The sequence below is a fragment of the Trichosurus vulpecula genome, chromosome 7, assembly GCF_011100635.1.
Source record: "Trichosurus vulpecula isolate mTriVul1 chromosome 7, mTriVul1.pri, whole genome shotgun sequence".
NCBI classification, from domain to species: Eukaryota; Metazoa; Chordata; class Mammalia; order Diprotodontia; family Phalangeridae; genus Trichosurus; species Trichosurus vulpecula.
This window is the reverse complement of record NC_050579.1, coordinates 242,847,776-242,919,864: the sequence shown is the minus strand read 5'-3', so window position 1 is coordinate 242,919,864 and position 72,089 is coordinate 242,847,776. Positions and strand designations below refer to the sequence as shown.

The window sequence follows — 72,089 nt, the reverse complement described above, 5'->3', positions numbered from 1 at the left end:
TAGGTGTTTTCTTTTTGGGATCTATTTGAGGAGGCAATCTGTGGATTCTTTCAATTTCTATTTTGCCCTGTGGCTCTAGAATATCAAGGCAGTTCTCCTTGATAATTTCTTGAAAGATGATATCTAGGCTCTTTTTTTGATCATGGCTTTCAGGTAGTCCAACAATTTTTAAATTATCTCTCTTGGATCTATTTTCCAGGTCAGTGGTTTTTCTAATGAGATATTTGACGTTGTCTTCCACTTTTTCATTCCTTTGGTTCTGTTTTATAATATCTTGATTTCTCATAAAGTCACTAGCTTCCACTTGCTCCAATCTAATTTTTAAGGTAGTATTTTCTTCAGTGATCTTTTGGACCTCCTTTTCCATTTGCCTAATTCTGCCTTTCAAGGCATTCTTCTCCTCATTGGCTTTTTGGAGCTCTTTTGCCATTTGAGTTAGTCTGTTTTTTAAGGTGTTGTTTTCTTCAGTGTATTTTTCAGTATTTTTTTGGGTCTCCTTTAGCAAGTCATTGACTTGTTTTTCATGGTTTTCTTGCATCCTTCTCATTTCTCTTCCCAATTTTTCCTCTACTTCTCTAACTTGCTTTTCCAAAGCCTTTTTGAGCTCTTCCATGGCCTGAGACCAGTTCATGTTTTTCTTGGAGGCTTTTGGTGTAGGCTCTTTGACTTTGATGACTTCTTCTGGCTGTATGTTTTGGTCTTCTTTGTCACCAAAGAAAGATTCCAAAGTCCAAGACTGAATCTGGGTGTGTTTTTGCTGCCTTGCCATGTTCCCAGCCATCTTACTTGACCCTTGAGTTTTTCGTAGGGGTATGACTGCTTGTAGAGTAAAGAGTACTATGTTCCAAGCTTGAGGGGATGTGCTGTTGTTTTCAGAGCTATTACAGCCAGCTCTGCCACACCAGAACTCCTCCTTCCCCAAGAACCCCCAACCCACACTGGACTCAGATCTTCAGCAGGCTCTGCATTCCTGCTCTGATCCACCACTTAATTCCTCCCACCAGGTGGGCCTGGGGCCGGAAGCAACTGCAGCTGTAGTTCTGTAGCTGCCCCCGGGGTGGTGGCCAAACCGGGAACTCCTTCTTTCACTCTGTCCCCAGCAGCTTTTCCCACTAACCTTCTCTGTTGTCCTTGGTGTTTGTGGGTTGAGAAGTCTGGTAACTGCTGCAGCTCACTGATTCAGGGCACTAGGGCCTGCTCCAACTGGCTCCTGGTCTGGTTGGTCTGTGCCCGAGGGCTTCACACCTCTAGTGACCTAATTAGCAAAAGAGTATGGGCCTTCCTACAAACAAAGGCAAGACTCGCTTAAAAGCACTTGCTTGCCTTAATGCTGAGAAGCACTCCAAAGGAAAAAATAGTAGAAAGTCCCTCTTTGCTTGCCCTTACAGCTACAGGGTGCCTTGGGGCCAGGAATGTTGCCAGTGGGGCCCTGCTGCAGCTGCCACCCCTCCCCTTAAAAGGTGAGGGAGGGTAACTCAAATTCCGTACCATTCTCCAGCCCTCTTCTTCTCTTAGTTTGATCTGGAATGAGAAGGGTTAATAGGAAAACTCAGGACTGTTTGTAATCCCTGCCCTGATACTCAAGGGAAGAGAGTAGGGGAAAGGGAGTGACCAAGACTGTAAGGAGGTGTTTCAAAACTCCATTAAAGATCAATCTCAAAACCTCAAGAATCTGCTAGGATATTTTTAGCTGTTATAATTTTTCACTGTAGCCTTTGCCTGGTCAGAGCCAGAACTACAGGAAGAAGAATCTTGAGGATTTTTTTTTGAACTTTTGTTTGAACTTCCTTTGCCTCTGCATTCAAAGTGGTGCATTGAACTTTCCAGGCATGTGAGTCGGGACTTGGCACCTTTTCCCTTCTCCCCAGTACTGGAGAGCTTCAAGGCTTCACTTTTAAGGAGTCTCTTTTGAGATCTTGTAAGCTGAATTTCTTCCCATCTTGCAGAAGACTGCCTACTGGAAGTCACATTACACAGAAGCTTTTCTCCTTATGTGAGACAGGAAATGGTTAAATACTAGTCAACTCGCCTCTTTTTGATCTGGGAGGAAAAGGTCCTCCTTTTTTTTTCTTTGTTTCTCCACATTAAGAACTTGGTCAGAGTTCCAATGTAAATAGAGAAAGTTTTTAATCAACAACTTTTCTTTCCAAAAGTTACCAAACCATTTACTCTCAGACCCTCTGTTCACGTTGTCCATACAAATAGATTATGCCTTTCTTTCTATCCATGCTCCTCTTGTTCCTACATGCCAAAACTTTTTTGCCTTTCCTTCTATCTACTTATCCCTTTAGTGGACTTTGATTAAAGCTCCTTTAAAACTTCACATATCTTATTTCTTTCTAATTCTGATCCAACACTTCTCTTAGCTTCCTCTATTTGCCTTCATCAATCATGTAACCTAAATAATAAAGTCTTTTTCCTTTTCTTTCTTTCTCATCCCCCACTCCTCTGAGGCTGCTGCAATCAGGGAGGGAGGGAGATGGGGAGAAAAAGAGGCATTCCAAGAAAAGTCGGCTACAGCCCTTAGAAGCTTCTCTTGCAGCTGGCTGCATTTTAAACCTTACAGGATGTCAGATTACACACAGACACTCACACTACACAGAGACAAACAGAACAGATCAAAGTGATGAACAGATAGGGTGATACAGATAATTATGGGGAAAATCCAAAAGCTCAGAGAAGCTTCTCAGAAATTCCCTGCACAAATGAGACAATTTTTCTTGGTCCTCTAGATCATACTGAGGCCATGCTGTTCTTGCTATTGTTGTTGTTGTTTGTCCTTTGTTCTCAAAAAGGACCATGACATCAGGGAAATGATGACATGACTTGCGATTGACTTTGATTTGAGTGAGGGAGGGAAAGCCTCACTTTCTCCTCCAGAGCCATCTGGGTCCAGTGGCCAGATAGTCATCAGAACAACCAGAGATGGCCAGGAGAATGGAGATGGCCAGGTACAATTTTCTTAGTCCCCTAGATTTTATTGAGGTCAGGCACAAAGCTTTCCTTTCCAAAGTCTTGGAGGCCAAGCTTTATCCAGTTCTAACCTAGGGGCAAATCTTGAGGATGTCCCGCTGAGTCTGGCTGCAAGGATCTGGTGGCCATAAGGCTGGAAGAGAAGGGGGATCTTGCAGGCACAGGCATGGGGACTGGGAGTCCCTCCATGAAGGAGGGCCCCAGGGTAGAGAGGTAAGTAAGCCTCGGGAAACCAAGAAGTACCTGTAGTTTTCCCAATGCCCTAGCATCCTAGAGAATTGAGAGAATTGGGCATATGCTTCCAGATGGGGCATCCCCCATCAAGACCTACACTTTAGGAAGGCCAATTTGACAATTGAGTAGAGGATGACCCAGAGTGGGGAGAGACTTTGAGGCAGGGAGATCCCTCAGCAGGTTATTGCAATAGTTCTGGTGCAAGGTAATGAAGGCCTGGGCCAGGGTGATTGCAGTATTAGAGGAGAGAAGAGGGCATGCATGAGAGATGTAACCGAAGTAGAAACGACCAGACTTAACAACTGGTGGATATGGAAGATGAGAGAGAGAGAGTATAGAGTTGAGGATGACAAGGATGTAAATTTTTGTGACTGACAGGATGGTGGTACCTCCACTGCCATAGGTAAGTGAAGGGGAGGGGAGGTTGTAGGTGGGGAGAAAATATTAAGATCAGTTTTTGACATGTCGAGTTTAAGTTACCTAGAGTACATCCAATTTGAGAGTGTCCAATAAGCAGTTAGAGATGTGTGAAAGGAGGTTGGGAAAGAGATATAAAAGTCATGTGTTAAGAGTTCATAGTTTAATCTGTGGGAGCTGACAAGATCACCAAGCTAAATAATATAGAGGAAAAAGAGAAGAGGCCCCAGGACAGAACCCAAGGTCCCAGAGGTAGTAAGTATCAGAAGCTAGATTTGAACTAATGCTCTCTGATTCCAGAGCCAGTGATCTTTCCAGTATAATGCTACTTCACACTGGTTAGCATGATGCCCAAAACAGTCAGGAAAGGAAACCTCCTGGCTTTACTCCATTATTCATTGGGAAATACCTTGTATTACCACTTTGCAAATAATGCTTTCAATCTTAGATATACATTTTTTCATATTTAAAATGACAAAGATATTGTACATACATTTGGTCAAAATATTTACAGCAGCATTTTTTGTGGCACCAAAGAAGCAGAAACAAGATAAGTGCTCATTGATTCCTTAATGCCTAACAAATTGTCTTACATAAACATAATAAAGAGGAAGAATTCAAAGAAGATTTGTAAGATGTTAACTACTATACAGTGAAGGAAAAGCAAGGAAACATTACATATAGTCATTGTAACAATATAAATGGAAAGAATAAATCACCAAAACTAAATGCTAAATCTTCATGATCAAATTTGGGCCTTTGAGAAGAAATGAGGAAAGGAACATCTCTCCATTGCAGAAGCAGGGGATTATGGATGTGAAATGATACATATAGCATCAGTCAGTTGCTGTACCAGCTGTTTTCAGAGTTTTTTTCTATTTCAAATAATTGTTTCAAAGGTTAGGAGAGGGGAGGGATGTATTCATAAGTAAAAGTCATGTAAAAACAAACAATCAAAAAAATTTTTAAAGCAAAGGAAAAGACATTCAGATAGGAAAATTCTAAATAATAAACATCATTTTTATGTTTTGAAAAAGGAGGTAATAATATTAGAAACATTAGCTATAGCAATGAAAGAAAAAAAGAAATTGAAGGAATCAGAATAGACTATGAGTTAATAAACCTATCCCGTTTGCATACGATATAATGATCTACTTTAGAAAATCCTAGAGATTCAACTAAAAGTTAGTTTAAACAATTAATAATTTTAGCAAAGTAACAGGATATAAAATAAACCCACAGATTACTATATATCACCAACAAAATCTGCAAGAAGAGATAAGGGGTACCCCATTTAAAATAACTGTAGACAGTTACCTGGGAGGATACCTGCCAAGACAAACCCAGGAACTACATGGATATAATTATAAAACAATTTTATACAAATAAAGTAAGATTTATATAACTGTAGAAATATTCATTGCTCATGGGTGGGCAGAGCCAATATAATAAAAATGATAATTCTACCTAATCTATTTGTTCATTGCCATCCCAATTAAGTTACCAAAAAAATACTTTTATTGAGTTAGAAAAGATAATAACAAAATTCATTTGGAAGAATATTTGGAAAAGTTCAAGAATATCAAAGAAAATAATTACCAAAAAAATGTAAAGAAAGAAGTTTTAGCAGTACCAGTACACTATATTATAAGGCAATAATTATTAAAACTACCTGGTACTGGCTAAGAAATAGAAAGCTAGATCAGTGGAACAGACTAGACATACAATACACAGTAGTAAATGATTATAGTAAACTTGTGTTTGACAAATTTAAAGACTTAAGCTTTTGGGATAGGAATTCATTATTTGGTTTAAAAAAATGGTTGGGAAAACTGGAAAGCAGTCTGGCAGAAATTGGGCATAGAACAATATCTTACACTATTTATCAAGATAAGGTCAAAATGAATATATGACCTAAATATAAAGGGATATAACATAAGAAAAGTAGAAGAATATGGAACGTTTTACTTCTCAGACTTAAAAATAGGAGAACAATTTATTAATAAACAAGTGATATAAAGCATTGTGAGGTATAAAATGGATAATTTTGATTACATTGAGTTCAAAGGCTTTGTACAAATAAAATCAATGGAGCCAAGATTAGAAGGAAAGCAGAAAACTGGGATGGAGGGTGGATTTATAAACAGTTTCTCAGATAAGTCTCATATCTCAAATATATAGAAAACTTTGTCAAATTTACAAGAATATGAGTCATTCCCCAATTGATAAATGGTCAAAGGATATGAACAGGCAGTTTTTCTATGAAGAAATCAAAACTATATATAATCATATTAAAATGCTCTAAATCACTATGGATTAGAGAAATGCTCATTTAAACAACTTTGAGATATCATCTTACAGCTATTAAATTGGTTAAAATGGTACAGGAGGAAAGTGACAAATGTTGGAAGGGATGTAGAAAAAAATGGGACACTAATTCACTCTTGGTGGAACTGTGAACTTATCTAATTATTTTAGAGAGAAATCTGGAAATATGCCCAAAGAGTTATAAAACTGTGTATATCCTTTGACATAGCAATACCCCTATTAGATCTGTTTCCCAAGATAATTAGGGAAAAAAAGAAAAGAACTTATATCTTTTAAAATATTTATGACAGCTGTCTTTGTAGTGACAAAGAACTAGAAATTGAAAGGATACTCATCAATTAAGGAAGGCCTAAACAAGTTGTGGTATATGATTGTGATAGAATACTACTGTGCCATAAGAAATGATGAGCTGCTTAATTTTAGAAAAACATGGAAAGACTTGCCTGAAATAATGAAGAGTGAAATGAAGTGTGAAGATGCAGAAAAACATTGTACAGAGTAATAAAAATATTGTTCTAAGACCAACTGTGAACAACTAAGTCACTCTGAGTATTTGAAATACTCAGATCAACTGCATAGGACCTATGAAGGAAGATGCTATCCCCCTCCAGAGAAAGAACTTATAAATAGAAGTATGTATAGTATGGTTTTACATACATACATACACACACACACACACACACACACACACACACACACACACACACCTCTGTCTAATGATGGCCTTTTCTAGTGCAGGGTGGGGAGGGAGGGAGAAAAAAAAGGGTGTGCAGCAGAGAATAAAAGAAAACTCAGAAGGAAGCACTGAAAAACAGGGTAGCTTTGGAAATGATGTGTAGTATTTATTACATAGTTTATTTTTTAAAAAAAAGCAAATAGTGTGAAAGAGACATTCATGTTTTTATAGTAAATCCTCTTTTTGTGTTGTGCCTTGTACATGGAAATGTGGGGAGGGGGTCTTTTGTATTTGAATTCAAAATGAATTTTTTTTAAAAAAAATTTAATGTTTAAAGTAGTTAAAAGAAAAGCACTGGAGTTTATTGAGTGTGAGTACTACACCTTAGGGAAATTGCCTTGGCAAATCTGTGAAGGATGGATTGGTGTGGGAAGAAATGAAGTAGGGAAAAAATCGGGAAGTTGGTGCCATAATCATGAGGTGACAAAGGCCTGAATTAGAAAGGACATAAACAAGAGATGTTACACAGACACACACACACACACACACACACACACACACACACACATGCCCTTAGGATGTGAGGGGATATGTAGAGATAGTGAGGGTGACATCAAAGTTTCAGACGTGGATGATTGGAAGGACATTGGTGCCTTCATTGAGAATAATGGGTTTGGACAAAATGGTAATGAGATATGAGAAATGGGATGTCAATAACAAGTCAGGAGCACATTGAATCATGATGGGGAAAAGAGCAAACAATAAAAAAAAGAACTTGACCATAAAAAGCTACTCTGGTGGCAGGGAAGAACAAGACAAAAATTTAGAAGATAACAATGTGAAAATATCTACAAGCAAATGTTCAAAGAAAAAATGCTGATTAAACACAAGGCTAACAAGAATTCCAAGAAGAGTTAAAGAAAGAGATAAGAATGGAAGAGGAAATATTAGGAAAAGAAATGAGAGTGAGAAAAGAAAATTATGGGGAAAAATAGTCATCAGCTTGGTAAAAGTTCTGAAGGAAATAACACCCTAAACAGAATTGGCCTAATGGGGGAAAAGGCACAAAAATTCACTGAATAAAAGAACTCCTTTAAAAGCAGGATAGGTCAAATGGGAAAGGAGGTTCAAAGGTTCACTGAAGAAAGCAATTCCTTAAAAAGTAGAATTGACCAAGTGGAAAAGAGCTACAAAATCTCACTGAAGAAAATAAATCCTTAAAAATTAAAATTGATCAACTGGAAGTTGATTCCATGAGATATTAAGAAACAATAAAATAAAGCCAAGAGAATGAAAAATAGAAGAAAATGTAAAATACCTCATTAAAAAAAACTGATCTGGAAAAATAGATCAAGGAAAGATAATTGAAGATTTACTGGACTACCTGAAAGCCATGATCAAAAATGAGAGCCTAGACATCATATTTCAAGAAATTACCAAGGAAAACCTGCCCTGATATCTTAGATCTTGATGGCAAAATAGAAATTGAAAGAATTTACCCATCACCTCCTGAAGGAGATCCCAAAATGAAAACTCCCAGGAATATTATAGCCAAATTCCAGAGCTCCCAGGTTAAAGAGAAAATACTGCAAGCAGTCAGAAAAAAATGCAAATGCTGTGGAGCCATAATTAGGATCACACAAGATTTGGCAGCTTCCACATTAAAGGAGCATAGGGCTTGTAATATGATATTCCAGAAGGCAAAGGTGCTAGGATTACAACCAAGAATAACCTACGCAGTGAAACAAAATATAATGGGAAGTAATTGAAATTTAATGAAATAGAGGACTGTCAAATGTAAGACTCAAGAGAAATATAAAAATGTAAACATGGAAGAGAAATCAAAATGGATTTAATAAGGTTAAACTGTTTACATTCCTATATGGGAAGATGATACATATAAGTCCTAAGATGCACTCTTTTGGGACCTAAGAACCTTAACATTATTAGGCCAATTAGAAGGAGTCTATGTAGACAGAAGGCACAAGTATGAGTCAATTATGTTATCACACACACACAAAAATGAAGGGGTGGGAAAGAGGGATGCACTAGGAGAAAGGAGATGGTAGAGAAAAAACAGGTAACATTATCTGACATAAAAGAGATACTCACAGAAAAGCTTTTACAGTGGAGGGGAAAATGGAGAGTGGGGTGGCAGGCAATGCTTGAACTTTACTCTTATAATTGGTTTAAAGAGGGAAAGATATATAGATAAATGGATATATGTGTGTATATACACAGTTGGGTATAGAAATCCATCTTATCCAAAAAGAAAGTAGGAGGTGAAGGCAATAAGAGAAAAGGATGGTGATAAAAGGGAGGGAGGATTAAGGGAAGCAATGGTCAGATGTAAAACAGACTTTAAAGAAGGGATTGGGGAGAAAGAGAAACAGAAGAAAATAGGATAGTGGGAAATACATAGTAATCATAACTCTAAATGTGAATGGAATAAACTCACCCATAAAACAGAAATAGATAGCAGAATGGATTAGAAACCAGTATCCAATAATATGCTGTTTACAAGAAACACAGTCAAAACAGAAAGACAGAGTTAGAATAAGTGGCTGGAACAGAATCTATTATGCTTCAACTGAGGTTAAAAAAAATGCAGGGGTAGCAATCATGATCTTGAACAGAACAAAAGCAAGACTAGCTCTAATTAAAATAGATAATCAGGAAAACTAAATTTTGCTAAAAGATATCATAAACAATTAAGTACTGTCAATATTAAACATATATGTGCTAAACAGCAGAGCATCTGAATTCTTAAAAGTTTAAATTATTTACAGGAGGAAATAGACAGTAAAACTATACTAGTGGGAGATCTCAACTTTTTGCTCTCAGAATTGGGTAAATCTAACTATAAATTAAATAAGAAAGGAGTTAAGGAGAAGAATAGAATTTTAGAAGAGTTGGATATTATAGGCTACTGGAAAAAATTGAATGTGAATATAGAGTATACCTTTTTCTCAACTATACATGTCACCTTCACAAAAATTGATCATATTTTAGAGCATTAAAACATCACACACAAATGCAGAAAAACAGAAATATTAAATTCACCCTTTTTGGACCATAATTCAATAAAAATTACGTTCAATAAAGGGCTGTAGAAGAATAGATTAAAAAATTAATTGGAAACTAAATAACGTAATCCTAAAGAATGAGTGGGTGAAAGAACAAATCATAGGAACAATCAATAATTCCATCAAAGATAATGACAACAGTGAGACACCATACAAAAATTTGTGGGATGCCACCAAAGCAGTTCTTAGAGAAAATTTATATCTCCAGGTTGTTGTTGTTGTTGCTGTTATTGTTGTTGTGTTTGTCCTTCATTCTTGAAGAGGGCCATGACATCGGGGAGATGATGAACATGACTTGCATTTGACTTTGACTTGAGTGAGGGAGGGCTGTGCAAGGTCACCAGCCTCACTTTCTCCTCCAGAGCCATCAGGGTCCAGTGGCCAGATATTCATCAAAATGACTAGAGATGGCCCACAATGCAAAGTGGGCTCTTTTATGCTAAGGTCTTTTCAGGTCCTCACTTTGAGTGAGCTAATGCCCACTCTATCTTCCTCAGGGGTGAAGTTCTAAAATCCCTATCTAGGTGGAGTCAGGTTTTCCCTTTTCTGTGTTTGGACGTCCCCGGGGATGGGCAGAAATTGTAAAGTAATTGTAAACAAGCAGAGGGAACATAATATTAAAATTCAGGGAAACAGTCTTGGGAACACAAGGACTCAGAAAGGGAAAAAACAGGTCTTGCTCAGGTTCTGGTTCTGGATCCTGTGAGAAAGCCATCTGCGTCTGATGCTGTCCCTCTCGGGCTCTTTGGAACCGCAGAGCAAGGTCTCCTATAGGCTCAGATGTCCACTCCTCACACGGGGCTCCAAGAACACATGTGATTTGATGATTGAGAGAAAGAAACACAACATAGGTCCCAGCCACGCAGGGCTAAGTTCAAACAAATACAATAAGTAGTTCAGTATCCCAGCCACACAGGGCTGAGTTCAAACAATTACAGTAAAGCTTTTCTCATAATTCACAAAACTGCACAATTACATTGAGTCAGGTACAGACCAAATTACTTAGATGATTCACAATAGAGGGGGAGATTTGCATGTCACATGTTTTACATTTACACATTAGATAACCAAGAAAACTTAAACATGAACCATACAAAGTAATGCAATCATTATTAACAATCATATATAACATCAGAAACTTTCAGCCATGCCATGTCTTTTTGATAGCATTTACAAATAGTCCATAAAGCATTCTTAACAAATCTAAAAATGTTTCTGATTTAATTCCAGCACTTAATTGCACATATTTGTATACAAAGTAACTTTAAATTACAGTCACAATGTCCATTCAAAGCAGTACTTTAAATCCCAGATGCCTGATTGTAGTTATCTGGTCCCTTGATAGTAAAAGAGAGTTCTGCTTCTCTGGTTCAGATCTAGAAAATCTCAGACAATTATAACTTAATATAACTTACAGATACTTTACAAAGGAGATATATTTTCACTTGTACCGCTATCTTACACAATTTTCTTGTGCTAGCATCCAAATTTAAGATCTTATTACCAAAACATACTTAGCAGCCTGAATTTCCAGAATTGATAAATTTTGGAGCCAATCATACACATCTGTATATAATTCTTAGGGGAATCAATCTGATCCTATTGCCTTTTTTCAAAATTCTCTATCCCTTCCTTTCATTAGACATTGATCACATTATATCTTTGCCTTATTTGCTTTGTCTAATCATTTTCCCCTTTTGGAGGATGTTATCCCTATGTTATTCCAATGTTTTATTTGGCCATGAACATAGGTTAAAATTGTAAGCTATTCATACCTGTATCCTATTATAATAACTCAGAGATATTTCAATATCCATCTATTACCTAACAGATTTAGCATAGTGCTTACAAAACTTCTTGGTAATATAAATTTGCTATGAAAGAAAAAAGGGACAATGTCATATATCTTAACAGAAGGAAAGAACTTCCTTAGCTCTGTTCGATTCCAGGCATGAGTCATATCTGATAGCCAATCATATAGTCACCAGGTGCTGAAAACAGGGCTTAGGAGTAACCAGGTGGGGATTTTCCTTTTCAGAAAGAAAATAGCAGAATTGGGAAATAGAGTCAGGAAGATCCTACCTCGGCCGTGTCCAAGGTCATCTTCAAAACTGTTTCCCAGGCACAGATATTCACCTTTAAAGTTCTCAGTTTGAAATGCCTGCCGTACTACTACTGGCTTCACGTGATTTATTCCTGTAATCAGAGCTTAAAAAATATTAAATTGTAGTCCCATAAAATCTTAAATAGCAAATAAATGTCCTTCAGATAAGACTGTCCAAATGTCATTGAGCTAATAATTATCAAATCAAGCTACATAACATTTCCATCTTCTAAATACTTCCTCACACTCTTTCCCAACTTGTTTAAACCATCTGAAACTATCATTCTCAGGACAGGGGAGGCATAGCTAACTCCCATTTGTCCCCAAACTTTCTTATCTGCCTTTCGTATTCCCTCAAGCTTTTATTTACCTTTCCAAATCTTTCAAACCTATTACTCAGTCTCCCTTTACATTTCAACCATAAGACAAAACAACTCATAAGTTAATACTTTGACATAACTGTGTATACTAGAATCCCATTCCAGCTTCTTAAATAAACAAAAGAAGTTAATGACTGACCTCACAAGTTGGTGGATTTGTCCCTGTTAACTCCAGAATGAGGAAAGGGACACTTCAGGAATTAAGTCTTATACACATTTATAAGCTCTAACTCTCGCTTAAAATCACAAAAACATTTTTCAAAACACTTCTAGAATTGTTTCCTTAAACTGAAGATGTCTCTGATTTAGTCACAGTAATTAATTACACTATTTGCTCTTATATCACTTTAAAACATCTAAGGACCCTATCCCACATAGATACAATATAACTTTAAAATCCCAGCCTTAGTCTATGGGATAATGATTCAACCTTACATTTGTAAACAATATTATCTCATAAAACTTCTTTTCCCTTTTCCCAAATTATTCTCATTAACACTTTAGAAACCATATTATTTTTCATTTGGCTATACAAGAGTACCAGTCATTTGATTTAAACAACAAGATTTCACATATTTGCATTTATCCAATTTTTCCAATTTTTTAAAAAAAAAAACCAACTTCTTTCACAATGGTAACAGATTCTGGCAGATAGCTTTCCTTTTGTCACTACCTGCTTATTTCTGATTAAAGAGATCTGCCATCCCACCTCCCCCTTAGGGTGGGTTCTTCTCCACCAGATGGCAGACTTCACTAATAAAACTACCAGATCAAACCCATCTCAAGTCTTAGTCTAATCTTATCAGTTCTGTTGACTTTAAGAAGCCAGGTTGGAGGCTTCTGGCTCCTACCATCTTCTTATTTTCAGTAAAACTCAAATCCCAGTAATTGCTGCCCCTCCCCCTTTCTTCCCTTCTGACAGGTGGGCCAAGGTGAAATTCTTTCTTCTTATCTAAACTAAGGGCAGGGAGGAGTAAAGAATGTAGACCTCCTTACAGAACATTTTTTCAAAAGTATTTTCCCTTCTTTAAAACAGTTTAAAATTTATCCTGATATAAACAGGGATTGTCACTAAACTTTCATAAAGAAAATTATTTGGACAGCTCTAAAATGAGATGAGTCTCCTTCTTAAAGCAAAATAACCTTTAAACATTGGGATTCATTCATATTCCCAAAGTGTCATCACCAATTAGTCCATAAACCTCCAGATTAACATACATAAATAGTATCTTTAGATGATACAGGCTTGAAAATCACACTCCTATATTTTCAAAGTATTATAACAACTCAATTCTTTGTTATTACAGAATTTCTAGATATCACAAAATTCTTTAGTCAAAAAGATGTTGTAATGGGGATAACACTTAGTTTCTATAATTACATACCCAATTAAATTAGCTTTATCACAATAATAAAGTCTACCAGGACTTTAAAAGCTTTGTCCATGGGAATCCCTCTACTCTGAAAACTTTTACACAAGATTGAATATCCAAATGTCCTTGGTTCAGTTAACAACCTCAATTTCTTAATTAAGTACAATTCTTAATCTAACAACATCCAGATTATAAGAGAAATTATTTTTCTAGCAGCATAGGTAATGAGATGTTAACCAATTTGTATAATATAACAAATTTAGAAATAAGTACACCACAAGCAATTATCATGTATTTAAAACTTGAATCAGATTCTAGTTAATTACCAATCTAGTGATCATAACTGAGTTGGATAAGTAAACCAAATCTGGTTCGTAACCACTAGTGGTAACATTTAATTTCTAAGGCCCAATACTCTCAGCATTGAAAAAGAAAAGATTACTGTTTATAAAACCACATTTTAACAGTTCGCAATGTATCCTGAATTGACAGAGATTACAAGAGGACCTAACAAGGCCTTTCCATAAATAGTTGATTTATAACAAGAACAATTTCAACTGAACTTCCAGACAAAACTTGGAAGTTATAATTTCTTAGGTTACAGCAATTGTCCAACTTCTTAACCTAATGCAATTCTAACAAAATATTTTTATATTATAGAAATGTAATGATGCCCTAAACATCTGAAGGATCAATCTCCTTTGAACCCTGGCGATTCACAGCTGTGCTCAGTCATTCCAGGGGCTCACTCTTGCTGAAACACCCTCTCCCAGATCAGATTAGAAGAGAATGCAGGAGAACTGTAGGGAAAACTTAAATCACCCTCCCCACCGGGCAAAAGGAGGAGAAGGACAGAAATTCACAGGCTGACAGTCAGTCCTGTGCCCGTGGGTACCTTGGTAGCCCATCCTTGTGGCAAATTTTTAAAAGTAAATTTGTGAAAGAGAGAGATAGAAACTTGTATAAAGGAATTTAGGGGTTGTAGAATAGCAGCTTGAGGCTACCCAACTACCCAGGAACCCATGCGCTGCTCTTAGCTGCCATGTGCTCCTGGCCTCACACTTCCCCCACCCTCCACATTGAAAGATTATGGGAGCTGAAGCTAAAAGAAGCTTGTAAAGAAATAGGGCTGGTTAGTTAGTGCTTGGAAGGATAGGCTCCTTTGCCCTCAAGGGCCTGCCAGGCCCCACCTAGGGAGGAGCCCTTAGAAAACTGAAAGGGATTTTTCCCTTAATCTGAGACAGCAGGCTGAAGGGGAAACTGAGAAATATTTTAGCTTGGTAGAAAGAATGAGTGGGGGAGTCACAAGCCCATGTGCTCTTAAGGACCACTCCCTCTTATCTTCCTTAGGAGTCAAAAAAAAATCCTTTTAGGTATTTTTGTATAAGATGAAGCTTGGAAAAGTGGGTGCAAATTAAGTTCCTCTTTCTTTCATAATTTCATTCATGATCAGGCGAAAGTTCCTAATACCTGGGCCAGAGGTAGTGGGTGCTGAAGAATATACAGCTAAATAAAGTGTATTTATTGCTGATGCCTACAGGAATCCATTTGTAATTGGAAAACTTGCCTGCTAATTCCCTTCAGTATCATTGAATCCTAATGAGCCAGAACTGTGCACATAGTATTAGGAGCCCCATTTCCCACCAGCCTCAGAAGCTTGGTTCCCTTTGCTTCTATGACTCTTGGATTTATCAAGTATTTATGTTTCTGTCTCTCTCCCTTCCTTTCCCTAGGAAACCATGGTCCAAAATCCACAGTTCCTTCTACCCAGGTGAGAGCATGGTTCTCATAGCTACAGCTTTTGCCCACTGGGGCCTGAAGTTAATGAGAGATCCTGCAGCCCTTATCAACATGATATTATTCTATCTGTGGGTTGAAAACACTGTGTGTGACTCTTTTCTATCCTCTGCAGGGCTCTTGAGCTGACCCCTGAGCCTGTATCTCCTGGAGCTTCTTGTCTCCTTCACACCCAAAGAGACCTTCTGCTTATTACCCACATATGCAGGAGTCAGCACTACTGAACCCTTTCCAGTAGCAGCTCCTTCCCTGTACTTGTAACTCTGGATGCCTTTTGCACTTCCCCACTAGGCCTTGGGGCATCTTCTTCGTCTTCTGCTCCAGAAGCCATTTCTTCTTGCTGTTTTTGTCCTTTGAGGCTCCACTTAAATAAACTAGAAGGGTAAGAATCAACTGGTGTATGGAAAGATGGGGATTAAGTAGAATGGGGAGAAAGAAGAAAATTCAGAAATTTGACTTTGTATAATCTATCGATGTTTGAAACACTTACAAAGTTGCAGATCAAAATCGATTCACACCTTTTCACCCCCTCGTCTATGTCCTTCCCTAAGTCCTGCAGAGTAGGATAGCCCAGTATGTGAGTGGCCTTTCTTTATATTCCTTGATGTTATGTGGATACCAGTGGACCCACATACAGGGGAGGAGAACCTTCAGACTTGAAGCCACATGTGGCCTTCTAGATCCTTAAGTGCAGCCTTTTGACTGAATTCAAATTTTACACAACAAATCCTTTTAATAAAAGGTTCACCACCCCTGACATAGACTCACTCCCACTATGTAATGAACCTTTCTTCTTTTCAGTGATACCAATTAAGAGGCTATTTTGGCAGTCTAAGTAAGAGATGAACTCTGAGGCCTCTTTAAATACTGAGATTTTATGATTTTTTTTCACCAGAATAAAAAAGGAAATATCAGAATAGAACATTCAAAAGGAATACCTGTCTATGAACCAATAATACAATTTAATCCTAATGCTAATTGATTCTCCTAACCTTGATATTGCCCAATACTGGTTCATACAAGAGAGTCCTTAATCTCCTATTCTGTGAGGTATTGGGGGAAGGGGGTAGTTCCAATGAGTGGGGGCTATCACGACTATCATATCTCTCTGTGTCTCTTATCTTCTCCCTGTTTCCAGAATGATGTGAGTGCTATTTCTCAGGGGCATCTGGAGAGAGATTCTGATTATGACCATGCTGAATCCTCAGGTGGGGATTCAGCAAACAGACACACCCTAAGTAAGCGGAAAGTACCAACTCCCCAGAGAACCCAAGTAGGAGAACAGAGAGTAACACTTCTATGTAAGCCCAAATAAAAGAATGCCTGAGACAAGCGCCAGCCCTCTGCAAGATGGGAAGTAGATAAAGCTGATTTTCAAGACCTTTTCATCCTCTTCCTTCCTTCTTTTCTTCCATCCTACTCTTCAGAATCCTGTGCTCCCATGTAGTCCTCCTCCAAGAGCCCATCAGTCCCCAAAAGGGTCACTGAGGGCCTCAGAGTCCAGGCTGTTCCCACCAAACCCCCATCTGACTTTTTCTGTCCTCCAAAAAACATTCACAGAGGCTGCCTAATCTGCTAAACTGATTTCAATTTTGGTGTTATTTCAAGATAAGCTTTCCTGGATTTTCCCTTCTGGGAAGTATTTTGAGTCCTTAAAATGAAGCTAGAGTATTTGGGCCCATTCCCAGGCTTCATGATAACATCATGATGGGATAGGAGAAGGTCCCCCCATCTAAATTTTGTAGGCAATTCAGGGACAGCTAATGGCCCAGAGAGAAGAAAGGGATTGACCCAGCACAGTGTTTCTTATGCCTTCATGTTCCCATTTTAATGGAATGAAAAAAGAGGCCTTGGCCCAATGTTTTCCAAACCCCCACTTCCCTGATCCAGTCAGGATCCCAAGTCAGCCCATCATATCCTAGCTCTTCCCTACTACTACCTGAATCCAGGGTCTGGAAATGAGGGGTTCTCCCATGACATAGCAGAAGGTGGAAAATCCTCTCTCCTGGAGAGGGAGCTCGGTTCTGGCAAAACTCTTCTCAGCCAGGGCAGGTACCATAAGTAAATAGATATAAGCCCTTCTGACAGAGTCCATTCATCACCTGCTGCAACCTGGCCTGTCACCTGACATGGCCAATCACAGCCTCTTTAGTCAAATAACCTGGTTTGGATCCATCCTCCAGGAATCTGTCAAACCCTTGAGCTTCTTGTAGCTTGAACAACCTCTGTGAGTAGAGAGGTCTGTGGGTAACTCCCATCCTTTGGGGCTGAGCAAGGGACAAGAGTCCTAGAAACAGTCTGTCTGGGCCTAAGTAAGGGAAAAAGGAGAGAGGCATCTCTCTAATCTTAGCCGATGCTGAAAATTCCAGGGATTCAATCCACTCTGGTGTCAGCCATGGATGTTTGGAGCAGGTGATGCCCCCATGTGGCTAGTCATCCAAACTACAGATATTTATTTAGTAACAATTGGCTGCCTTGCACGGAGTGTGTGGGGCTGTGGGGAATACAAAGTATCGCAGATGTTCCCTGTCTTTGTGAAAAGATAAATAATAAAATAATATGTAACCATCTGTGAATTGTATACACAGAGAGTGCTACAGGATTTCCATGAAGGGTGACTTGGGGTGATCAGGTAAGGTTAGAGCTGAGTTGGTCCATGATGGCCACAGAAAATTCAGATTAACTGTAAGGGAGAGTATTGCCAGTTAACAACAGATAGTAATTCATTCAATTAATGAACAATCGTTGAGCCCCTACTGTTTCTGAATCACGGTGACAAGCACTATAGGGAAGGACAATGCCCTCCATGAGCTTATAAATCTAATCAGGGAGATAAGGTACATGCATAAATAGCCCCAACAGGAGAGAAAATGTAGCACACTCCATGTAAGTGACTTACATAGGTAGTAAGTGTTATAGGGATGCAAATGAAGAAGAGATCACTAACTTGTTGTGTGATCTTGGGCAAGGCAGTCAATCTTTCTGGGCCTCAGTTTCCTAAATTTTAAAATGGTGTGTGTCAGGAAAGGCTGGATCACAATTTGCTAAGTTCTTTTCAGGCATAAATTTCTATACCTCTTTGATTCTCCTGGTTGGGATGATCATGGAAGGTTACATGGAAGGGATGACATTTGAGTTAAGCTAAGAAGGTTGGGGAAGATTGGAATGGGTAGTACTGGCAGGGAGAGAATCCAAGTCTAGGAGGAGAGTGACCACAAAACGGGCTAGTTGTGCACAACTGCACACAAGAGGTAGTTGAGGGATTGTCAGTAGGTCACTTTGGCTTGAGCTGAGACTTCATGTGGACAAAAGTGAAAAAGAAGCCTGGAAAGAGAAATTAAGAGCAGAAATGGAGAAGGGCTTGATTTCTAGGACAAGGGAATTGGATTTTATCCTAATGGCAATATAGAGTCATTGAAATATAGAGTCATTGGAAAAAATTAGTATTTTGAAGAAGGGAGAATTTTAAAACAGAAAAATGGCTATTGCAAATTTTGAAGCCTAGACAATTTCTCCTGGTCTCTAAAACTTGGGAAAGAGCCTTCCATTTTACGGGTAGTGATCTTGGTAGGAAGGATTGGGCTGGGTGGTGGAACTGAAGGTATAGAGATGGACTCGGGAGTTACCAGCATAGTTAGCTCAAGGTATCAGGGAAGCAGGGATGGGCCAGAGGCAGCAGATATGTCCGAGATTCTGAAATACAAGTTCAGCAATTTGGTGACATCAGGATCTAAAGGGCAAAGCAGGAAAGTGCACTCTAGATACAGACATGAGCCTAAGAACCCAGACAGCTAATATTTGAGGTCATTTCAAGGGGGCCAGGTTTAGTTTGACTCCCTCAACTAGATGACCATGTCATTCTGAGCCCTGTTATCCAATGCCAAACTAACCCTTCCCCCATACCCCCATCCTTCTGAAAGGTCTTTAGCTGTGATTCCTCCAATTTGTTTACTTATCTATACAGGATCCCAGGATTTATGCCATAATGTCCTCATGGTCCAATGTCCTGAGTTTATAGATGGGGAAATTGAAGACTACATAAAAGAAAGTGGTTTGATCAAGGTGACACAGGTAATGCCTGAACAGGGTCATGTAGGTAGTATGGGAAATTTTGGTGTTATTGAAATTAGTTGTTCTTTAAATATTTGGCAGAATTCTCTTGTTTGGTTTTTCTTTATAAATTTTTTATCTATTTGTTTTTCACATTTTCTTCTGTTTACCCTTCTTTCTCTGTTTTTTCACCCTGTCCCTTCTCAAAAGTCTGTTTTATTTTTGACCACTACCTCCCTCAATCTTCCCTCCCTCTTATCACCACCTGCCCATCATCTATCCCCCTCCACTCCTATTTCTCTGTTGGGTAAAATAGATTTCTATACCTAACTCTTCCCTTTTTGAACCAATTCAGATGGGAGTCAGGTTCAAGCATTATGTCTCCCCACACATTTTCCCCTCTACTGTAAATACTCTTCCTTCTGTGCCTCTCTTATGTGAGATAATTTTCCTTATTCTTCCTCTCCCTAACCCCTTGTCCCAGTGCTTCCCTCCTTCTCATCTCTCCTTTCTTTTTTTTTTGGAGATCATTCCAACATCATCAACTCACACCCCTACTCTCTATCTATGTAGACTCCTTCTAACTGCCCTAATAATAAAATATTTAGGAGTTTTATGCCCTATATAAAAGTTCTATGTAGGAATGTAAACAGTTTAATCTTATTAAGTTCCTTAAGATTTCTCTTTTGTATTTATTTTTTATGCTTCTCGAGTCCATTCACAAACTTTCTATTCAGCTCTAATCTTTTCATCAGGAATACAGGAAAGTCCTTTATTTCATTAAATGCCCATTTTCCCCTGTAGGATTATACTAAGTTTTGCTGGACAGGTTCTTCTTGTTTTTAATCCTAGCTCTTTTGCCCTCCAGAATGTCACATTTCAAGCCTTTTACCTCTTTTATGGTGGTAGATGCTGTATCTTGTGTGATACTAACTGTGACTCTACAGCTTTTGAATTATTTCTTTCTGGCTGCTTTCAACATTTTCTCCTTGATTGGGTGCTCTGGAATTCAGATATAACATTTCCAGAAGTTTTCATGTTGGGATCTTTTTCAGGATATGAACAGTGGATTCTTCCAATTTCTATTTTGCCCTCTGATTCTTAAATATCTTTTAAATGTATCTAAAATAAAGTTTTCCTTTATAACTTCTTGAAATATGAAGTCTATGGTCTCTTTTTTACTAATGGCTTTCAAGTAATCTAATAATTCTTAAATTAATTTCTCCTTAATCTGTTTTCCAGGTCAGTTGTTTTTCTGATGAGATTTCACATTTTCTTCTCTTTTTTGCACTCTTTTGACATTGCTTTATTGTTTCTTGATTTCTTGTGGAGTCATTAGCTTCTACTTCACCAATTCTAATTTCTAGGAATTATTTCTTCAGTGAGGTTTTGTACGTCTTTTACCATTTGACCAATTCCATTTTAAGGTGTTATTTTCTTTTCAGTATTTTGTGTATATCTTTTACCAAGCTGTTAAATTCTCTTTTTGTAATTTTCTTGCATTGCCATCATTGCTTTTCCCAATTTTTCCTCTATCATTCTCATTTTACTTTTTAAAAAATCTTATTTAATATTTTATTTTTACCTATTACATGTAAAAACAATTTTAACATTATTTTTTTTCAAATTTTGAGTTCCAAATTCTCCCCCTCCTTCCTCTACCCTCCTCATTGAGAAGGCAAGCAATTTGACATAGGTTATACATGTGTAGTCATGCAAAACACATTTCCATGTAAGTCATTCTGTGAAAAAAAGACACAGCAAAAAAAGAAGAATAAAGAAGGTAAAGAAAAAGTATCTTTTATCTGCTTTCAGGCTCTACCAGTACTTTCTCTGGAGATGGACAGCACCTTGCATCATAAGTCCTACAGAATTGTCTTGGATCACTGTATTGCTGAGAATAGCAAAGTTATTCATAGTAGATCATCATATAATATTGCTGTTACCATGTACAATCTTGTCCTGGTTCTGCTCATTTCATTTTGCATCATGTAAGTCTTTCCACGTTTTTCTGAGAGCATGCTACTCATAATTTCTTTTTTTTTCGGGGGGAAGGATGGGCAATTGGGGTTAAGTGACTTGCCCAAGGTCACACAGCTAGTAAGTGTGTCAAGTATCTGAAGCCACATTTGAACGCAGGTCCTCCTGACTCCATGGCCAGTGGTCTACTCACTGCGCCTCCTAGCTGCCCCTACTCATAATTTCTTAAAGCACAATAGTGTTCCATCACAATCACATACAACAATTTCTTCAGGCATTCCCAAATTGTTGGACATCCCCTCATTTTCCAATTCTTTGCCACCACTAAAAGAGCTGCTATAAATATTTTTGTACTCATAGGTCCTTTTCCATTTTGTTTTTTATCTCCTTGGAATACAGACCTAGTAGTGGTATTGCTTGGTCAAAGGGTATGCATGGTTTTATAGCCCTTTGGGTATAGTTCCAATTGCTATCATGAATGGTTATATAATGGTATATAATTTCACCAATAGCACATTAGTATTTTAATTTTCCCACATCCCCTCCAACATTTGTCATTTTCCTTTTTGGTCATATTAGCCAATCTGACAGGTGTGAAGTAGTAGCTCAGGGTTGTTCTAATTTGCATTTCTCCAATCAATAGTGATTTACAGCATTTTTTTTGTATCACTATAGATAGCTTTCATTACTTTGTCTGAAAATGGCCTGTTCATATCCTTTGACCATTTATCAATTGAGGAATGGCTCTTATTTCTATAAATTTGACACATGTTTGAGAAATGAAGTCTTTATCAGAGAAACTCACTATAAAATATTTTTCACAGTAATGATTACCAACTATGTATTTCCCTCCATCCCATTTTCCTCCTGTTCATCCTACTCTCTCTCTTTCCTTCTACCCTGTCTATTCTTAAAAGCATTTTGCTGTAAGGTAGAGCCAAGATGGTGGAGTAAAGGCAAGACCCACCTAAGCCCTCCCTCAGACTCCTCCAAATATCTTTAAATAATGACTCTAAACAAATTCTAGAGAAGCAGAACCCACAAAAACATGGGGTGAAACAATTTTCCAGCCCAAAATAACTTAGAAGGTCAAAAGGAAAGGTCTGTTACACCAGGGTGAGAGAGGAGCACAGTCCAGCACAAGCCACACCAGCGCAGACCAGGTCCCAGGAAACCAGAAGCAGGCCTTGGGGTGACCAAATCAGTGGCAGCAGTGGCAGTTTCCAGACCTCTCAGCCCACAGACAATAAGGGGATCAGACAACAGATCAGAAGGAGATTTACAGGGGTCCTTTGCTGGCACCAGGGCAAGACTTTGTTACATTGCCTATACTTGGATCTGGGGTGCTGTCCTGGATCTTAGTCCCAGTGCAAGGAGGAACATTAGCACAGCAGAGCTTGAAGCCACAGGGGAGCAAGGACCCTGGTCACAGTTCCAGGGTTGAAGAAAGTGTTTGTGGTTGCTCACAAACCACTGCATACTATAAGAGAGTAACTCTCCCTAGATCATACCTCCTTGGAAGAGTCAAAAACTTACAAGTCCCCAGAATTACCTCTGAAAAGAGCTGCACAAAAAAATGAAGATTGAGACAGTGCCTCCTCCATTTGGGAAGCAGAACTCCACTCTAGCACAGAGTTAAAAGTCAAAGGATAAGCTGAAACATGAGCAAACAACAGGAAAAAAAAGTTCTGACCATAGGAAGTTACTATCGTGACAAGGAAGATCAAAACACACACTCAGAAGAAGACAACAAAGTCAAAATTCGTCCATCCAAAGCCTCAAGTTAAAATATGAATTGGTCTCAGGCCATGGAAGAGCTCAAAAAGGATTTTAAAAATCAAGTAAGAGAGGTAGAGGGAAAAAATAGGAATAGAAATGAGAGTGATGCAAGAAAATCAAGAAAAAAGAGTCAACAACTTGGAAAGGAGGCACAAAAATAAATACTGAAGAAAATAACACCTTAAAAAAACAGAAAAGGCCTAATGGTAAAAGAGGCACAAAAGTCCAATGAAGAGAAGAATGCCTTGAAAAGCAGAATTGACTGAATGGAAAAAATATACAAAAATTCAGTGAAGAAAAGAACTCCTTCATAAGTAGAATTGGCCAAATGGAAAAGGAGGTATAAAAGCTTGCTGAAGAAAACAATTCCTTAAAAGTTAAAATTGGAAAAGTGGAAGCTAATGACTTTATGAGACATCAAGAAACAATTTAACAAAATTAAAAGAATGAAAAATAGAAGACAATGTGACATATCTCACTGGGAAAAAAAAAAACTGACCCAGAAAATAAGAGAAATAATTTAAGAATTATTGGACTACCTGAAAGTACTCTCTTTTTGGTTACTCTCTCTTCAGTGGGTTTTTTTTTACATTCCTACTTCTCTACTTATCTATCTGACTACTCTTTCTCAGTATTCTTTGTGGGCTTATCATCCATGTATCTCCTAAGTGTAGATGTTCCTCCAAAGCTCTACCCTCCTCTTCTCTATCCTTTCTACTCTCTATGACCTCATCAACTTCCCTAGACTTAATTATCCTTTCTGTTCAGATGATTTCCAGACTCATTACCCAGCCCTAGTCTCTTGCCAGTGCTTCCAACCTAACTCACCAACTGTATACTAAATATTTCCAAACGGATGGCTCTAAGCCTTCTCAAACTCAGCATGTCCCAAATTGAACTCATTACCTTTCTTCCAAAAGATGGCCTCTTTCAGACTTCCCTACTGCTAATGAAGGCCCCACCCTTCTTCTAATCTCCCATGTTGATAACCTTGGCATTGTCCTCAACTCCTCACTTTCATTCACCCCACACATCTAATCAGTTGTTGCTTCTAGCTACATAATATGCCTCTCATCCAACCCCTTTTCTCCGCTCATATGGTCACCACCTTAGTTCAGGCCCTTATCACCTCTCGCCTAGATTATTGTAATGGCCTCTTAATGGTTTTCCTGCCTCACGCCTCTGTTGACTCCAGATCAACTTCCACACACCTAAAAAAAAATATCTTCCATGTGAGGCAATCAAACTAAATCACTACCATTCTTAATCAACTGCAGTGGCTCTCTGTGGTTTCTCTGATTGTAGTAGCAATTTAGATTTGAGGATCTTTCCCATCCATTAATAGGCCATGTGACCTTTACGTCACAGGAAGCCTAGGTCACATGTGGTGGGAGGAGCTTCCTGACAGGAAAAGGAAGTTATGTCACAGGAAATGCTGAGAGAGAGAGAACAGTTATGGCTGCTAATGGCTACTAAGGGCTATCCAATAGTTAGAGCTGAACAGACTGACTTAGCTGTACTGTGAGTTTGTTTTGGGAAAGACCCTAGCAGGGGGTCAGAGAGGTCTTGGGATGGTGAGGCTCCATGTTGTGATATTATGTATTGAATGTTTTTCTTCTCTAATAGATTGGGTAAATGGCTTGTGGAATGTGGTTCTCCGATGTCTAAATAAATGGTTTACTTCTTCTACCTTCTATGTGGAGAGTCTCATATACTTTGCAATACAGAACCACATAGGCATTTTGACAGTTATCTTCTACAGTGTTATTATTGCCTTACTGATACGATGACAAAGCCTAAACTCCTTTGTTTACTGTTTAAAGTCCTTTAAGATGTGTCTCCATCCTGTCTTACAGCTTCATTATACAATATTCTTCCTACATTCCTCATTCTGGCCAAACTGATCTTTTCCTCATATGCTGCGCTCCACCTCCCATCTTTGCATTAACCATCCTCCATTTATGAAACGCACTTCATGCTTATCTCTTTCTCAAGGAATACCTCTCTTCCTTGAAGAAACAACTCAAACACCACTTTCTAGGTGAAGCCTTTCCTGATTCCCACCCCCAACTGGCAGTGCCCTCCCTCCCTCACTACCTTATAACTGTTGTATTTGTTACGTATTTACTTTTATATGTATTTGTCACCCCCATTTGAATGCAAAGTCCTTAAGAGTTCAGATGGTTTCATTCTTTACATCAGCACCTAGTAAAGTTTCTGACATATACTAATTTCTTTTGACGGATTAGTTCTCTTTGGGGGTGGGGATGGGGGGAATGGGATGGAGCATATACACAGAGAAGTAAAGGCAGTAAGTATAAAGAAAGCTAAGACTCCAGGAGTTGGAGGTGGGGGAGAGGGTGAGTGGACTGAAAAGTAAATTGTATATGAGAGAGTATAAAAGGAGATGTCTGGAAAAGTAAATTGGAGTCAGAATACGAAGGGCTTTAAATTCCAACCTTAGGACTTTGAAATTTCTCCTAGAGGTAATAGCAAACCACTTCTAGAGGAGATGAGTAAAATGTTTAAATGTGTTTTATGAAAATTATTTTATCAACTGAATGGCAAATAGATCAATGGATCCAAATATCAATCAATAAACGAGCATTTATTATGTAGCTCCTATGTGCCAGACACTGTGCTGAGTGTTAGCTATACAAATTAAAAAGTCGGTTCCTAAGTCCAACCAGTGTCCCCTAGCCCCACCTCAACCATCTTCTCCCTTTCAGCCCCCACCTCCCCAATCACAAAGGGACTTGGAGTTGGTAGGAGCCTATAAAAGCCCAGCACAGAAAGAGCCAGGGACAGACTTGCTGTAACCAGTATAACCAGAGGTGCAACCTAAGAGCTAGTTTCTAAACCCTTAACAGCTTGCAAGACCATGTCCCAATATCACCAGGGATATGAGCCAGGCTTGAACTAGCCAGAATGCTGGCATAAGTTAGCTTTTCCTATTTCCCATGGAAAACGACGGTCTCCTGTGGAAATTGAGTACTTTAAAGTGCAGTATGATGGTGCTCTGAAGCCTGTGAAGTTCTCCTATGACCTTTTTACTGCTAAGAGGATCATCAACAATGGTCACTCTTTCTAATGAAGGCACCACCCTTCTTCTGGTCTCCCATGTTGATAACCTTGGCATTGTCCTCAACTCAACCTTGAGTTTGATGATTCCACTGATAGATCAGTGCTAAGTGGAAGACCCCTGATTGGGAACTACAGGTTGACCCAATTTCATTTTCGCTGGGACTCCACTGGGAGGCAGGGCTCTGAGCACATTTTGGATGGAAAGTAATATTCAGTTGAGCTTCACTTGGTTCATTGGAATACAAAGTATGAGAGTTTCAAAGTTGCTATGATAAAGGAACAAGGAACATGAAAACGATGACTGATTGGTCCAGTTTTCAGATAAAACCTATGGGTTGCTTCAGATGTACAATTTTGAGAAAACTCCTTGCCTCAATCTCTGGGTTTCTGATCTGTATAACCCAGGTCCTTAATTACGAGTCTCTAAGCAGCAGGGTGGTCCAGCTTCCCAGCCACACAGGGCCAGATTCAAAAAATACAATAAGGTTTTCTCCCAATTCCCACCACTGAATAAAGTTTTCTCACAGGAATAGACCCATAGTTCCAGCTAGCTCCAGAACTGAGCCACAAGATGGAGTCGGGGTGGTTCACTCAATTCCCATAATTCAACTGAACTAATTCTCAGTTGCTGAACTAATCTCCTCAGTTCCCTCAGAGATCTGGAAGGGACAAACCTCTTGATTTTTCAGATGAGGAAATTGAGACCCAAAGGGATTAAGTGACATAGATTAGGTCATACAGCTAGTAAGTGTCAGAAGTGAGATTTGAACCTATGTCTTCTAATCCCAAAGCCAGTGTTCTTTCCACTATAATACACTACCTAACAAAACAGGAATTGTCAGGTCAGACCACAAACAGAAAGCTCCCCAAGGATTCTCTTTTTCTCAGAGACTTGTCACTCTCCAAGGGTGTTTCTTCTCTTCTGCTCCTGGAAGTACTGGCCTAAGAGAAAGAAGTCTACTGCTTGCTCCTCACTTCTTCTACACTGTCCCTTCAGCACCATCACTCAGCACCTTCCCCCATCCATCTTTAGCACCCAGGCTAAATCCTCATTGTAGCCATCCACTGGTTAGTCTCTTTTATAAGTTTTTCTCTTTCCTCTCTTAAGAAGTTCAATATCTGGTTCAGAGTTTTTCTTTCCACACCAACCCCTGATCTCATATTTATGGATTTACATAAATACATCTATATCCTTTTGAGTACTCTGGTGACCCAGTTTACCAACCTCTCAAGCTCCCATGATCTCTGTCATCATTCTACTTCATTGCAGTGGAAATAATGCATAGCTGTATGATACTTTGATGTTTCTTAAACTTCATTTTGTAACTTGGTTCCATCTTATAACTTTGACTTATGAAGAAGTTTTAATTTGCTATAGAAATTTACTAGCTGGCCCCCTGCTGCCACTCCCACCCCCACCACCCTGGTCCCTACACATAACTTGACTTTCCTTGCCTGTGTATCTGATAAGAGACTATCCCCTACCCTATTTCTTGGTGTAAGGTCATCACAGCCCAAGATGGCCTAGGTCATAATATTGGAGAGATTTCCACTTATCCTGCACTGACAGACAGACCCCTACCATTGTGAAGATTGGCAGGAGAATGTCCTTGAAAATCCCTATAAAAACCTCACTCAATAAGGGGAGCAGAACCAGGAGAATATTGTACACAGTTACAGTCACATTGTGCAATAACTAACTTTGATAGACTTGGCTCTTTTCAGCAATACAAGGTGCTAAGACAACTCCAAAAGGCTCATGATGGAAAATGCTATCCACATCCAGGGAAAGAATCACAGTCTGAATGCAGATTGAAGCAGACTATTTGTTCTCTGTCGCTTTTTTGTTTTGTTTTTTTTTTCTTATTTCTTATGGTTCATTCTACTGGTTATAATTCTTCTTTACAACATGACTAATGTGAAAATATGTTTAATATGAATATATATGTAGAGCCTATATCAGATTGCACATGGTCTTGGGAATGGGGGAGGGGAGGGAGGGGAAGAAAATTTAACACTCAAAAGCTTGTGCAACTGAATGTTGTAAACTAAAAATAAATAAATAAATTTAAATTTAAAAAAAAAACCAGTCAGCAGGGCAATCATTGTCAGTCCTTTGACTGCAGGATTACCTCCCACTCTCAACTGATGTCTAGAGATCAGTTCTTCTACCCCACAAATACTACCTAACACCTCATAATCACCCCTCCATATTGTTTCCCCTCTCCAGCCTTCCCTATTTCTTCCTGTAGGTTTTGCTGATTTCACCACAGGCCTCTAACAGTGATAAGTGTCAATGTGCCTCCAGTAAGGATTCTTGGGGTTTTCTTTTCCTGTCAGAATCCGGCCACTTAGATGGGTAATAGGCCAAACCTGAAATACCAGTACTTTACTTTAGTTCATAAGTCACTGACCAAAACTGAGATCATATATATCCTGGCAACCACACTTCTGCAGACAAGGTGGAACTGGCAGCCTCACTGCCATCCTCAGTCTTCTGTGAAGAAAGCAAGAGCTGATTCACTGAACCCTGTCCTTCAGTGATAGGGAAAAATTTTTTCCCCTGGGTCCATAATTTGTTGACCAGAGCTGGGACAAGGACACCCCACCCCCTGCCCCAGCAGCCACACCTTTGTGTGAAGAACCTCTTGTCTTCACTTAGGAGAGCAAAGGCTGATAGTGTGAACTCATGCTCCAGTGATAGGGAACTCCTCTCTTCCCCCTCAGTCCACGAGTTGTTGACCAAGGCTGGGACTAGAATCCTTGGCAGCTACATCTTCATGGTCAGCACTTCCTGCCTTAACCAAAAAGAACAAGGACTGAGAGTTCAAACTATGTGCATGAACAACAGGGAATTCCTCTTCTATAGTGTCATTTAGATTCATAAGCCACTGACCAGGTCTAGGACCAAGATTCTTAGGTCTGATTTCTATGTCCCAATTGAAAGGAATTCCTCCCCCGTCATGGTCAAGGCAAGGCTTGTCCTCCTTATCATACATTCATCCACATCCAGAGGTGATCATGTCTTTAGTCAGACCATCCTCAATAACTTTCCCACTTCTGTGATGCAGAACTCTTCAAATTATCTATCAATTTTTTTTCCTCTGCTTCATCTTCTTAAAGTTATTCTTCATCCCCCCACTGGTCTTCACTCCCTTTGACTCCTCCCTGTTATCCCACTTCCCTTTTCCCATGCCCAACACTCTAGGCTCACACAGATTATGCTCAATCCAAGGTTATTTTCCACAAGGGGGAAGCTGATAACACAAAAGTTGTTTTCTCTCTTTGGCCAATTGTCCCTTCCTAGAATTGCTCAAGGTAAATTCCTATTATACACATGAAGTATTGTTCATGTCTAGGTTTATGCAAAAGAGAGCACAAAACACCAAGTCTTCATACAAGCATTCAAGGTACAATATGGATGTGTAACAACTTTCATTTCTCCTTGCAGAAAATACAAGAGGGGGCGGAGCCAAGATGGCGGCTGGTAAGCACGGACTAGAGTGAGCTCCGTACCCGAGTCCCTCCAAAAACCTATAAAAAATGGCTCTGAACCAATTCTAGAATGGCAGAACCCACAGAGCGGCGGAGGGAGGCGGGGCTCCAGCCCGGGGCGGCCTGGATGGTCTCTGGGTGGGGTCTGTTCCGCGCGGAGCTGGGAGCTGGGAGCGGAGTGGGGCGGGGCCCAGCCTGGGCGGCGTGGACGATCCAGACCAGAAGCCGGGCGGAGGGGGCCCTAGCGCCCTGAATATGTGAGCTGCGGCAGTTACCAGTCCCCCCTCGACCCACAAACACCAAAGACTGCGGAGAAGGTTAGTGGGAAAAGCTGCGGGAGTGGAAGGAGTTCGAGGTTCGGCTTCCAGCCCCGGGGGCAGCGGAGGTGGGGCAGCTACAGCTGTTGTTACTTCCAGCTCCAGGCCCACCTGGTGGGAGGAATTAAGTGGCGGATCAGAGCAGGAGTGCAACAGCCTGCTGAAGATCTAAGCCCATTCTGGACTGGGGGTCCTTGGGGAAGGAGGAGTGCGGCTCTGACAGAGCTGGCACCTCCCCCCCAAACGTAGAACATAGAACTCGTAAGTCTACAAGCAGTCATACCCCACTGAAAAACTCAAGGGTCAAGTTAGGGGGTTGGGAATATGGCCAGGCAGCGAAAACGCGCCCAGACTCAGTCTCAGACTTTGGATTCTTTCTTTGGTGACAAAGAAGACCAAAACATACAGCCTAAAGAAGACAACAAAGTCATAGAGCCTACAACCAAAGCCTCCAAGAAAAACATGAACTGGCCCCAGGCCATAGAAGAACTCAAAAAGGATTTGGAAAAGCAAGTTAGAGAAGTAGAGGAAAAATTGGGAAGAGAAATGAGAAGAATGCGAGAAAACCATGAAAAACAAGTAAATGACTTGCTAAAGGAGACCCAAAAAAATACTGAAAAATACACTGAAGAAAACAACACCTTAAAAAACAGACTAACTCAAATGGCAAAAGAGCTCCAAAAAGCCAATGAGGAGAAGAATGCCTTGAAAGGCAGAATTAGCCAAATGGAAAAGGAGGTCCAAAAGACCACTGAAGAAAATACTACTTTAAAAATTAGATTGGAGCAAGTGGAAGCTAGTGACTTTATGAGAAATTAGGATATTATAAAACAGAACAAGAGGAATGAAAAAATGGAAGACAATGTGAAATATCTCCTTGGAAAAACCACTGACCTGGAAAATAGATCCAGGAGAGAGAATTTAAAAATTATTGGACTACCTGAAAGCCATGATCAAAAAAAGAGCCTAGATACCATCTTTCAGGAAATTATCAAGGAGAACTGCCCTGATATTCTAGAGCCACAGGGCAAAATAGAAATTGAAAGAATCCATCGATCGCCTCCTCAGATAGATCCCAAAAAGAAATCTCCTAGGAATATTGTTGCCAAATTCCAGAGCTCCCAGATCAAGGAGAAAATACTGCAAGCAGCCAGAAAGAAACAATTTGAGTATTGTGGAAACCCAATCAGAATAACCCAAGATCTGGCAGCTTCTACATTAAGAGATCGAAGGGCTTGGAATGCGATATTCCGGAGGTCAACGGAGCTAGGATTAAAACCTAGAATCACCTACCCAGCAAAACTGAGTATCATGTTCCAAGGCAAAATATGGAGTTTCAATAAAATAGAGGACTTTCAAGCTTTCTCAGTGAAAAGACCAGAACTGAATAGAAAATTTGACTTTCAAACACAAGAATCAAGAGAAGCATGAAAAGGTAATCAAGAAACAGAAATTGCAAGGGACTTACTAAAATTGAACTGTTTTGTTTACATTCCTACATGGAAAGATGATGAGTATGATTCATGAGACCTCAGTATTAGGGTAGTTGAAGGGAATATCCATATATGTATATATATGTTAATGTATATATATAAGTGAATGTGTATGTATGTATATATCTATGTGTATATGTAGGTATGTGTATATATATATATATGTGTTTATATATGTGTATATATATATATATGTAAAAGAGAGAGAGCAGACACAGGGTGAGTTGAAGATGAAGGGAAGATATCTAAAAGAAATAAAATGAAATTAAGGGATGAGAGAGCAACATACTGAGAGAGGGAGATAGGGAGAGATAGAATGGGGTGGATTATCTCGCATAAAGGTGGCAAGAGGAAGCAGTTCTATGGGAGGAGGGGAGAGGGCAGGTGAGGGGGGAATGAGTGAACCTTGCTCTCATCAGATTTGGCCTGAGGGGGAATACCATACATACTCAGTTGGGTATCTTACCCCACAGGAAAGAAGAGGGAGGAAGATTAAAAAAAAAATAAAAGGTGGGGGGATGATGGAGGGGAGGGCAGATGGGGGTGGAGGTAATCAAAACAAACACTTTGGAAAGGGGACAGGGTCAAGGGAGAAAATTCAATAAAGCGGGATGGGTTGGGAAGGAGCAAAATGTAATTAGCCTTTCACAACATGAGTATTGTGGAAGGGTTATACATAATAATACATGTGTGGCCTAGGTTGAATTGCTCAACTTCTTAGAGAGTGTGGGTGGGAAGGGAAGAGGGAAGAGAATTTGGAACTCAAAGTTTTAAAATCAGATGTTCAAAAACAAAAAAAGTTTTTGTATGCCACTAAAAAATAAGATACACAGGCAATGGGGCGTAGAAATTTATCTTGCCCTACAAGAAAAGAAGGGAAAAGGGGATGAGAGGGGAGGGTGGGTGATAGAGGGGAGGGCTGACTGGGGAACAGGGCAACCAGAATATAAGCCATCTTGGAGTGGGGGGGAGGGTAGAAATGGGGAGAAAATTTGTAATTCAAAATGTTGTGAAAATCAATGCTGAAAACCAAATAAGTTAAATAAATAAATTGCATTTAAAAAAAAAAAAAAGAAAATACAAGAGAATTAAAGGGCCAACAGAAGCCAATAAACAGATATAGAAATATATAATGCACTCAAATAGCCTGTCAGCTCCCTTGGAAGGGAAATGAAATTGTGGTTGTCATTGAAAGAACAACCTGACATTCTGATGAAACCCCTTTCTCCCACAAGGTCCTTTCCATACTTACAGTGCCATCCTATGCCTATCCTTAGACAATGTCCACCTCCCCAGAATGTAAATGCACTTTGGGAATTGCTTAACAAATCCATTTCCTACTGCACTATCTGAGGAACAGCTTCTACCTGCCTATCCAACAAGGCCCAGAAAATGTTTATTATTCTGACTAGAAGGCTAGGTTCTGGGACCACAATGCCATTGGGAGAAGAGAAATCATCCCTTCTCTTTATAGGAGGTTGAGGTTCAGGAATATTATCCATGAACTATTCTCTTGGGCTTCTATACAAGGATATGTATCCTTGCCATGTGCTTCTACAGTATACCACCATAAGCCGCTCCATAGGGAAGGAAATTACATTTAAAGGAAGTACAAAGAAATGTTTATACCTCTTACTCCTTTAGGAGTATAGAAAAAGTTCCTTAATTAACATAAGAGGATTATTGGGCTCTGAATATTTAATGATGGCAACTAATGGAACACAAGAGACTTCAAGCAATTGGCCATATCGCTTTGTGGCTGATGTAAAAGGCATAAACTAACCAACTCTGTAATCTCTGAGGATTCAGTTCAGATAATTAGTCAAAAAGAAGGCCAGCTACAGAGGCAGGACTTAGCTGTTAGAGAGTTCATTCTTTACCTTTTATTATTAACTCCTTGGACTTAAGCAAGGGGATGAGGGTTTTCTCTCTCCTACCCATCCCATAAGCAAAGACACCATACAAAAGAAGCCAGTGTCAGCATCCATTGTAGGGAGACTCCAACTGAAGAGTCAATCATGATTGAGTTGGTGATGCTGCAGTTTCATGATGTGTTGTGGTGCAACCATCTCAAAGAACGTAAAGTCAGACCACCTCTAATCCAGGATAGGCATTTATTGAGATTGACCCCTCTCATGGAGCAGGCTAAGTTCCAAGAGGAACCAGCAACTTCAAAGAAAGCAAGATGGATTTTTATAGGGTAAAGATGTAATTACATAAAAGAAATTATAAATATGAAAAAGGCAGGAGGGGTTTGTTAAAGGATTAGGTAATAGGGGAAGGGTCCCAGCCACAGTAGACTGCACATGTGATTACCCACAATGCATACAAAAAACCCATGGGGGTGTATATGCATGTATGATAATGATATTATAATAAGTCTATGTCATAAGTTCACCTAAAGGACAGCTTTTGTTATTACTGCCCAGGTGCCTACTCAGGGAAAGTCCCTTCTATTGTTTTGGGGTCCACATCCTGCTTGGGCATCCTTGGTGGTGTTGCTTTCTGATTGGCTGAGTATTGTGGTCCTGTCTGAGACTAGATGGATGTGGTTGTGCTTAAGTGCATAGACACACCTGCTGTCTCTGCTGGAAATATGAGGAATGGTTCTGGGGGCAGTGGCTAGCTGGATATGCCAGCTGTTTCTGTTAGAAATATGAGTTCATGGACACACCTGTTGTTCTAGTGAGCAGTGAGGCATATATGAACAAGTTAGGATATTGAGTTGGGGACAGGGGCAGTGGCTAGGTAGGGGCAGTGGGCCTGCTGTTCAGTGGGGCCTATAAGGACATTAGAATATTGGGGTTCAGGGCATCTTTATTAGGATTCCATCAGTGAGAGGAGTAAAGAGTCCATTCACTCAATCTAGGATCCTGCTCAGAGATGACAAGCCCTAGGGCTGAGACTACTACTCTTCCTAGAGTATGGGTTCCATTTATTTTCAAAGGTTCATAGCATTACTACAATCCAAGATTTTAGCTGAGCCCTAAGCTCTAAATAACAGAGAACACAACCAATCATTGGAAACAGGTGCCCTACCCAAAAGCCTCAGCAGAGTGACTTCCTAACCCTACCGCTAAATGCCACACTCCTTGAGAAGAAGATAGTGGTGGGAGGAAAGGGGGAGTGAACCTGAAGCATCAGAGGCAAATAGCCCCTACTTGCCTACATGCACCACATTTGTTCATTCTCTATGAACCTTGCCAATTATGGATTTTATGCATGTCTGCTCTTCACATTGATAATATGTATATGTGTATATGGAAGAATGTGCCCCAGAATTATGAGGAAGTTGCTCCTGTTCTTACTGCATGCTAGTGAAAGTCTTTGCTTTGAGTTAATTATATCCTCTGGTTCCGTAGAGAAAAAGTAAATACATTGATAGGGGCTTGTGAAACTCACAGAGTACTCATTCCTCAAGGGACCCAATTTGCAAATATAAGTTGGTGAAGTAGCCTAAAAGTGTACCATATGTGCATGGACACAAGCTCTACCCGCTTCCAACACAGAAAGCAAGTCCACTGTACTTACGCTCCAGTTTATTTTTTCCCCCAAAGGTGGAAAAGAAACCTGAGAAAGAAAAAGAAGCAACACAACATCTTGAGAAATAGTAGCTGATTCTCAGTCTGTGAGTCATTAGGAGTTTTCTGTTTCCTATCAACAAATTACAGTATTCCATATTCCATGGAAATGCCTTCATACAAAGATTCATATACCATAATCGTATTGCATTCATTGAGGGTACTAATCACATTAATCTTGAATTCCCTGATCAACCCTCTTTATATTTTTTCTCCAGTTAAATATTTATTGCCCCAATAAATTAAAGTAGGGTACTTTGGAGTACATTGGTCTTTTTCCCAATTTCTGAGTACCTTTCTGGCAACTCAGGGTGGCTCCAGAAGCTGTCCATTAGTCATAGTTCTTGATTGCCTCCACCATTGCTTTGACATCCAAATCAACAATCTTTTGTGAGGATCAAGACCTGTCATAGCTTGTGGACCCAGAAACTCTGCTCACTCTTTAGTATATAGTTCTACACATTCATGCAAAGTTTCACAAAGCTCTCTTCCAATCAGGAGGTTCCTAGACTTTGCTTCAGTCAATCAATATAGAAATATCTCTTTTCCAAACAACAGGAAATGATGGAGGACTTCCAGGAGCCAAGATGATAGAGTAAGCAGTAAATCACTGTAACTCTCCCATATTCACCTCCAAACAACCATAAAATAGAACCCCAAAACAAATCCTGGAACAGCAGAACCAACAAAAAGATGGGGTGAAACAATCTTTTTGCCCAAGAAATTTGGAGGATCAGCAAAAAAAGGTCCGTCTCACTTGGGTGAAAGAGGAGCACAGTCCAGAACAGGAAGTGTCCCAGCAAGCCAGCACCAAGCCTCTCCTCAGCAAATCAGCAGGAGATCCTGAGCCCCAATGTGGTGAGGCAGGCAAATGCCAAATAGGAAACAGTTTCATCAGTTGAAACCTTCCTATGAACATGCATCTCTTTCTACAATTCTCAAACCCAGTTCAGGCTGCTTCTGTTTTCTTCTTAACTCCTTTTCTGGATACTTCACTGCTCTTCTCTTACAGCTTGGGTCCTTACTATTCTAATAGCTCAAATCCAAGCCTTCTACTGGTAGGTGACTCATCTTTTTCTCATGAGATAACACTTATGAAATTCAACTTTCTATCACTATGAAACTATGAGTCCTTATTTAATCTTCCCATAGCTTCCAAACAGCTAATTGATTTACTATTTTGTAAGTTTTAATATTTTCAATTATTAAAACAATTACAGGCAAATGAGCTGAGGGACCACAAGTCATTTTTCTGCCCTCAAAAAAATCTTCTTAGTCCATTCATTTAAGGATCAGTTCTCCATCCATTCCTCCTAAATGCATCTCTAGAGCTGAAGAGATACATAATACATACATATGTATTTATATATAGGCACAACTATGATATAATTATTTCTGAGACTATTGTGCACAGAAATGACATTTAGAACCATGGAGACTAAGGAGGTCTCCAGGAGAAATGGTCTGTAAAGGTAAGAGGACTGTGACAGAGTTTTTAGTTCTGACAAAGTTACGGGGTAAAATATAGATACTGATATAGCAAAGACTGAGAAGAAGTGATCAGAAAGGTCAGTCAATCAATAAGTATTTATTAAATGTTTATTCTGCATCAGGCATTATGCCAAGAGTTAGGGATACAAAGAAAAGGCAGAAAATAGATATGAAGGCATAACTAAGGATAGAGAAGCACTAAAGGAGAGCAGCATTACCATGCCACAAAGAAGCCTGAGAATTCAGGAGGGTGACCAAAAGAGTCAGAAGCTGCAGAGCAGTCAAGAATGATGTGGACCGGGGCAGCTAGGTGGCACAGTGAGTAGAGCACTGGCCCTGGAGTCAGGAGGAACTGAGTTCAAATCTGGCCTCAGACTTGACACACTTTCTAGCTGTGTGACCTTGGGCAAGTCACTTAACCCCAATTGTCTTGTCTTACCCCCCTCCAAAAAAAAAAGAGGAAGAAGAAAAGAATGATGTAGACTAATAGCACTGCATCAGATTTGGCAATTCAAAGGAATCCAAATATCTCTAAATAACTGTTACAAGATGAGGGAAATTGAACCAACACCTAACAGGACCTTGTGTATTCCCAGGAGAGCATGGAACCACAGCTGGATGTTTCTGACTAGTCCAAGAGAGACATTAGAATTATGATCTTATGGCCTCTATTGTAGAAATAGCTGGAAAAATGGAAAAACATGAACACAGAGTGGCAAATCTCTACAAAGATATGAAAGAGAGAATGACTAATTGGGAATACAAAAATACAGAAATGGACAATCTGGAAGAAGAGAAACAAAAAACAATAACATTAAAAGAATATGAGCAAAACATTCATCTGAAAGACAAGATGCTTAAAGACAACTTAAGGAGCATAGATGTACCCAAAAAAACATAAAAAGTCATAAAATCTGAACCCCATAATGCAAGAAATAACACAAGAAAACTGAGTAGAATTTCTGCATACTAAAAACAAGATACTAATCAAAACAATCAACAGATTGCTGCCAGAAAAAGAAAAAAAATAACTATGCTACAAACTCTAAGATACATAGTGGTTAAATTTAGTAATTCCCATGACAAACAACAAATTCTGCAAGTGACCAGGAGAAATACTTTAAAATGGAAAATATGAATAATATAAGACAATTCTGTACACACCATAAACCACAGAAGATAATGAAAAATATATTCCAAAAACCAAGAGCTTAAGATGAAACCAAAAGTGACATATTTTATAAATCTGAGCCTAATCATAAAGGAAAAAAGCAGAAATTCAATAAAAGAGATATATCTGAAGCATTCCTAAAAGATAACAAAAACAGAACAATTATTCAATTTGCAAATACCCCAAACAACATGAGAAAGATAAATAAATATAGCTACTAGAGAAAGTACAAGTAACAAAATAAATTATCCCATCCCTAGAGACAAAAGAAGAAAATAAACAGAAAGAAAAATGTAAAGAGTTAAACAATAGCATTAACAATAAAATCATCTTCCCACTGGTGAGTACCATCCAGAACCTCCATTTTTAAGCAAGCCAGTCTTTACTCCTCTCCAAGTCCACTTCTATTGAGTCTTGAATGTGTTCCTTCTGTCATTGGTTTTCCATGCAGATACTGCCATTAGTTGTAGATGGTATTACAGTATCTTGTGAAGGAACAACTTGGATCCGAGTTGGGCCACATTATGTAAAAAGAATTCAGATTAAGCTTGGGTGGGGGAGGGGAAGGCAGGAGGATTGGAGGGTGGATATTTATACTCAATGGACAAATATCCATTCATTTTACCAATAATCACTGAATTTTCTGCATGAGGGTCACTGTAATAGGTTCTGCAAGTAATACTAAGAAGTACAAGACATAGTTCTCACTCTCCATGAATGTATTAGCTAGTTGAGGACATAGGGCGCATACAAAGGTAGCTACAACACATGGTTAAGATGTGACGCGTCATATAAATTGGATAGTAGAAACTACACAGCTACAAATGAAGTCAAGATCACTTTCTGTGAATGTCTTGTTGTGCAACCTTGGGCAAGGCACTCAAATTCTCTGGGACTAAGTTTCCTAAATACCAAATTGGTGATGATGGGTAGAGGCAAGGATTGGACCAAATCACTGCTGAGGTCCTTTCCAGCTCCAACGTACTATAACACTAATTCTGGTTGAGGTGATCACGTAAGGCTTCATCAAGTTGATGACATTGAAGCTCAACCTAGAAGGATATTAGGGAGAGAAGCCAATTTGATGAGGAAATTGAATGTAGGGACAAGCACAAGATGTGATTGGGCAGTTGGCAATACATGAGTTTGGCCTGAGCAGAGACTTCACAATAAGCAACAGGGGAAAATAAATAGGGAAGGTAGGTTGGGAGTAGAAGTGAAGGCCTGGATAGTACAGTGTTACAGAAACCAAAAGAAGAAGGGATTTTAATAAGTTTATCAGTATCAAAAGCTATAGTGAGATCAAGAGAGGACAGAGCCAAGATGGTGGGGTAGCAAGAAGTACAGTTGAGCTCCTCCCAATACAATTTCTCCCCAAAGATTTAGAAAGCCTACCAGACCAAGTCTTGATTGGGAAATCCAAGAATAAAAATCATAGTGAATCATGTTTCTAGCCCAGGAGACCATAGGGAAACACAAAGAAGTCTGGGGATGCTGGGGACATGATCTGGCCAGGGAGGTGCTGAATGGAACACTGAGCACTCAGGAGTGCTGAGCCATGCACCAGGACAAGAAGGAGGTCCCAGATCTAGGGTTAGCAAACCACCCTTGTGCAGGATTTGGTTATAGATGTCAACTGGCAGCTGTGATGTTCACTACCCAGGTCCAGATCACAGATCTAGGATTGAGAGTAGACTGAGAAATAGACCTGTGCTTTAAGAATGCCTTCCATGGTGAGGAGGAGTCACAAGCCCTAGTGAGAATAAATTCATGAGTAAGCAATACTTGTGTGGCTCTAACCCCAGGGGCAGATCAGTGTCCCAGATCCAGCTTCCAGCCCAGTCTGATGCCTTCAGTGGAATAACCTGGACAAGAATACCAGATCAAAGAGGAGTCTGTAGTTCTGTCACTCTGAGATTACAGAAATTTCCAGCTGGCTTACAGTGACTGAGTCTAGTAGCAGTCTACTGGAACTTCCAAAGAGAGGTAAGCCAACAGGAGTGTTGCACAGATCCAAAGCCAGTTCAGGAACTTGCTGAGTTCAGAGCAGGAGGGCAGTGATCATGTTTTACTCTAGATCAGACTACTTTGTGAACACTGAAAGTTTGCAGCTTGAGCTATACCTAAGATCCTAGAATAAAACAACACTCAATACCCCCAGGAAAGCAGCTTACAGACCCAACAAGACAAAAGCTCAGTTCAGATGCTCTCTCCAAAAGTGTGTAGAACCCAGCTCTAACATAAAGTCCAAAGTCAAAAAGTAAACTGGAAGTATAAGAAAAAAAAGAATCCCACCAAAAAGAGCTATTATGATGACTGGGATTCCCAAGACAAACACAGAAGAGAATGACTCAAAAAAAAAAGGGTAAAGCCTCAAAGAAAAACACAGCTTGGGCACAAGTCCAACCAGATGCCTGGAAGAAATGAAGCAAGTTTTAAATGAAGCAAGGCTTAAAAATTGTCTTGAAAACAAAAGGAGAGCACTGGAGAAAAAAAAAGGAGAAGCAAGTGAAAACTATGGGGGAAGGATTTGGAAAGATAATTAACAGATTGGCACAAGTAGTACAAAAACTTGGCCAAGAAAAAAAACTCCCTGGAAATTTGAATGGATCACAAGGATACTAATGATTCCATGAGAAAATAAGAAACATTAAAATAAAACCAGAAGACTGAAAAAAATAGAAGAAAATATGAGGTATCTCAGAGCCAAAACAACTGACCTGGAAAACAAATTAAGGAAAAATAATTTAAGAAATTACTGGACTACCTGAAAGCCATGACATCATATTTTAAGAATCAAAACTGCCCAGGTCTCTTAGAAACAGGAGGCAAAGTTGGTTTTGTTTGTCCTTCACGCTCAAAGAGGACCAAAATGACATCACAATGTCAGGGTCAACGTACAGTATGTCAGGCTGTGGCTGATCATACCAATACAAGTTTGGAAGGCTCTACCACAGGCTGGGCATAAACAGTCCACATTACGATTCAGGAGGAAGATGTCACTAAATTTGTACGTCTCACAGTTCTCTTGAGCTACTGCAATTCTGCTTTGCTCATAGACCACAGCACCTTCTTTGATGTGGGCACACCATGATGGACAATTCTGTGCCAATGTCTCCCATGTCTCACAATCAATACCAAAGTTCTTCAGAGAGACCTTGAGAATATCCTCGCATTGCTTCTTCTGACTACCATGTGAGCACCTGCCTTGTGTGAGTCCTTCATAAAATAGTCTTTTAGGCAAATATACATTTGACATGCAAACAATGTGGCCAGTCCATTGGAGTTATGCTCTCTGCAGCAGAGGTTGAATGCTTGGCAGTTCAGCTAAAGAAAGGACCTCAATGTCCAGTACCATATCTTGCCAGGTGATCTTCAGAATCTTCCTAAGACAATTCAGACAGAAGCAGTTCAGTTTCCTGGCATGGAAACTTTCCTGGCATAGACTGTCCAAGGCTGTTCACAGGCACATAGCAATGAGGTTAAAACAATGGCTCCACAGACCTTCATTTTGGTAGGCAGTCTAATACTTCTCTCCCACATATTTTTTCAGAGCCTCCCAAATGCTGAGCTAGCTCTAGCAGCACATGCATCAACCTCATCATCTATGTGTACATCCCTGGAAAGTATACTGCCAAAGCAAGTGAACTTATTCATAGCATTTGAAATTTCTCCATTTGCTATATGGATGCTTCTACTGCAAGTGTTGTTACTTATGTTCGTGGGGTTGGATCCTCAATAACATCTGACCCACCTAAAGGAATTGGAATCAGAGTGGAAAGTAAAAAAAAAAAAAAAAAAAAAAGGAACAAAATCAGATAATCCTGGATGTTAACTGTAAATGATCCTAATTGGGCTCTTGGTTTCTTTCTTTGTTTTCCCCCACTCAGTTATCATTTTTAATTATTTTGTTGCTCCTTTTTCGGGGGGGGGGGTGCCTGCATATTGAATTTGCTTGTCAGATTTGTGTCTTCCAAACCACAGCCCACTCACCTATAGATGATCTCAAAAAAAGCAACAAAAAATAGATTTGAGATAAAGAAAAGAACTACATTTTATTCAAAGGTACCACAGAGAAAAAATTTATATTAATACTAAACATTTATGCACTAAATAGCATAGAATCTAAATATTTAAAGGAAAAGTAAACTGAGCTACAGGGAGAAATAGATAGTAAAATAGGATAGTAGGGGGACAATTTACTCCTCTCAGTCCTGGACAAATCTAACCCAAAAATTTGCAAAAAGTGAAGGACCTCAACAGAATTTTTTAAAGATCAATGGCAGACCTCTAAAAATAACAGAATAGGGGCAGAGCCAAGATGGCAGCTGGAAAGCAGGGACTTGCATGAGCTCCCCCCCAGGTACCTTCAAAAACCTATAAAAAATGGCTCAGGAACAAATTCTAGAGCTGCAGAACTCACAAAATACCAGAGGGAAGCAGGGCTCCAGCCCAGGACAGTCTGGATGGTCGCTGGGTAAGGTCTATCCCATGGACCTGGGAGCAGAGCGGAGCAGAGCCCAGCATGGGCAGCGCCCAGACCAACCAGACCCGGAGCTGGGCAGAATAGGCCCTAGCACCCTGAATCAGAGAGCTGTAGCAGTTACCAGACTTCTCAACCCACAAACACCAAAGAAAACAGAGAAGGTTAGTTGGAAAAGCTGTGGAGGACAGAGTGAAAGGAGTTTGCAGTTTGGCCACCACCCTGGGGGCAGCAGAGGAGGTGCAGCTACAGAAATACAGCTGCAGTTGCTTCCGGCCGTAGGCCCACCTGGTGGGAGGAATTAAGTGGTGGATCAGAGTGGGAGTGCACAGCCTGCTTAAGATCTGAGTAGCTGTTGGCCGTTCTTGGGGGAGGACGAGTGCTGGCTGGGAACATGGCCAGGCAGCAAAAATGGACTCAGATTCAGACTCTGGAATCTTTCTTTGGTGACAAAGAAGACCAAAACATACAGCCAGAAGAAGTCAACAAAGTCAAAGAGCCTACATCAAAAGCCTCCAAGAAAAACATGAACTGGTCTCAGGCCATGGAAGAGCTCAAAAAGGATTTGGAAAAGCAAGTTAGAGAAGTAGAGGAAAAATTGGGAAGAGAAATGAGAGTGATGCAAGAAAACCATGAAAAACAAGTAAATGACTTGCTAAAGGAGACCCAAAAAAATACTAAAGAAAACAACACCTTAAAAAATAGACTAACTCAAATGGCAAAAGAACTCCAAAAAGTCAGTGAGGAGAATGCCTTGAAAGGCAGAATTAGCCAAATGGAAAAGGAGGCCCAAAAGGCCACTGAAGAAAATACTACCTTAAAAATTAGACTGGAGCAAGTGGAAGCTAGTGACTTTATGAGAAATCCAGATGTTATAAAACAGAACCAAAGGAATGAAAAAATGGAAGACAATGTGAAATATTTCACTGGAAAAACCACTGACCTGGAAAATAGATCCAGGAGAGATAATTTAAAAATTGTTGGACTACCTGAAAGCCATGATCAAAAAAAGAACCTAGATATCATCTTTCAAGATATTATCAAGGAGAACTGCCCTGATATTCTAGAGCCACAGGGTAAACTAGAAATTAAAAGACTCCACCTATCGCCTCCTGAAAAAGATCCCAAATAGAAAACTCCTAAGAATATTGTCGCCAAATTCCAGAGCTCCCAGATCAAGGAGAAAATACTGCAAGCAGCCAGAAAGAAACAATTTGTGTATTGTGGAAACACAATCAGAATAACACAAGATCTAGCAGCTTCTACATTAAGGGATCAAAGGGCTTGGAATATGATATTCTGGAAGTCAATGGAGCTAGGATTAAAACGAAGAATCACCTACCCAGCAAAACTGAGTATCATGCTCCAAGGCAAAATGTGGACTTTCAATAAAATAGAGGACTTTCAAGCTTTCTCAACGAAAAGACCAGAGCTGAATAGAAAATTTGACTTTCAAACACAAGAATCAAGAGAAGCATGAAAAGGTAATCAAGTCATTGACTTGTTTTTCATGGTTTTCTCGCATCCTTCTCATTTCTCTTCCCAATTTTTCCTCTACTTCTCTAACTTGCTTTTCCAAATCCTTTTTGAGTTCTTCTATGGCCTGGGGCCAATTCACGTTTTTCTTGGAGGCTTTGGTTGTAGGCTCTATGACTTTGTTGTCTTCTTTAGGCTGTATGTTTTGGTCTTCTTTGTCACCAAAGAAAGAATCCAAAGTCTGAGACTGAATCTGGGCGCATTTTCGCTGCCTGGCCATATTCCCAACCCCCTAACTTGACCCTTGAGTTTTTCAGTGGGGTATGACTGCTTGTAGACTAACGAGTTCTATGTTCTACGTTTGGGGGGGAGGTGCCAGCTCTGTCAGAGCCGCACTCCTCCTTCCCCAAGGACCCCCAGTCCAGACTAGACTTAGATCTTCAGCAGGCTGTTGCACTCCTGCTCTGATCCGCCACTTAATTCCTCCCACCAGGTGGGCCTGGAGCAGGAAGTAACAACAGCTGTAGCTGCCCCACCTCTGCTGCCCCCGGGGCTGGAAGCCGAACCACGAACTCCTTCCACTCCCGCAGCTTTTCCCACTAACCTTCTCCACAGTCTTTGGTGTTTGTGGGTCGAGGGGCCTGGTAACTGCCACAGCTCACATATTCAGGGCGCTAGGGCCCCCTCCGCCCGGCTTCTGGTCTGGATCGACCACGCCGCTCAGGCTGGGCTCTGCTCCACTCCGTTCCCAGCTCCCAGCTCCGTGTGGAATAGACCTCACCCAGAGACCATCCAGGCTGTCCTGGGCTGGAGCCCTGCTTCCCTCTGCTGTTCTGTGGGTTCTGCCATTCTAGAATTGGTTCAGAGCCACTTTTATAGGTTTTTGGAGGGACTCAGGTACGGAGCTCACTCTAGTCCGTGCTTACCAGCTGCCATCTTGGCTCCGCCCCCCGAAAAGGTAATCAAGAAAGAGAAATCATAAGGGACTTATTAAAGTTGAACTGTTTTGTTTACATTCCTACATGGAAAGACGGTTTGTATATGTGTATAATTCATGAGACCTCAGTATTAGGGTAGCTGAAGGGAATATACATATATATATACACACACACACATGCACACACATACATATGTGTATATATATGTGTGTATATATGTATATATGTGTGTGTATATGCATTTTATATGTATAATATATATTATGATATATATTAGGGTAGCTGAAGGGAATATACATATATATATACACACACACACGCACACACATACATATATGTGTATATATATGTGTGTATATATATGTATATATGTGTGTGTATATGCATTTTATATGTATAATATATATTATTTTATATATATATATATATATATAGACAGGGCACAGGGTGAGTTGAATATGAAGGGATGATATCTAAAATATAAAATAAAATAAAATTAAGGGATGAGAGAGGAATATACTGAGAGAGGGAGAAAAGGATAGATAGAATGGGGCAAATTATCTCACATAAAAGTGGCAAGAAAAAGCAGTTCTGTTGGAAGGGAAGAGAGGGCAGGTGACGGGGAATAAGTGAATCTTGCTCTCATCAGATTTGACCTGAGGAGGGAATACCATACACACTCAATTGGGTATCTTACCGCACCAGAAGGAGATAAAAAAGGGAGGAACAATAGAAGGTAGGGCAGATATGGGGAGGAGGTAATCAAAAGCAAACACTTTTGAAAAGGGACAGGATCAAGGGAGATAATTGGATAAAGGGGGATAAAGGGGGATAGGAAGGGGCAAAATATAGTTAGTCTTTCACAATATGAGTATTGTGGAAGGGTTTTGCATAATGATACACATGTGGCCTATGTTGAATTGCTTGACTTCTTAGGGAGGGTACATGGGGAGGGAAGAGGGAAGAGAATTGGGAACTCAAAGTTTTAAAAGCAGATGTTCAAAAAAAAAGTTTTTGCTTGCAACTAGGAAATAAGATACACAGGCAATGGGGCATAGAAATCTATCTTGCCCTTACAAGAAAGTAAGGGAAAAGGGGATGTGAGAGGAGTGGGGGTGATAGAAGGGAGGGTTGACTGGGGAATGGGGCAATCGGAATATATGCCATCTTGAAGTGGGGGGGAGGGTAGAAATGGGGAGAAAATTTGTAATTCAAACTCTTGTGAAAATTAATGCTGAAAACTAAAAATATTAAATAATGATTTTTTAAAAATAAAGAAAATTAAAAAATAAAAATAACAATAAAGTGTATACATATATATTCCCTCTCAGCTGTGCATAGTTCCCTCACAAAAACTATGTATTACAGCATAAAAACATCACAAATATAGAAAAGCTGATACATTAAAAACACTTATAGACTACAATGCAATAAACATTATATCCAATAAAGGTTATTAAAGAAATGGTTAAAAATTCATTAGAGACTAAATAATTTAATCCTAAAGAATGTGTGGGTCAAATAATAAATAAATAGTAAACTTTATTAAAAATAAGATAACATAACAATGAGACAACATAAATAATTTGGGGGATGTGGCCAAGCATCCCAAAATGTATAGGGAAAAATTTATGTCTCTAGGCACTTTAATCAATAAAGAACCAGATCAATAATTTGGACATGCAAGTTAAAAAACCTGGAAACCCCCAGATCCCTGAGAACCACTGCTATAAACCATAGGCCGCATGGTACATAGAAAGCTAGCCTTGAAATCAAGACCATCTGGGTTGAAGTCCTACTTCTTACATATACTAGGCAAATCACCCAACCTCTTAGTGTCTCAGGCAATTTCCTAAGGCTGTAAGTTATACTGCAGTTATACGACTGCATTGGTAGAGGATGTTTCTTTAGTGGGAATTCCCTATATCATAAGATCACAGGTCTGGACCTAAAAAACATTATGATACAGAAGTTGGCGTATTTTAAAAAGCAGAAAACCTGACGGGTGCACCTGTGTGTGTGTATCTATACATATGCATGCACACAGAGAATTAGGGCCTGATCTTTGGGAATTTCAAGGGCTGTATATATTCGAATCTACATTTCTCAAAATTATAATTATGTAAAATATGGTAACTGGTTCCAAGCCAATGGAAATATGCACTACCTTAAATGAAACCACTTCAGGGTAATTCATTACACTTGTATTCTAATCAGGACCTAGCTCTGTCTATACCCGTAAAAACACTCACACACATATACATAATACTAGCTAACATTTATATAACTACTACCATGTCCCAGGCATTGTGCTAAGTAATTTATAAATTTAATTTCATCTGATCCTCACAACATCAGGAAATAGATGCTATTATCCCCATTTTAGAGATGAGGAAATCGAGGCAGACAGAGGTTAAGTGACTTACATAGGGTCATACCACTAGTGTCTGAGACCAGATTTGAACTCAGGTGTTCCTGATTCCAAGCCCAGTGCTCTATTCGCTGCACTACCTGGCTACCCCAGCATATGTATACATGTATGTGTATATACATGTATGTATTTCTGTGTTTGCAATCTCGGTCTGAAGCCAAAGAAATCATTCAAATTATTCTGCTCTGTAGTTACAAATAGCTACAGTGGGCTCAGTTCCCCAGTACATCCCATCTTGTTGCAACTAAGAATCTCTTTGCCTTTAATAACTGCTTAACTAGCTTCTGGCAGTTAGAACTATGTTTCCACACTTGAACTTCTGCTTGGGGCACTTATGGATGACAGAAACTACTGAGGAGGCAGAAGCTAGAAGAGATCATGAAACAGAAGGCTGTTGTGTTTATTTTTTTCACATATTGTAATTCTATTTGTATGAATGATATATATCTAACATATAAGCAAAATATGTCACTAAAGCAGTGATATTCGATACCAAGCTGAGGAAAGAACTGGTATTTCAATTTACAAAACAAAATGTCTGTTGTAATTGTTAATTACGAGGCTGTAATATCCTTAAATAGTGGGCTTAGTTCTCCATACTATTGTCAATCACCCAATATACACACATCTAACTCAGTATCTAACACAACAAATATCCAACAAATATTTGTTGAGTGAATAGAAAGCAAAGTCATCTCCAAAGTGATAAAAAGTATTAAGTATTTTTTTCCATTGAAAAGGAGAAATGATCTTGATATATATAAGACACCGTACTAGGTGTTTATAAAAATATTGAATATAATTAATGTAGAAACCAGAGGCAATATATAAAACCACAACTTTCTTCTTCTACCATTCACCTTACTCTTCTTTATTTTACATCTCCCACAGCACCTAGCAAAGCAGGCATATGATGAATGCTTAATGAATAAGTGCATGAATGCAGTGTCCACTTTCTTGTGAACTCACATGTCACTATTATGTAGCCTAGGTAGAAAAAGTTTGGAATTTGAGCTATAAATAATATATACACTTTATTGCACCCCATGTTAACATTAACTATCACTTCCATCCCTAACCAGAAGAACATCACAATTATGCTCATTTAATTAACTCAAAACAACTCCTGATTTTAAAGAATTGAGTCTGACTCAAACAATACAAAGTTGAAAAGCCTGCCAATACATTAACAGGATCTCAAAGTAAAATAATGATTAAAATAATAAATTACAGCATAAAAAGAGAACTGGACTGGAGTCCGACACTTCAGTGACCTCCCATTAACTGCCTGTGTGATCTCAGACAAGACGTTTCCCAATCTGGACCTCAATAAGACACCAACTGTTAATAACAATAACAGACCAACTCCTCCTGAAGGTATAATTCTACATAGACTATCAAAAAGTGACAATGTTTCACATTAAAATGATCAAAAATGCTTATAATTCTCTCAATAGTGGAAAAAGAAAAAAAAATCCAAACAAGAAATAAGTTTAAAATATACTGTTTTTCAAATGAACATATTTCATTCAAATGCCAGTCAATCAATGCTACTGAATTAACATCTGTGTGAACCAGTCTTAACATTTCTCTTGAATCATGCAATAGTTTAAAAAACTTGCTCTCAGGTCCTAAAAGCAGGACCTGAAATAATAAAGGCTAAAAATAACTTTAAAAGATGCCCTTTACACTGTAGTTCATTCCACCAAAGTTAAATTTCTTAATACAAAGAGACGAGCAGATAAAGGAGATTTTAAAGAAACACTGCTGAGTGTAATCATTCCGTGGCACAGACGTACAGATATTTCCATTTCAAAACCAGATGTAAGAAAATCATCTTCATGCTTTGCTTGCTTCTTCTTCTTTGCCCACCATCTCCCAAAGTGGTTCCTTGATGTGTTCTGGTAACTGTTCTAACCTGGTCTGCAAAGAAAGTAAAGACCATTTTCATCAAGTAAATAGACCATATGGTATCACTTTTAACATTAAGCCTCCAGCCACAACTGTGGCTTTTAAGTTGGCTCTACACATTTCCCCTTCCTTTTGGCTCCTCTGACTTTCCACAGTGCTTTGGAAGGTGTGGAGCAAGAGTATGGAAAAAAAGTACAACCTCCCCTTCATCCACATTTCTCTTGTCCTTCAACCACTTCTGTAGGGAAGGGAGAGTCAAGAGGCTTGGGGTGGCAGCAGCAGGATTATGTTCTACTGCTCCTTACAGTGCTAGACAGGGATTTGGATGAAGGTTAGTACCTGTAGTGTCTTCTACCCCACCCTGCCCTACCATTCCTACTGACTTGGCAAACCACAAACAAGACTCCAAAATGTCAGTGCTCCAATTTACAATTTTCTCTTGAATAAGGGAAGAAATCTGAATCATACCTTTGTTACTTCCATGGCAACACCTTCAGGTAGGTTTCGTTGGATATATTCCAAATAGACATTTGCTGTACTTCCAGTCAAATGTTGTAACTAAGAGAAAAATAAAAATCAGCTATAATCTATTAGAGCTTTATGCCACACAATGAATTAATTCACATAGACTGAATTATAGAATGACTAAGGGATCTTAGAAATAATCTAGTCCAACTTTCTCATTTTGCAAAAAGAGGAAACCGAGGCCCACAGAAGGGAAATGACTTGCTTTAGATCACACACACACATCCTTTGTACCAAATACACAACACTTTAGGATGAGCTTTTCTATCTTCAAGTCAAAGAGCTAAAGCTGGCTGAAAATAAACAAGCTTATTCAATATTAAAAATGACATAATATGCCATCACATAAATATTATCTGGATTTCCTGTCTGAAATCAACTGACCTCTAAACATCTGTAATATGTCCTCATTTCATACTGAACTCTGTGCTTCTTGAAAATATGTACTGATTTGAGAAGAGTAAGACGTTCTATTTTCCTTGGAGGTTCATATCTAAAAAGAAATAAGCCAAATAAAGCACTTAAGACGAGTGATATTAAATCCTAAGTTAACTTCAATACATGGTGCATAGCTTTGTTTCGTCTAGCTGATACCCAATTATTGGGATTAGCTATACTTTATAGTCTTCTATTTGTCAAGTCTGCTATCTGTAACTACAACTGCGACACCAGTATGCATGTCCAAATAATGCATATACAATAGTGGGACATTTTCCGATGAAATCAAGCATCTATCTTATGCATAGTTCACTGCTAGTATTCAATGCTAGTATTAAACCTTTTTTAGAAATTAATGTGGCACAGTCTTATTGTCTAGATCCATGAAATGTGGAGGGTCAGATCAGTGTGTTAGATAACAGCATTTGGCTCTAAAAGATTTTGCAAATTTTAGGAAAGATAGCAATTACTGTAAGAGTCGAAATACACTGTTCACTTTTAAATTTTGTATAAATGGAGAAAGAGCCCACCTCAGAACCGGGAAGATATAAGTTTAAGTCCCACCTCTGACACATCCAGGCAGTGTGACCCTAAGCAAGTCACTTAACCTCTTAAGGCTTAAAGTAACTCTTTAAGAGTGTTGCTTAGGTGTTGAACTGCACTGTTAGAGGGTGTTTCCTCATTGGGGAGTTCCCTATACTAATGTAATCAATCACAGGTATAAGCCCTAACCCCTATAAAATGGATTATGGGATATGCACGTTCTTACTGTTCTTGGGTAGACAATATTTGCTAAACACGCCAAAAGGCCTAAATTCATACCAGAGGAAGCAGGTGAAGACACAAAACTGTTCTACTTAACCCCTCCCTAATGGCAAAAGGCCACAGAAAATCACCTGTTACAGAAACTTAATTAGCCCATAGCTGATGCTCAGTGGACAAAAGAATTCGCCATGCCAATTCTAGATGATAATCCTAAACCCAATGTTCTAAGTTATTTAGAATTTCTGTCCCAATTAAAGCATGTAGATCTATAATGCCCTTCTCCTGTTCTAGATATTCCAAGACAGCATCAATATGGAAAAAATACTTACACCTTGTTAATGGAGATACCAAGTTCTTTAGCAGCAAGTACAGCAAAGTACTCATAGCTATCCAATACAGCCCTATCATGGCCTTTTACTAAAACTGAGAGGCGCTTATATAATGTGTCTGGTTCATCAGAAATGGAGATCTAAAGTTAAACCATAAAGAAGGAAGAAAAAAATTAGCACATCATCCCTACTGTTTGTATAGCTCCAGATTTTATTGGCCAAAGGGAGAGAAATGACAGTGAAAGTTATTATTTAGTCTTACCCATCCTTATTTCACAGACCATGTAGAACATTAAGTGTCAGAGAATTCCAGCATTACCACAGCCAAATAAGATCTACACAAAGCCAACTCAAAAGTGTTTTTCATAAGGTATGATGCACCATGCCATCAGAACGTTTAAAAGTAGTTTGAAAGGAAAGAACTTACAAGGTAATCTATGAAATTTCTTTTCTTCACAGTTGGAGTAAAGATGCAGTATCAAAGGAATGAAAAATTATCTCTTTCTTAGACTTTCTTCCTGTATACATAATCTAATCTTTGAACCCTAAACCTACAATACGGTGACTCATTTTTAGGTAAAGAGTTATGACATTATATATAACTGCTCCCATTCTGCCACCTTAATGTTTCTGTGTCACCTCCCCGAGAAAAATCAACTTTTTCCCCAAGTGTTTATCCAATGGTACCTCATCTTACTTCACATCCAAAAGGTAATTTTTACTCCCTAAAAGCAACTTACATGCAGTCAACTTCCAAAGAGCAAAAACTGAGTTCCTGGAATTGTAGATGCTGCCCAGCCAAATCAGGCTTATTTGATGCTGGTCTACAGTTCTGATCCAGCTTGGGCGTGGGGGTGGGGAGTGCTAGGGCAGGAAGAGGAGACAGGGATACTCTATCTATGTCATTTTCTGAACCAACACTCACCCCTTCACTGTTGTAAATTGATCAATACTTAAGTGATGTTTTTCTGTCCTCTTTCTAGAATTAACATTAAAAGAAACAAGAGGAAATGTGGAATACATACCTTAGGTTTCTCCATACTATTCCTGACATCCATATGCAAGCTCGAAAACTGCACCCACTTCAAATGGGTGCTGCTAAATATGAAAGACACAAAAATCAAGAAGACTGAGTAATACATCCAAATGGCTGCTCTGCTGTTCAAATCAGAATTACTGATCATTATACTTACAGAAGAAAACCATCTCTCTTTGCTGTAATGTTCTTAGGATGGCTTAGAGAAAAGATACTCGGACTCTAAAAAAAAAAAAAATGAAAAAGATACTAGTTTTTAGATAAAAAAATTTTAAATAAAGTCTACTTTTTAAAATATCCTCTTATAAGTAAGACTTTCCCACAGCTGCTGTAAAAACAAGGCATGCATAAACACAAACATTCCTTCACAGTAGTCACTCTCTTAGCTACAAAAAGCCCAAAATTGCAATTCTTTATCCCCTTAACCTCCACACTTTTCCCTCCTACTTTTTACAGAAAGGCCAAGGTAAAAAAAAAATACATATATGCCTAACAGCATGTAAAAATTTCAAGAAGATGCCAATAAAAATCTCCTTGAAATCAAGAAAAATGGTTGAGTCAAAAATCATTAAAAATATTTATAGATTCTCTCTCTAGATATATATGTGTATATATGTATGCATACATACATACCCCGCCCACATAAACCCACACACATTTATCTAGCCCTATAATTTCATCTTCATCACTGTCTGGAATTACCAGAAAGTAAATACCTTCTACCAAAGCACATTAATGACTGATCTAAAATTCACATTTTCAAGGAGTTGCTGGGGCCACTGACTTGCCCAAGGTCACAAGGCTAGTGCATAGCACAGACAAGACTTGCATTTAGAATCTATACGATCCCTAAAATATAAAAGGTGCCTCTGGAACAAAAATTCTGAATAAGATAGCGATTGTCATATTCAAAAGAATAAGCAGCAAGCATATTTACCCATGGTAACAATGAAAAGATATTAGGATTCACCTCTTCACATCCTGACCCCAACCTTATTATTAAATATTACTCTGCATCCCAAACTCTGTTCCAGCCAAACTGCCTTGTCGCCAGTACACATTCAATCCTTCATTTCTATGCCTTTGCATTGGCTGGCCCTGGTCCCCATTCCAAAAATGGACTTCTACCTCACTTTCCCCTCTCTTAGACTGCTTCATCTCCTTCAAATCTCTGCTCAAGCCACACTTTCCACATGAAGCTTCTCCAAATCCACCCAGCTGCTAGGGCTCTCCCCCAAGCCCAAAAAAAATCTGCCTAGTATTCTATGTAAAAATCTGCATATGCTTTTTAATGTACACATTGTACCCATTCCCTGAGGGAAGGCACAGTATGCTCAGCACTTAATCCTTTTTGATTTGCTGATTCTAAATGACACTGCCTGAACAGTGTCAGCTTCCCTGTTTCTGCAAGTTGAATGACATTTAAATAAAATAATTTGTTTGTCTGAACACTGCCGTAATTGAGCAATATCCAAGTCACACATTCTCAAATGTATAGATTCGAAATAAGAATTCAAAAGTATTTAATAGAGCAATGCCATTCTGAAGAGCTTTTACATATATTTTTTTAAAAATATTGGTGAACTTAAACATCAACAAACAATATAGAAAGAACAAGAGAAAGTTTCTAAAAGAAACTGTGAACTTCTGTTAAAGTGCAGAAATTTCTTGGCTTTACTGAGATCAATCAACAAACATTTGCTAAGTTTCTATTATGAGAAAATTGCCAGATTATGAAACTGACAGCAAGGCCAATGGGAAGAAAGGGCTATGTGTGAAAATAACCCTTCATTTGAATTCAGTTTATCTTGAATATATTTCTTCTTTTAGGTGAGGAGGAAGAGTAACTTAGGAAAGATTCAGAAAACTTTTTATTTTAACCAGTCATTGGAGTAAAGATGCTAGATTACTTTAGCATTTAAGAAAGGAAAAAAAGACCTGAATAATAGCTCAGGACCTGAGAACAATCATTGAATTACAGAACTGAAACAGACCCAGAGACTATCCAATCTGACAACTCCCATATGATAGATTCCCTTTATAGCATCTCTTAAAAATCAGCCAGCCAGCCTCCCTCCTCATTACAAAATATCTCCTCATTACAGAATAACAGAAATGGGAGGGCTCTCAGACATCAACCAGTCTAATCCTCTTCTGACACCCAGCCCGCTCTACAGTACCCCCAAACAAGTAATCATCCAGCCACTGCTTGGCACCTCCTCACCAAATTCATCCTACCTTAGTAAGTAAACCTAAATACATCTTTTAGATTTGCTCTTTCTGTTCCCTCAAGGCAAATCTACTCTTCATTCTCAGTCATCTTATACAGTACAAGCTGTCTCCCCTTTTTCTCATCACTCTTGTAATCCCTCTTTCACATAAGACTTCTTTAAATATATGAAGTCAGCTGTCAACTCTACCTTGAGTCTCTTTTCTCATGTGGTTGTTGTGAGGATATCACTGTACAGACCATAAAGTATTATATAATTGTGATCTATAACTAATTACATTCACATAAGCTCCACTGAAGTCTTAACTCTGAGGCCTCATGCCAGCACAGAGGATACCTTGGAGGCCCAAATAGCTATAATAAGCTAGTACACACCCTGGCTTCAATCAAGGCCAGAGGGATAGTGTGGGGAACAGGCCACCTGGAAATGAACTTTGTGTTCCAAAACTTGTAAAACAATCCACTAAAAGTGAAGAGGTTTCAATCTGAGTTAATGAAAGGAATACCTACACTGATGAAAGGAATCTTGGGAGTAGGAAAGTGTATTTGTCAGTTAGTCACACAAAAGACATTTATTATGCATCTACTTTGTGCCAGGCACTAAGCTAAGCACTGGGGACACAAAAAGATGCAAAAGAGTCCCTACCTTTAAGAAGCTCACAATCTAATGGAGGACACAACAAGCAATGTACAAACAAGCAATATACAGGAAAAATAGTAAACGGGAAATAATTAAAAGGAAAGAACTAGAATTAAGAAGGGTTGGGAGAGGCTTCCTGTAATAAGACAGGATTTTAGATGGGCCTGGAAGGAAGCTAAAGGCAGAGATGAGGAGTGAGAGCATTCCAGCCACGGAGTCCAGCCAGAAAGAATGCCTGGAGCTGAGAGATGGCAATGTCTTATTCATGGAACAGCCAAGAGGCCAGTGTCACCAGATCAGAGTATGTGGCAGGGAGTAGTGTCAGAAGACTGGGGGTGGGGGTAGGTTTTAGGTTATGAAGGGCTTTGAATGCTAAGCTGAGGATTTGTATTTTGATCCTAGAAACAAAAGGGAACCACTGGAGTTGGGGGCAGGAGGCGGGAGGTGACATGGTTGGACCTGCATTTTAAGAAAATCACTTTTGTGGCTGAATGGAGGTTGGATTGGAGTGGGAAGTGACTTGAGGTAGGCAGATCTACCAGTAGAATATTACAATAATCCAGGAGGGGATGAGAGCTTGCACTAGGGCAGTAACAGTGTCAGAGGAGAGAAGGAAGTACATAAAGGTGAAAGATGTAAAGGAGAAATTGACAGATATTGGCAACAAACTGGATATGTGGAGTGAGAGACTGTGAGGAGTCAAGGATGATACAAGGCTGAGCCTGAGGGACTGGAAGATGCTGCTGCTCTCCACATAAATAAAGAAGTTGGGAAGAAAGGAGGATTTATGGGGAAAGAGGAGTTCAGCTTTAGACATGTTAGTTTAAGATACACAATGGATATCCACTTTGAGATGTCTGAAAGACAGTTGGAGATATGAGCTGGAGGTCAGCAGAGAGGTAAGGACAGGACAGGTAGATTTGAGAATCGCCAGCATAAAGATGGTAATGAGATCCATGGGAGTTGGTAAGATCACCAAGCAAAGTAGCAGAAGAGAAGAAGGCCCAGAACAGAGTCCTGTGGGACACCCGAGGTTAGCAGGTGTGACCCAGATGAGGATTCAGCAAAGGAGACCAAGGAGCAGTTTGACAGGTGAAAGCAGAACCAGGAGAGTAGTGTCTTAAAAACCTAGAGAATAAAGTGTCAAGAAGAAAACACTGATCAAAAGTACCAAAGGATTTACAGGATAATCGATCTAGAGCTGGAAAGGACCTCTGAAACTATCTGGTCCAACCCCCTAAATTTTACAGATGAGGAAACTGAGGCCCAGGGAGGTAAAATGACTTGCCCAAAGTTATCCAGCTAATTAGTACAGTACAAAGACAGAATTGGAATCCACATCTTCTGACTCCAAACCCAATGCTTTTTTTCCAATACACCATGCATTACAAACAAGTTATTAATGCTGTATATGATATTATAATACGTTTTCAGGAAAGGAGGTAATCAGTCATGTAATGAAAGCTAGCATCTACAGAGGAAAAAACTGGTACTCACAACACATAAAAAGCCTTGAGTCCATGTTGCATCTACCCCAGTTAAGTGTAAGCTCAAAGACAAGGTCCATTTCATTTCTGTCTTGGTATCCTCAGCACCCAACATAGTGTCTTTCTCACAGGAGCTTTTGGATTGAGAAGAGCCTGAAGCCCAAGTGGTGGATGGATGTTCTACAGGAGGGCATGGACAATACTCACACAGGATGACTGAAATAAGCAGGGCTAGAGGGAGTTACGGACTCACTTAGGGGTAGCAGAGTAGATAAAGAACTGGGCCTGGAGTCAGGAAGACCCAAGTTCGAATTTGGTCTGAGACACCAGCTATGTGACCCTGGGCAAGTCATGTAACCTGTTTGCCTCAGTTTCCTCAACTGTAAAATGGAGATAATAATAGCACCTATTATTATTAGCATTAAATGAGATATTTCTAAAGTGCTTAGCACAGTGCCTGGCACAGAGCAGGTTCTGTATAAATGCTTGTTCCTCCCCCTCTCCCCTTCACTTAACTATAATAATTATCATAACTCATTCACAAAGGGCTTTACAGCTTACAAAATGCTTTCTGAAGCAGGGGAAAGAACACTGGGCTGGAGAAGGCCAAGTTCTAGTCTATGCTGACATTTACTAATTGTGTGTATCAACTCCCTCTCTCTGGCCCTCACTTTCCTGATCTGTAAAATGCAGCGATGGTTTCTGTGCTCCCTACAGGTTCTGATACTTGTTTTCTAATAGTCTATGTTCTAAAGTCCCTCCCAGCTTTGACATTAATCATTCTGTGTTTTCACATTCTAAGCTGAGTACCACCCAGATCTAAACGTTGGCTTGGGGTTCTATGTTCTAAAGTTCCTTCCTCCTCTGATATTCTACACCATGTTCTAACATTCTTGGTTCCAAGGCCCTTTCCAGTTCTTATTGTCTACGTTCTAAAGATCAGAGCTGGATTCTGGCATTCTAAGCTCTGAATTCCTTCCACCTCTAACATTTGATATTCCAAAGCTGTCTGTGTTCTAAATGAAATGCTCTAAAGACTCTCCAGACTCAGGGCTCCTTTAAGCTCTAACATTCTATATCTGAAAACTAATTGTGCACTAAATGTTATAAAAACCTTAGGCTCTGACATTCTATTACACGCTGTTTTCAGGATGTCATTCTAGGGTGTCATTCTGTCACCCACATCCAAGTTCAATAGATTCCATTTGCTACTCATGGCCTCCAAGACCAAATACAAAATGTTCTATCTGACCTCCAAAGCCTCTTATAACCTAGACCCCTTCTCTCCATACCAGTCTTCTTACCCTTACTCCCTATCACGGGTACTCTTACATCCAGGGATACAAACTCCCTTCTTGTTCCAGGAACAAGACACGCCATCTCTCAGCCTGGGGTAATTTCTCGGGCTGTCCTTCATGCCTGGAATGCTCCCCCTCCTCCATTCTGCCTCTTGCCTTCCCTGGCTTCAAGTCCCAATTAAAATCGCATCTTCTACAGTGAGCCTTTCCCAAGCCCTCTTCATTCTTGTGCCTCACCTCTTTTAACAACTTCCTATTTGTCCTCCATCTAGCTTGTTGGTACCCGTTTGTCGTCTCTCCTATTAAGCTGTAAACTCCCTTTGGACAAGGCCTATCTCTGACTCTTTTTGTGCCCCCAGCGTTTTGCACAGGGCCTGGGACGTAGAAACAAGTGTTTGCTGATAGACTGAACTAGGCTCTGAGTCCCCTCCGGCTCTAACATTCTAGGTTCTAAAGCTCTGTGTTCTAAGCTAAGTGGCATAAAGACCCTCCAGGCGCTGTGTTCTCCCATTCTGGGCTCAGAGTTCCTTCCGGCGCTGACATTCTAGGTTCTGAAGACCCTCTTTTATAACGTTCTAGATTCTAAACCTCCTTCCAGCTCTGCCGTTCTGTGAGATGGATCGATAAAAGTGCTCGGAAAACTGCAGTGACGGGATGCTTGTGCCCATTTCACAGACCGAAAGGCCGCGCTGCTGGAAGCGCCCGGACAGCCCGCGATGCCCCCGCGCGCCTCTAGAGCGGAAGGAGCCGGGGAACGAACCACGTCCCCGGCCGCCAAACCGCCCAAGCCGAGAGCACGGGGATTCGGCACCCCGAGCCACGATGGTCGCCCTAGGAAGCCGCCGCCCGGCCGCCCAGTTCCCAGTGTCCCTCCTTGGTCACCTGCCAGAGGCCCCGACACACAAACCCGAAGGCAGCCCGCGCAGCCATCTTGCCGCCTGACTCCTCCCCCGCACATCACTTCCGGGGGCCAGATTGCATCTTCCGTAACCATAGAGTTTCCCTCTGGGGGAAAGAAGGTCCCGCTGAGACTAGAGCCGTTCCCATTGAAAGGATCATAGAGACTGCATTCAGCGGGTAGGGATGGGAGTCTGTTCTGCGCCACTCGTTGGCCAAGTGACCTTGGGAAAAAAACGTCTCTCCAAGGACGCCCAGAAAGGTGGTACTGGCCTACCAGCACATCTCTGTTCACTTAGATATTATTAGTCTTGTAGATGCAGTCAGGTTGAAGCTAACTTCTGATCCCTCTTTCAATATTGGGGAAGAAGGAAGGACCCTCAGGCTCTAGATGCAAGTCTAGACTTGACTCATTTCCATCCAAAAAATTCCACAATGAGCACACATAGCATTTAGCCAAGAAAACCCATTTATCCAAATTGGCAACACATCAGAAATCAGAGAAGGTATACATAGGAGCATATACCAGACAATAAAAAGTGAAGATCTACCATTGGGAGCAAGTTAACTCAGCTCAACCAATGGAGAAAGTCCATTATCTCACCCAAGAAGAAGTTCCCCATAGTCTCTAATGTAGCAAGCTGGGGCTAGGACTTGATGGAGACTGCCTGCTCCAGTCATGTCGGCTTCTTCCCAGATTCTTTTCCTACAGCAACCTGAAGTAGAGTTGGCATCTTCTCCCTCAAAACTGGAAGCCAAAAGCGTCTGAGAGACCGCAAAGTTAGAAGTCACCCAAAGCCTGAAGAGAGCTGGAAGAAAAACTTAAGAGCTCTTGTCCTCACCAACTCGGCCTTGCCCTTCTCACAGGACAGGGCATTGATCGCCACCAATAAGGAGAGTCCTACACCAGCAGGCTTTGGGACTAGGGTTACATACAAAATATTGTTGAAAGTAATACAAAATAATTTCATGAGAGAGTGAGTCCCCTGTGGCATCTGAGCTGTGATTGTAAAGAAGCTATGTATTATAGGAGATACAGGTGAAGAAGTATATTCCAGACATGAGGTACCACTTGTGCAACAGTGCAAAGTTGGGGAGGTGGAATGTCCTCTATAGAAACTATAGAAACAAGATCAGCTGTCTTGGAATAGAGTATGCAAAGGAGAATAATATGAAATAAAACTAGAAAGGTAGGTGGGAACCAGATCCTGAAAAACTTTAAATATAAATTGGAGGATTTTATATTTTATTCTATAAGTAATAAGTAGAAAAACTCAACCCAGAAGCATGATTCACGAGAGACCTATAGCATGTAGACCAGGGGTGAGGAGGGGAACTTGGAGCTTGCAGGTGTATATCCAGTAGCAAAGAGATGGAAATTTAAATCAGGGACTAGCCAAGAACACACAGAACACACAGCTACATTACTTTGAGCCCAAACAGGAAGTCAATCAGGATCCTGCAGGACTCAGGAGCCTGTTGCGGAGCTGAGACAGAGAGGGTCATGTCCTCAAAGAACACAGTATATGGTAGTTGGAGGAAATAGCAGCAGGGACTCATGTAACACACAAAAGCTAAATTTAGGAAGTAGAGCTGGAAAAATGAGTAAATAAAAGTGATATTTATTTTACTGATGATTAAGAAATATTTTGAAACTAGAAATGCCCAAGATGCAAACCCAGAAGACGAAAATAATTCCACAACATCTCCAAGGACAGCCTGAAACAAGAACACAGATTCGTTGTAAGTTCTACTAACTTGAAACAGGAACACATACTTGCCATAAGCTCTACTAGAATAGGAAGAAACAAAGCAAGAAGTTTTTGGCTTCTTTTTAACATAAATAAAGTGGGAGCTCAATGGAAAATAGGAAAGGAAAGAAGAGTGTTGTAAGAAATAATGGAAAAAAGTAAGGGTTCTAGAGCAAAATATTGTAAAAAGAATGAGCAAATTAGTAGAGAAGGTACAAAGCATAATTAAAGTAACAGACTCCTTAAAAATTAGACAAACTAGACAGAAATCTTGAATTCGTGAGCCAAGAAATAACTAGAACAAAATTTTAAAACTGTAATTATGGAAGTAAGGAAGGAAGAGAGAGAGGAAGGGAGGGAGGAAGAGAGGGAGGGAAATAAGCGTTTGTTAATTACCTACTAGAGGTCAAACACTGTATGCTTTACAAATATTTCATTTGGACGAAGAAAATATAGCTATCTTCTATCAAAAGCAACTGACCTGGAAAACAATTAAGATAATTTAAGAATCACTGACAAACCTGAATCTAAGAATCATTTTCACCTGAGAATCATAACCATAAAAAGCTAGATACCATATATCAGGAAATCATGAATGACAAGTGCCCAGATTTATTGAAAGTAGAAGCAGAAACAAGGGGAAAATAAAAGGAATCTAGTAGTCATCTCCTGAAAGAACCCCTCCCCTCCCTCAAAAAACTCTCAAGATGACATAGTCAAAAATCCAGAACTTCTTATTCACATAAAAGACAGTAAAAACAGCCAGAAAAAAAATTCAAGTACTAAGGAGCCAGAGTTAGCATGTCTTAAATCCTGGACCCACCAATATAAAGGAGAGGAGAGCTCAGAATACATCATTCTAGATGAAAAAAGATAGAGGCTTATAACTAAGAACAATTTATTCAGGAAAATTGAGTATAATCTACAGGAGAAAATATCAGTCTTTAATAAACTTGAAGCCCTCCAGGCATTCCTGATTAAAAGAAAAGGCAAGAGCCTCTGGGCAGCTAATTGGTACAGAGGATAGAGTGCTGATCCTGGAGTCAGGAAGACCTGAATTCAAATCCAGCCTCACTTACTAGCTGTGTGGCCTTGGGCAAGTCACTTAACCTTGTTTGCATCAGTTTCCTCATCTATAAAATGAGCTGGAGTAGGAACGGCAAATGACTCCAGTATTTTTGCCAAGAAAATTTCAAATGGAATTATGAAGAGTCGGACATGACTGAAATGACTGAACAACAGGATGAAATGCAAACATAAGAATTATGAAAAACATGAAAAATAAATACTTGAGCAATTGGAAGAAACCATATGATCGTGCATTTACAGCCTCATAGAGAAAGAAGAAATACATGTCCCATTAGAACCCTATTATCTTCAAGGGTCATAGGAGGAAAAAAATAGGATACATTGAATTTAGCAAACATATAATACTGTAGTTCTGTTGGAACATACAGTATGTGAAGGGGCTGGAAGTATGAAATAAGGTTCAAAAAGGAAGTTGGAGCCAGAATCCTTAAATGACAGGCTGAGGAATTTATGTTTTAACTTAGAGCCAATAGGGAGCCACAGAAGGTTTTTGACTAGGATAGTGACAGTTGACCTGTGATTTTTGTCAGCTGTGTGGAAAATGGTTGAAGAAAAGAAAGACTAGAAGCAAGGACAGCAGTTAGGATGCTGTTCCTGTAGTACAGTCAAGAAGTGATGAGGACCTGAATTAGGGTGATGGTTATGTAAATGGAGAAAAAGAGACACATGGGAGACACGTTACACAGTTTGGATTGACAAGGCTTAATAGCTAATTGAATATAGGAGTTAGTAAGATGATAAAAGAAACAGAGATGACTCAAAGGTTTAAGATGACTAACAGAATTAGTGAAGTTGGGAGGAAATGTAAGTGTAGGGTACTTGTTGCCTTGCTGACATTATGTTGATGATGGATGGTTGAAAACTGGTGATTCATGGTGAGTTTATACAACTGAGCTACACCCTTGGCTTGGTCTTTAAAAGTGACTTATACATAGAAGGAGAGACTTGAAAAACAAAGGAATGAGATTACACATAGATACAAATTTGACTCCTTGGAAGGAGGCTTGTGCAACCACATTGGCTTTCTAGGAGTCATGTGGCTCCATGAATGGCAGCAGAGATAATGGCAAAGCAGAGAGGAATTTCTGGGACAAGTTAGGAGCTGCAGAAACCCTAAACCAGCACCACTGAAGTAGTTCCACTATTGAGTAGCCTCAATTTTGAGAAGCCTCCAAATTCAAACCCAGTCTTTGTGTAAGGGTGGGGGTCAATTGAGCAAATCAATCAAATCTCCCCCACCCCACCTAAAGAAGTGATAAAATGTTATGCCATGCATTTTTAGGGTGAGAACACATTTCAACTGTCTCAATTGTTCTCTCTGTGTAAATAAAACATGGACACCTCCTACACGTAATAAGAAGTCTGTAGCAAATTAGCTAGGGACTTGGTCATGGCCAAGTTCACATGGTTCCCATGTGAAACCGTCTTAACGAGTTAGAATCTGCTGGGCAGCAGTGAGAGGTCTTATGGACTTTGATGAGTCCCTAGGTATTTGGACTTTTTCCTCAGTGTCCTAACAGCATATTTGGAATGACTTTCATCCGTGTCTGCATCAGGAGACAAGGACAGACTTGAAGTAATGTTGAAAGCAGATTAAAGGCTCTAAAGAGAACCCAGCAAAAAGGTTACACCACAGTGAAGGATAAAATCTTGAAGATTCCAGCACAAAAGACTTCCAGGAGCTGGGAGTCACCCCTTTGTCATGTGCGTTCTCTAAGTTTGAGCCCATTTTCCCACTTTTATGTATATATTTGTGGGGAAACGTCTCAAACTTTTTAGGTAGGTTGTTTTATAACTACTGTTCTTACTATACCATCTTAGTAAATACATTTAACTAAAAGCTAATTAAGTGGGACTAACTAACTGATATCATGAATAATCAATTGGGCTAGTGCTCTGTGGGAGGCTTCTGAGCTATAACATTAGAACACACTTTCAACTCCTCAGTACTACCTCTAGACTCTGAGGGGACAAGAGGGAGGCAATGGAGCTCCGGACATCCAACATACCAGTATCAATATGGATTGGGAAACTTAAGTCCAAAGCTTACAGGTGCTACATTAGTAAACTCAGTACCTTGGGTCTAAGGTCTAGGCTTAGAACTTTTTTTTTCCTGCTCAATACACATCTATTACAAAAATTAAGGTATACATGTGTTGGTAACATTGTATTATTAGCAAGTAAACAAATGAAAAAGAATTTAAAAAGTGCTTACTAAGTATCAAACATTGTACTAAATGCTGGAGATAGATTTCAACCAAGTAGCAGATTGCCTAACTTCCACATAACTACTGTAGCAAAAGTCTGAAATTCACACAAGAGTGAATAATAAATTTTTAAAACCTAATGAGAAACTAAAGAAAGTGACTTCTCCCACACCAGAACTCCACAAAAGTTAATCAGAAGCAGAGGGGCAAAAAGAAATGGGGTCACCAGCAGATCTAGCAACAGCACAGGCAAAGAAGTCAATAGCCTTCCAGAGTGATGTATAGGCAGATACGTATGGGCCAGAGACACATGGAGACTGCAAAGCATTCCATCCAATGGCAGCAAGAATGGTAGCCTCCCAAGGTGGTCAGAAAACCAAAAAATGGTCAGAAACTCATGCCACAGAGTTTGGAATCCCTAGAGAGCAGCAGTGACCACAACACTTGAACCAGGACATCTCAGGTACCCAGGGGGTCCAAAGTCCCTAGCACTCTGTTCTGAGACATAATAAAGAGTCTGAAATACCCAGCTCTTGGGACTTCAAAGATCCAGGGGTTAGATGTTAGTGTAGGAATCCAGGGGACTTAGGGAATGACCAAACCAGGGTGGACCACCCCACTCAAAAGCACAGGAGGAGGAGAAGCTTCTCTTTCATACCCATTCATAGATCATGGTGTCATGGCAGGGGCAACAGCTTGAAGCCAAGAAACCTTGGTTCTAGTTCTGGTTCTGTTATTAATTTACCATGTGAACTTGAAAACGTCACTACTGACTCCTTCATATATTGTCAGCCTTCTTACTCTTCACTGCTTCCATGCAATCTAGCTATTCTGGTTCACTTGCAATTTTTCAAACGGGACAGTCCATTTCTCATCTCTGTCTTTGCACTGGCTGCCTCCCTAGACCTGGAATGCTCTGCCCCTTCCCTTCCTCTTTTGACTACCTTGGCCTTCAAGATGCAGGTTTAATCCCACCTTCTGCAAGAGGGTTTTCCCTGTCCCCTCGGTTAATAATAACTAGCATTTTGTAGTACTTTTACAAATATCATCTCATTCGATCCTCACAACAACTCTGGGAAATGGATGCTATTATCAGCCCCATTTTACAGATGAGGAAACTGAGGCAGGCAACAGTGAAGTGACTTGCCCAGGGTAATACTGCTAGTAAATATCTGCAGCTGAATTGGACCTCAGGTCTTTTCTGACCCTATCCACTCTGTACCACCTCACTGCTTTCCCCTCTGAGATAGCCTCCCATCTAATCTTTATGCATGTTGTATGTGTCTAGTTATTCACATGTTCTTTCCTACATTAGAATGTGAACACCCCAAGGGCAAGGACTAGTTTTGTCTTTCTTCCCATCCCTTAGCATAGTGACTGGCAACATAATAAATGTATAATTTACAACATAATAATAAATACTATGATAAATAATAAATGTTTATTGGTTGGTAGGCACATAGTAAGCATTTTAAAATGCTTGTTGACTGATCTCATCCTGTAGGACTCAGTCCATTAAGTAAAATAGAATCATAGAGACAGAGGTACTTCTCTCCACAAGAATCCCTGCTTCACGCTGCTGGAGAGATGAAAAGGCACAAAGCAAATAGGAGTCAGGCATGATGCAATCTCAATTTATACCACCAGATGGCACTCCAGCCCTGAGCTATCAACACATGTCTCTCCACAGGTACCAGTGGGCTTTTCCTTACTCTCCTTTCAATCCCGTACATGCAGACAAGAGTTGCCTGCCTGGATCTCTCAGCTGTCAACTTGGTAATTCCTTCAGCTCTCCTTCAATGTCATCTAGTACGGCATAAAATACGAAAATAGCCAAAAATAATTATCACGTATTTACCTTCTTTTGATTCTAGCCCATCGGAGTTATAATCTCCTTTCCAATTTCAAGTAGCCAGAAAGGATTACTCATTCACTTATAAATTAAATGTATGTTGATTTGACTCCCAGGTGCTGCCCTGTCATGTGTAAGGTCTGTGCCTGGCTTTCTAATGTAACTTGTGTTTTACTTTAAGAAAAAAATAAGTACGAGGAGGTGCAGTGGATAGAGTGCTGAATCTAGAGTCAGGAAGACCTGAGTTAAAATCCAGCCTCAGACACCTACTAGCTGTGTGACCCTGGGCAGGTCACTTAATGATGTTTGCCTCAGTTAGCTCGTCTATAAAATGAGCTGGAGAAGGAAGTGGCAAACCTCTCCAGTATCTTTGCCAAGAAAACCCCAATGAGATCACAAAGAACCAGACATGACTGAAATTACTGAATAGCAACAATAATTTATTATCTCTCCCTCCCAACTTCCCCATCCCCATTAAAAACAAAAAAGTCTTTGTAACAAATACACATTGTTAAGCAAATCATTTCCTTCTCTGGTCATGTGTAAAAATATGTCTCATTCTGTATCTTCAGTCTATCACTTCTCTGTCAGGAGGTGGACAGCATGCTTTATCATTGGTTCTTTGGGATTGTGGTTGGTTATTGCATTGGCTAGGCTACTCAAGACTTTAAAAGCTATTTCTCTTTATGATGCTGTTGCTATTGTATGAATCATTTTCCTGGTTCTGCTTATTTGCCTCTGTATCAATTTATATAAATCTTCCTTGGTTTCTCTAAAACCATCTCTTTCATCATTTCTTATAATGAAATATTACCCCCCTACATTCATTTAATTTGTTCAGCTCTTCCCCAACTGATGGACACCATCTTAGTACCCAGTTCTTTGCTACCACAAAAGGGTTGCTATACATAGTTTTGCACATATGGACCCCTTTCCTCTTCCTTTGACTTCTTTAGGGTACAGGCCTATTAGTAGTATTGCTGGGTCAAAGGGTATGCACAATTTGGTGACTTGAGGAATCTAGTTCCAAAATGATTTACAGATAGAGCTCCACATAACGCATCAATGTGCCTGTTTTCCCTCATCCCTGTTGTTGCAACAATTCAACCAGCAGCTGTTGTGGGGGCGAAAGACCAACACAAGTTCAACAACAAAAAACGCTGGCAGCACAGGTTCTTCTGATCTGCTTTACTAAGGAAAGCAATGTTAAGGGGTTAACAATCTTATTTCAATCCAACATACAAATATCATTCACTTAGTTCAGGGGGAAAAGACAGCACCCTGAACTTCAGAGCAAATACAAACCAATTACAATCATATATTACAAACAGACCAAATATAAATCATAGTTACCAAGAAACCATCAACATCTGGGTGAGCCAGGAAGCTCTTAGAGTTGCCACCCAAGCACTCCTCCAGAGGAGTGAGAGCCTCAAGCAAATAGCTCTGTTGTCTCTTTGTATACACTCTTTAGCTGTCATCAAACATCATCCCAGCGACCAGAACTCAGGTTCCTACTACTGGCTCTGGTCTTAGCAACTCCCCTTGGGACCCTGAGGGCTTCACACCCACATAGGCTTAGCACCTACTAGATAGGGGTTTGGGCCCAGGCCTTTGCACCTAGTAAAGCTCAGACACTTAATTTATCATTCTAAAACAGTAAAAAAGTCTCAATTTAATTGATATTACACCCTCCAATACTTGACATTTTCCTTTTTTGTCATCTTTGCTAATCTGATGGATGTGAGGGGGAACTTCATGGTTGCTTTAATTTAAAATTCTCTATTAATAACTGGGGAGAATTTTTATATGACTATTGAAAAGTTAGATTTCTTCATTTGAAAGTTCTTTGTTCATGTCCTTGGACTATTTATCAATTGGGGAACTGTGTTTGGCTTTTGTGCAGGCACGTTCACAAACCATATTGGTGGGGGGAATCACCTGTCAGGTGTTTTTTTTTTTTTTGTTCAACACTGCAATGGAATTCTCAGTTCACCCGAATCATCTCATACTCATTTCTTCATGGTAGTGATCAATGACATCCAGACTCCTGTAGAGAAGGCATTTGCTCTCTGGATGTTGGCCAGGTGAAATCTAGAACCTGATGGGTCAGTGGGGTGGTCCCTGGGAGGTTCCATGGTTAGAAGCAGTAATCATCAGATGTTACCGTTGGGCCTGGATGTGGGGAGGGGAGAGGCTAACCTCCAGTGAATTGCCTCCAGTAACAATTAACATTGTAAACTTATTCCCTATCCTATCCATGTTACATTTCTCCCTGGAATGTTTCCTGTGAAGCAGGTGACTCTCTTTGTTTTTAAGTGTCCCATGAGAGAACAACATAAAAATACTTTTGGCAGCTGCCTTTCATAAAAATGGCCAGGCAATTCAGCCCCAAAGGCAAGGCTCATCCCTTTGGCACCTTTGGAACAAGAACAGTGCAGGGAAAAAGAAAAACCTGGAGCAGCAGGGATTCTAGAGGGAAATAACCCCTGCCCTTCAGATCTCAGAGGGGCAGATCTTGTTGGGGAAGGGTAAAAATGAGATCACAGAATGTTAGCAGTCATACCTGCAAGGTCATCCACCATAACTTTCCATTTTCTAAAGTCGGGGAGAATGGAGGTAAGGTGTAAATGAAATCTGGAAATCAAGGAGAAAACCTCTTTTAACCACTCTACATTTGCAGATAAGATGGAAGTTGTTGGTATCCAAGACTTCCTTCCCTGTCCCCCCGCCTCCAGCAATGACATGTAATAATTTGGTGTGGTGGAAAGAACACAGCACTAGGAATCCTGAATCTGCCAATTACTAGCATTGTAACCTTAGACAAGTCACTTCTCCTATCTAGGCCTCTGTTTCTTCATCTATAAAAAGAGTGGGTTGGACTAGGTAATCTTTAACCAGACAGCATACATTTATTTAATGCCTATTATGTACAAAACTCTGCTAGACAATGGAAATACAGGTATAAAAAATGTAGCAGTGCATACTCTCAAGTAGTACACATTCTCTCTAAAGATCCCTGGTGAGTTTTTGCCCTATCTTGGCACGGCCCAGACTCCCAGGCCACTTACCTACTGCTCAGTGCAATGTTGCCACTAGCCCCTTTCAGCTTCCTTTTATATATTGTCTTTCCATTAGAATATAAATTCGTTGATGTCAGTTTTGCTTCTTTGTATTTATAGACCTAGAGTTTAGCACAGTATCTGGAACTATGTGCTTAAAAATCCTCCTCCCCTCCTCCCCCTCCTCCCCCTCTCTTGTCCTCCTTGTCCTCCTCATCCTCTCCTCCACTTCTCCTTTCTTCTTCTTCTTCTTCTTCTTCTTCTTCTTCTTCTTCTTCTTCTTCTTCTTCTTCTTCTTCTTCTTCTCCTTCTCCTCCTCCTCCTCCTTCTCCTCCTCCTCCTCCTCCTCCTCCTCCTCCTCCTCCTCCTCCTCCTCCTCCTCCTCCTCCTCCTCCTCCTCCTCCTCCTCCTCCTCCTCCTCCTTCTTCTTCTTCTTCTTCTTCTTCTTCTTCTTCTTCTTTCTCTCTCTCCATCCAGCTCTGACATTATAGGATTCTACCAACTTGACAATTGATTCAAAAGTGACTCCTATGTTGGTTATTAGTCACTTCTGGTCAAGATACAAACATTTAAGTTGGATTTTTTTTTGAGAGGGGAGGAATACTATTCAGTCCTCACCATGTCCAGTGCCTTCCAACTCTCTTCTTACAGAAAGTATCCTCTGTGTGTGTGTGTGTGTGTATACACATATGTACAAATATGTATGTATATATGAACGTGAAGCTTATCACCAGTCTGAAAGTCTTTTGTCTTCTCATTTCTTCCTATGCTCATGTTTTTGTGCCACCCTCCCCCAAACCTCCCTTTGCCATGAAGTCAGTCAGTATTATGAAGTGTATGTTGATTGAATATGGCAAGTCTTAAAGTCCTTCATTACCTTCACGGTGGTCTTTTTGCCAATACTCACTATAAGCACTACGATAGGAGATGAGGGAATGTCCCATGAAATTATAGTACTTGTTGCCTTTAGAAACATAATAAAACAAATTCCCAACTTCTTTATTTGTGTCTCAAAGGAGAACCTCTGAGATGTCCTGTTTATCTGTATTTCTTCTTGCCTTATGGTTTGATGTATATAAAAAAGTCAAGATGTATCTAACTTCGCACTTCTTGGTTATTGGACAAGAATCTCACATTTACAATACCAACAGCTAAGTTAACGTTTGTAGCTTGTATAAAAACAGATTCTTAGCACCCTTTGTCCCCCTTTCCTCCAATCAGTCAATGAGCATTTATTAAGTACTTACTATGTGTTGGGTGGGCACTGTGCCAAGCTCTGGTGGTAAGACAAAAGACAGATCCTGCACTTAAGGAACTCATCATCTAAAAGCAGACACAACATGCAAATAACTGGGTACAAAGAAGATACACGCAGGACAAATTGGAGATAATCCACAGAGGTAAGGCAATAAAAGGAAGCCAGGAGACCGTCACTGCCGAAAGAGAAGGCCCTATGGGATTTCTTTGTTCGACAGTCAAAAAGTTCATCACAAAGTGGTCAGATTACTGGTAAAGAGTCTCTCTATTCTTAGACTAGTCTTTGGAAAGCAGACACATTCTGTTTATAGGACTGTACAGTAATCCTTCCCCATGTGGAAGAATCAACCAGAGCTTGGAATCTACTATTATAACCTTCAAGAAACAAGATACACTTCTATTCCATGACAAGGCATCATAGTAGGGCTTCTGTAGCATTGGAATTGACTATAATAATGCCTTACAATTTTTACTTTTTTGTTGGGAGGGGGAAGGCAGGGCAATTGGGGTTAAGTGACTTGCCCAGGGTCACACAGCTAGTATATCAAGTGTCTGAGGCCGGATTTGAACTCAGGTCCTCCTGACTCCAGGGCTGGTCCTCTACTCACTGTGCCACCTAGCTGCCCCCAATTTTTAACTTTATTTTTCCAAAAGTGAAGAACTTCATAAACCTTAAATTAACATAAATGCCAGCTACTTTTCCAGTTGGCATGGTGGATAGGCTTGGACTTGGGAAGGTAAGTTGTAGGGGAGAGGATTTCTTTCTTTTCATCTCCTATTGGCCGTGGTGTCTTGCATCAGAGTTTAATACCTAGTAGGAAACAGGACATCCAGAAGGGAACAGAATCATAGGAATGTTTCTACCTGGCAACATAAATAAGACCCTCCCCAACCCCCTTGTTAGCTAATCATGAGTAAATCAAGGAACATTCCACTCCCTCTTTCCTCATCTCCTTCAATCAATTTCTGCTCTCAAAGATTTTAAGGTGTAGAGCCAGAAGCAGAGGTAGCAGACAACAATTTGTTCCCTACTAATCACCAGCCTAGGAATCCAAAAAAGGAGAGAACATTTCTAATACACATCAGAGATGGAAGGAAGGAAGGAAGGGAGGGAGGAAGGGAGGAAGGAAACTGGAAGCCTTCTTGGGAGTTGCCATACCATGGCCATGTGGAGAACTGCCAAACCATCTCCCCTGCAATCTGGACACAGATTTGGAGACCAGCAGGATCCTACTCCTCTTTCTAGCCAGCTGTAAAGAATATACTTCTTAACAACTTTCCTTTGGACATATAAATCTTGTGTGTGGGTTTCCTTTTCCCCTCCGAGTGAGGATGCTTGGGTTACCACATAATCATTCATTTGGAGAGGCATTCGCTGCCAAAGGAAGGGATTGAACTGAGAAGGAGAAACTGATCATGTCTCCTCATTTTTAAATTCCTCCAACTCAAGGAGCCCTCATTCCAGCTGCTTCACTAAGAGGCCTTGATTTATTATACCCTCCTCTAACCCAGGCTGTGAGACAGACTTGAGAGTGAGGAGATGGTAGCCCAGGAAAAGGGGTTGCATCTCTAAATTGAGAATACTGAGGAATCCACCTCCCAAGGCTGGAATGAGACTCAAATAAGATAATGTAAGTAAATCCCTTTGCAAACTTTAAAGTGTTATCTCCCCTGAATTACTTCTCACATTGGATATACTGTCTGCTCCTGAGGCCTCACTATGCCTGCACCTCAGTTTCTTCATATGTAAAATGGGAAAGTAGAGTATGTGATCTTAAGGTTTTTTCTAGCATGTGATTCTATGAAGGAGCATTAGAAATACAGCTAGGACCCAGCAATACCACTTCTAGGGCTGTATCCCAAAGAGATCATACAAGTGGGAAATGGACCTGTATATACCAAAATATTTATAGCAGCTCTTTTTGTGGTGGCAAAGAAATGGAGATCAAGGGCATGCCCATCAATTAGGGAATGGCTAAACAAATTGTGGTATATGAATATAATGGAATATTATGGTGCTATAAGAAATGAGGAGCAGACGGACTTCGTTAAAACCTGGAAAGAACTGAGGCTGAGTGAGGGGAGCAGAACCAGGAGATTATTATACACGATTACAGACACACAATCTCTGTAAGGACTAACTTTGATAGACCTGACTCCTCTCAATACAAGGTTCAA

At 39.8% G+C, this 72,089-nt stretch overlaps 1 protein-coding gene and 1 pseudogene across 2 annotated transcripts; one reads left to right on the top strand and one right to left on the bottom strand.

Annotated features, from left to right (window-relative positions):
• The first annotated feature begins 26,058 nt into the window (after window positions 1–26,058).
• Window positions 26,059–26,553, top strand: LOC118857856 (annotated as a pseudogene).
• A 19,670-nt stretch (window positions 26,554–46,223) lies between these two features.
• On the bottom strand, window positions 46,224–58,764 carry MRPS10 (mitochondrial ribosomal protein S10). Of its 2 annotated transcripts, none has more exons than XM_036767926.1 (7): window positions 58,679–58,764; window positions 52,299–52,363; window positions 52,131–52,203; window positions 51,106–51,245; window positions 49,958–50,066; window positions 49,517–49,606; window positions 46,224–49,060 (listed from the first exon to the last, which is right to left on the bottom strand). In XM_036767926.1, the coding sequence occupies exons 1-7, from the start codon at window positions 58,724–58,726 to the stop codon at window positions 48,977–48,979; spliced, it is 609 nt and encodes a 202-aa protein (XP_036623821.1). In that variant the 5' UTR covers window positions 58,727–58,764; the 3' UTR covers window positions 46,224–48,976. The 2 variants fall into 2 exon arrangements, with proteins under 2 accessions (XP_036623821.1, XP_036623822.1); XM_036767927.1 differs by having other exon boundaries at window positions 52,131–52,200.
• Between the last annotated feature and the right edge of the window lie 13,325 nt (window positions 58,765–72,089).

Bases quoted from the DNA above. Each gene is read 5' to 3' on its own strand.
- MRPS10 (XM_036767926.1), bottom strand. From the start codon at position 58,726: ATGGCTGCGCGGGCTGCCTTCGGGTTTGTGTGTCGGGGCCTCTGGCAG. The intron at 50,067-51,105 runs GTAAGTATTTTT...ATTTCTTTTTAG, and splicing joins GGTATCTCCATTAACAAGGT to ATATGAACCTCCAAGGAAAA. The intron at 49,607-49,957 runs GTCAGTTGATTT...TTTTTCTCTTAG, and splicing joins CATATTACAGATGTTTAGAG to TTACAACATTTGACTGGAAG.